Source organism: Arachis hypogaea, chromosome 18, assembly GCF_003086295.3.
Source record: "Arachis hypogaea cultivar Tifrunner chromosome 18, arahy.Tifrunner.gnm2.J5K5, whole genome shotgun sequence".
Lineage (NCBI taxonomy): Eukaryota > Viridiplantae > Streptophyta > Magnoliopsida > Fabales > Fabaceae > Arachis > Arachis hypogaea.
In genome coordinates, this window is record NC_092053.1 from 1,286,277 (window position 1) to 1,343,921 (window position 57,645).

At 31.3% G+C, this 57,645-nt stretch overlaps 5 protein-coding genes, 2 long non-coding RNA genes and 1 other non-coding gene across 8 annotated transcripts; 5 read left to right on the forward strand and 3 right to left on the reverse strand.

Moving 5' to 3' along the window:
• The first annotated feature begins 2,184 nt into the window (after positions 1-2,184).
• Positions 2,185-2,257, forward strand: TRNAR-UCU (transfer RNA arginine (anticodon UCU)). The gene has a single exon. It is a non-coding gene; the product is annotated as a tRNA-Arg (tRNA).
• Positions 2,258-8,816: 6,559 nt separating this feature from the next.
• On the forward strand, positions 8,817-10,004 carry LOC112772888 (tetraketide alpha-pyrone reductase 1-like). Its single transcript, XM_025817900.2, has 3 exons — positions 8,817-9,104; positions 9,230-9,774; positions 9,848-10,004. Exons 1-3 carry the CDS (start codon positions 8,817-8,819, stop codon positions 10,002-10,004), a joined length of 990 nt encoding a protein of 329 aa, XP_025673685.1.
• Positions 10,005-19,623: 9,619 nt separating this feature from the next.
• Positions 19,624-20,527, forward strand: LOC112771545 (uncharacterized). The gene is made up of 2 exons (XR_003187107.3): positions 19,624-19,723; positions 20,154-20,527. It is a non-coding gene; the product is annotated as an uncharacterized lncRNA (long non-coding RNA).
• A 1,576-nt stretch (positions 20,528-22,103) lies between these two features.
• Positions 22,104-24,236, reverse strand: LOC140181633 (uncharacterized). The gene is made up of 2 exons (XR_011876617.1): positions 22,928-24,236; positions 22,104-22,815 (listed from the first exon to the last, which is right to left on the reverse strand). It is a non-coding gene; the product is annotated as an uncharacterized lncRNA (long non-coding RNA).
• Positions 22,410-24,687, forward strand: LOC112771559 (uncharacterized). Its single transcript, XM_025816335.3, has 3 exons — positions 22,410-22,869; positions 22,954-23,369; positions 23,541-24,687. The coding sequence occupies exons 1-3, from the start codon at positions 22,410-22,412 to the stop codon at positions 24,585-24,587; spliced, it is 1,923 nt and encodes a 640-aa protein (XP_025672120.1). The 3' UTR covers positions 24,588-24,687.
• Positions 24,688-26,342: 1,655 nt separating this feature from the next.
• Positions 26,343-28,759, forward strand: LOC140181698 (uncharacterized). Its single transcript, XM_072225989.1, has 2 exons — positions 26,343-27,583; positions 28,387-28,759. Exons 1-2 carry the CDS (start codon positions 26,343-26,345, stop codon positions 28,757-28,759), a joined length of 1,614 nt encoding a protein of 537 aa, XP_072082090.1.
• A 6,390-nt stretch (positions 28,760-35,149) lies between these two features.
• On the reverse strand, positions 35,150-36,086 carry LOC112772566 (early nodulin-like protein 7). Its single transcript, XM_025817534.2, has 2 exons — positions 35,925-36,086; positions 35,150-35,841 (listed from the first exon to the last, which is right to left on the reverse strand). The coding sequence occupies exons 1-2, from the start codon at positions 36,055-36,057 to the stop codon at positions 35,414-35,416; spliced, it is 561 nt and encodes a 186-aa protein (XP_025673319.1). The 5' UTR covers positions 36,058-36,086; the 3' UTR covers positions 35,150-35,413.
• A 9,615-nt stretch (positions 36,087-45,701) lies between these two features.
• On the reverse strand, positions 45,702-47,016 carry LOC112772567 (nuclear pore complex protein NUP35-like). Its single transcript, XM_072225994.1, has 4 exons — positions 46,871-47,016; positions 46,348-46,459; positions 46,108-46,233; positions 45,702-46,023 (listed from the first exon to the last, which is right to left on the reverse strand). The coding sequence occupies exons 1-4, from the start codon at positions 47,014-47,016 to the stop codon at positions 45,928-45,930; spliced, it is 480 nt and encodes a 159-aa protein (XP_072082095.1). The 3' UTR covers positions 45,702-45,927.
• Positions 47,017-57,645: the final 10,629 nt, after the last annotated feature.

Here is a 57,645-nt window from a genome sequence, read left to right on the forward strand (position 1 = left end):
GCATTGTGTGGGTCACTGCACTGCTATATTTTACGTTCTTCCTACCTATTCCTATTAGCCTTTTATATATATATGATGTCATCATCTCATTTTTAATTTGTATATATTAATTCCAAGAAAATGCTAAAAGTTAATACTTTTAATAAAGGGTAATACAATAGACACAATTAGTTAGTATTAACTTAAATATATAAAGTAAATACAAAATTGGATTAATGCATGCATGGAAATAAAATTGTAATGTCAAGTTTTATTTAATAATTCAAACTTCACTACATTTTGATACTTAAGCTATACTATATTATCTGCGTCTTTCTAATGATTCCATTCATCATAATAAACAATTTAATTAGATTTTAGATTATTCCATTATTTATGTGGTATGGTTTCATGCCGGACCACACACTTTCACTCACCACATCATAAAAAACTAAAAAAAAGAAAAGAAAAAAAAAAGAGAAAAAGACGAGACACACGAAATTGGACACTTTTTCTTTTGGGATAGAAAGGGTAAGATTAAGACTATTTTTTTTTTTTGGGGTACAAATTAAGACTATTATTTTAGTTGTGGAAATTTCATGAAGTATATATCTTTGTTTCGAGTAAACTAATTGATGTATGATATCATTTTTTAATAAATTACTCTTAAAGAATGAGTATAGGGAATCAATGGCATAAGTATACAATGTGTATAATTGAGGTTTAGAAAGTATTAAAAATATGACCATTAGTGTTATATTATCCTATCAGATTATACTTTTGGGATGAGTAGTTTCATGATATGATATTAGAGTTCTAGATTCGAAAGGTCAAAAGTTCGATTTTTGGTGAACCCAAAATCTAACGGCTCAATCTTTCCTTGATGCATATACATTTGCATTTTAATTACTTCAACAAGATCGGAAAAAAATAAATCCATTAATTTACATCAATGTAATATGTTGGCTATGTGAATTTTGTACATGTAATAATTAAATGAACACATGGCATTATACATAGGATTCAGCAAATATTAATTGCAAGTTTAGCTTGAAAAGGACAATGGACAAAGGAGGCAGCAGGGGTTGGTGGTTTTGATTGCTTTGTCTTCGTAATCGCAATCTACCATGACATGTGTAACAGTTCTGCAATTTTTATATTATATTATATTCTACTCAATCATTGCCACCAATGACCAATGTCCTCAATTGCTATTAATTAAGTATTTGTAGTTTTGTACTAATGTATATTATTTAATTTGTTTCAATTAGTTATATTATTTGTTTAAATGATGAAATATATATATAGGGTTTAAAAAATACCAAGTTTCCGTAATTTTTTAAATACCATGTTATCACATGAACCCACTCATCCCAAAAGTGTAACATGATAGGACAATGTAACACTAATGGTCATATCTCTAATACTTCTTAAATCTCCATTGTACACATTGTACGCTTAGGCCATTAGCTCCCTATACTTTCTCATAAATATATCGAAAATAAAACTTTATGTCTAATCACTGGGATAGTAGCCTTTATCGGTATGATTCATATACTTTGAACCAATTTTGTTAATGCAGTTGACGATTCCACATTTTTGGCAAAGTACAACTAAATAAATCTGAATTTGGTGGTTAAGATCATTTAGTCACTGCTTAAAGCTAGCTTAGCTGTTTAGCAATATAGAAGCTAAGGACCAGAACCTGCTTCTTGTTCCTTTCTCATTTATTTTTATTTAGCAATTAGCATAATTATTTAAAATTACTTGGATTTTCTTAGCTTCTACCGTTTCATTATTAGATATTGATTAATTATTTGTATTCAACAAAAATGATAATTTTAAAAAGAAATAATATAAAATTATGATGGTTGTTGAATAAAATAGAGTGACATGACATATCTATCACATAATTCAGTCACCAAAAAAAAATCTATCACATAATTAATAGTTAACGATAGTGCTTGAAAGTTCAATTTGATATTCTTAATGAAAAATATTAAAAACTATTAGAATTTATTATTTTGACTAGCAATTAGTTATTAATGTATAAAAATATATTGTTAAATTTTTAAATTAAAAAAATAAGTTGATAATTAAAAATAATGACAAAAAAAATAAATTCTGTTTATTTTTAATATTTTTCATTATTGGTGTTATCTTAACAAACATTATTAAAATTATAATGCTAATAGTTCATCAACAGCGCCCATGGCCTAATGGATAAGGCGCTTGACTTCTAATCAAGCGATTGTGGGTTCGAGTCCCACTGGGCGTGTTCTTTTTTTTTTTTCAAATTTTGTTAATTAATTTATTATTTTATTGCCTCAATTACATACATACTCTAATCTCTCCATCTCAGTTTTTTTTTTTTTGTATATTCGTCCTCAGGTTTCAATCCACTACCGTCATGTTTTAAACAATGTAAAATATATGCTTCTAGATGGACATAAAAATAAGAAAAATGCTACTTGGAGACACTGATTATTTGAGTGAAAATGGGAACATTAACATGTGATTAGATTCTTTTTGGCTTAACTATATGTCTTCATTTTCCTACCACTAGGCATTTATTATTTCACTATGATAAATCCTTGCTTGTTAATTTTTTAATGTTAAAAACTAATAAAAAAAATTAAGAATTTTAACATAAAGCTATTTTTAAAATACATTAAAAATATCAACACATTAAAATGAGCAGTAATGCTAATAATGAGTTTGACAATTGACGCAAGTTTCCGAATAATTAAGTAAAAGCGGTGAGATTTTTTTTATGACTGAAATAAATTAAACAAAGAAAAACAAAACAAATAAAACAAAGAACTGTTTAAATATAGGGACAATTACATTTAAGATTACTCTTAAACTCTTTTCAAGGTGAAAGAAACTCTATATGTGAAAGTTGTAATTTCATCGTCATCTTTGCCATAGTATCTGCCACTGGTTTGCATTTCTCATAATCAAACGAAAGTCAACACGCCAATTCCAATGCATGATATCTCTTATTTTGAGTACTAATGGATCAATAAATCCAAAACCATCTTGAGTAACAAGATTAAATGCTTTCACACAATCCGTCTCACAAATAACATCTCGTTGACCCACATCTCAAACTAAGAGATATCCTCTCCAAATGGCAAACAATTCTCCTTGAAGATTAAAAGCGGTGAGATTTAAATTGAAAGCTATATGGATAAAACATTATCTTCTTGAAAATAAAAGCCGAAAGTAAAATAATGGCCAAGCTAAGCTAAATAACAATATAATATAAATACAATTAAGTTAATTTGGTGGGACAAGATGTATGTGTCCCTTAACGCTTGCTACACTGAAACAAGTGCCAAATATTTTCAACGCAACGTGACTTGCCAACTTGGATTCATGTCCTTCTTCCATGAAAAACGTGAACCAAATTATGGATTTTACTAATCATTATGAATATTTGCATACACTTGTTATATAAGTCATAATTTTGTTACATTGTTTATATATATGACCCGCATCTTTGTTCCTGTTATATTTTGCCTATAGATAATTAACATGCATACACTAAGAAAATTTGAATACGGTTGGCAAAGCTAAGGGAAGTTGGATGCCTCACGAAAACAACAATTTGGGCTAAGATTTGGAGTATAGTAATTAATTAACATGCATACCCTTCTGATTATGATTATATTTTTGCAGTTATATTGGCCGTGTCGAATATGAATGAATTGGAGATAGAAGTCACTTCATTTTCAATTGCATGAAAATTGCATAGTGCTAATAAAGGAAATATTCTACAGGGATTGTGATCTTGAAAGTTATGGTGGTTTTGTCAATGGTGGGTTCTTATAATCATTGTCAAGTCATTGTACTACTACTTTGTTTTGCCTATAATATTTAATTTTTATTGCTCTTTATTCCGTTTTCAAGTTCTCCAAACTCTGTTTTAATAGAAGAACTTAACTAATTAAGTATATGATTGGCGAGTTAATTAATATATGCACACCAAAACAAGGAAAAGTTGAAGGGAGCCACTCAGATAAAGATGCTTAAATTTTTTTTTTTATAAAGATGTTTTTTAATAATTAAAATTTAACATATATAATCGATTAAATCGTGTTATTTTTGTCAAAATTACACTAAACAAATTGATTTGACCGAAAAATGGTGAATCAAATCTTGAACTGGTCTAAATTAATATTATTTTTTTTATAGAAAATTACTACAATATCGTATTATAGAAAATGACTAAAATACTTTTATTATATATATTAATTTTGAGAATCCTAAATTTTAGTCCTTTATTTTTCTATCGTAGGATTAGGATTTAGAATTTTTAAAATTAATATATATATATATATATATATATATATATATATAATAAGAGTATTTTAATTATTCTCTATAATAAAAATATTGTAGTCATTTTTTATTAAAAAAAATATTAATTTAGATCAATTCAAAATTTGATTTATAATTTTTTTAGTTAAATCAATTTGTCTAACCTAATTTTGACAAAAATAACATGATTTAATCGATTATATATGTTAAATTTTAATTACTGAAAAATATTTTTAAAAAATACGTTTTTAGCGTTTTATATGAGTGCCCCAAAATTAAAAGGGAGAAATAATTGAATTAATAGAGTTTGCATGTGAAGAAAAATTTAATACAAGCCTAGTGAACGTATTGTAATAATAAATATTTTGTTGATACTCAGAACATATATATATATATATATATATATACATTATTATATGTCACATATATCAATCATGATCTTGGAAAAGCATTTGCCATATAGCTAGAAAACAAAAATATTTGCATGTGTTTTATTAGAAATTAAAGCCATTAGCTGTGGATGACAACTGTGAATTTTTTTGTAGTTTCAATATCTGCATTCACTTTTTAATGTCAATCAAACAAACACAATGTTTGGAGTGATCTTATACTGATAGGCCATTATTTAAAGAGGCATTGGTGGATTGATTCCCCTTCCATGGTGGGTTCTCCCGTACAACCAATAATTGCAATGTAATCAACATACAATGTTCCAGTTTAGATTTTCTGAAAAAAAAAAAAAAAAAAAGATTGGAGATATAATTTTTTAACATTGCAAAATATAATAGGTGTCTATTTCACATTAACAAAATTAGAAGGTGAATTATTAACTGTTATTAATTTGACGTGTGTCTTAAAGTAAATATTATAATAATATATATTGCAAGAAAAAATTTAAGGAGCCAACCTTAACATAAATACTAAGCAAGTGGTAATTAAGCAAGTTAATTTTTAGAAGAAAACATTTAGGAAGCTAATTATAACTTCAAACTATATTTTTTTTATTTTAAAATTTGAAAAATTAAGATAATAATTTTTTTTATAACAGAATTTTTTTTAATTAGTTGACTTTAATTAACTACACTCCTAATTAGTTTCTTAAGAGAATCGTTTTCAAAGCAGAAGTCTGAAGTGGAAAATTTAGAAATAGAAATTTGGTTTTATTTCTGGCCAATAGAGATATCCGTACTTAGTTGGGTCCTGTCCTCTTGGATTTTACGTACCTATCCTATATACATATAATACCATTTCGTTATGGTCAAGATTAAAGAATCTAGCTATATTTGTTAAAGATTGAGTTTAAAAAATTCGACACGCAAATTAAAAATCAGTTAGTAAATTAATTATTATGTATTTTATATATAAATATATATTTAATTTAATTTATTTTTATATTTTAATATATATTATATTTTATATAAATAATTAATTTAATAGTTAATTTTTAATATATATTTAATGTAATTGATTTAGTTAATATATATCCTTACACATATAAACATTTTTAATTAATAATCTTAATATGCGTTCTTATTTTTCAAATTAAAAGTTTCGGTTTCAGCGTTTTTTCCCCTTCGTTTATGGTCCGAATATGCAATTTCATAATCATAAGTTGTAAAGAGAAATCAAACGGGCTTTTATATTCAGATTTGGGCCATGACCTTCTATTTGTTCCGCTGTCTCTGGGTTTAGTTTGGACTTTGGTGGATTGGTCAAGCAAGTTCATGATGATGTAGTTTCGCTTTCATGTATTTTATATTTTTATATTTTTTGAAATTGAATATGTATAAATAAGAGAAAAGGACAATTTAGTCCCTCACCTTTTAACCCGAAAACATTTTCGTCCCTGAGCATTGAAAAATACATTTAAATCCCTGACGTTCCTTAAAATAAGATCGATCCGTCCCTCCGTCCATGAGCCACCCTCAGAGCGGACGGAAAACGCTGAGTTGGCTTCCCCTATGCTGACCTGACTCATCGGTGTTCCCACGTGACAAATAAGTGGGATGGATGTTTTGAAAACGGGACACATTAGTCCCTCTAACACAAAACGACGTCGTTCTGCTCTGGACACATTAGTCCCTGGACACATTAGCTTCTCTACAGGACCTTCCGCAATGTTGTACTTGGAACACCATTCTTTCACCTTGGTTCTCAACTCCTCCCAAAGAGGCAAGCATCTACCAATCAGTGGTCGCTCAGCTTCAATGTCCTGAATCATTCCTCTTATGACCTTCACAATGGAATAAACGGCTTCTAACTCATTCCAAAAACCCTCGTTGTTAAAATCCTTGATTAAACTAATGAACCCCTGAAGCTGACAAGAAGTATTTACCATCCAATGGTTCTGAGCCTCCAAGTTCCTCAAAGCCTTGGCCTTGAACTTGTCTGCAACAATCCCAACACACCTTTGAACAACACTTCCACTGGCACCAGTCACAGTCTCCCACAGAACCTCCTCAGCATAACTGGAAGACACAACTCCACCAGTGAACAAAGCCTTCTGGAACACACTAGTACCATTGGGAAGATTCACCACAAACTTCACCAAATTCTCACCACCACAACACAAACTATACCAATTCATATTCTTCCAACCATCACTAGCCACCTGAAAGAACATGGCATCCCTTATCTTGGCCTCAGACTCAGCCTTGGCCTCACTGAACTTAGCATCAAGCCTTGGACCTGAGATTTCACGCCTCAAAGTATTTGTTGCAGGCAAACCAACCTGGCTTAGAAAAGCCTGAAACTTTCTGTGCTCAATTGTGGCCAGAGACACAGAACCACAAGTCTCACACAACCAATCAGAGAGCAACTCAAGGGCAGAGTTGACCTGCTCCTTACTCAAAGCAGGACCAGGTGAGGTCTTAAGGCTCTTGAGCTTCTTCACACTGTCCTCAAACATAGGCAAAGCACACAAATCTTCCTTCCCACCAGACAGTACTAAATGCTGCTGCTGCTGATGATGCTGATGCTGATGCTGATTATGATGATGGTGCTGGTTCACAGAGTTACCATGCACCTGAGTGTACCCAATTTTACCACCAAAAGGACCAAACTTTGAAGACTCCACCATTGCCAAGGCATGATTTTGATAAGGAACAGGTGATGCAGGTGAAGCCCTCTTCCTGCTATTGTTGCTATGGTTCGAACCGGTGTTGACCACTGAGATTGGAAGCGGAGAAGGAACCGAACCGGGCCTCAATCCTGTGCTGAAATTGGGAGACAGTACCAAGCACCCTTTCCCTTTATGGCTTTGGTTCGAACTGTGATGAGTGCGTCGAATCGTTTTGTGAGGGCTTTGGCGGCGATGTCATCAGGGGAAGGAAGAGGGTCGGTGGAGTTGGTGGAGTTTGTGGAAGCCATTGTTGGTGTTGGTGTGAAAAGGGTGTCTGAATTTTGTTCCAAAATGGGGTCTTTGAGGTGAAGGGTCAGAACAGGGTGGTTGTTATGGTGATTGGGGGTGGTGGTGAGGGTGGTGGCGTCACCATTGGGGTGTGTGTAACTCCAGGGCAAAGCTGTGTGTAACTCCAATTCCTCAAGCCCCTCCTGTGTTTGAGGGACTAATGTCCCCAGGGCAGAACGACGTCGTTTTGTGTTAGAGGGACTAATGTGTCCCGTTTTCAAAACCTCCATCTCACTTACTTGCCACGTGGGAATGCCGATGAGCCAGGTCAGCATAGGGGGAGCCATCTTAGCGTTTTCCGTCCGCTCTGAGGATGGCTCATGGACGGAGGGACTGATCGGTCTTATTTTAAGAAACGTCAGGGATTTAAATGTATTTTCCAATGTTCAGGGACGAAAATGTCCTCGGGTTAAAAGGTCAGGGACTAAATTGTCCTTTTCTCTATAAATAATAATATAAAAATATTATTTGTACATTAAAATCAGTTACTAAAATTAATTAATATATAATTGGTATATAAATAAATGTATCATTTAATATATTTTTAATATATATTTATATTTTAAAATGTATTATATTCTGATGACTAATTTTAGTAGCTGATTTTAGTATATATTTAACGTGATTGATAATAATAATAATAATAATAATAATAATAATAATAATAATAATAATAATAATAATAATAATCTACGTATCATTTTTTGTTATACAATTACAATATATACTATACGGAAAATGTTTGATAACAAAAAATATCAGCCAAAAACAGCCATAACTTGTCTTATTTAGTATTTATTAATTATTACGACAATTAATTAATGCTAAATAAGGTAAGTTCTGACTGTTTTTTTTGGTCTATTTACTACCATTAGAATTGAATTAGTAGTTGAACGGAATAGGGTTTGAAATTTGTAATTACAAGAAAAAACGTGGTGATGGAGGCTAGCAGCATGGTTAGAGCAAAGGTAGGAAGGTCATGCATTGTTGGTGCAAGGAGTTGATTATAATAAATTGCCAATTAGCTTTATCATTCTATCCTTGTGGAAAGAGTTGCAGTATATATATGCATGTTATAAGAATTAACGAGAGAGATATGAAGATGGAAAAAGAGAAAGAGAGAGTGTGTGTGACTGGAGCTTCCGGCTTTCTAGCTTCTTGGCTTATCAAGCGACTTCTTTTGTGTGGTTATAATGTCACTGGAACTGTGAGAGATTTACGTAAGCACAAGAAATTTGAACACTTATGGAGTCTAGAAGGTGCAAGAGAGAGACTACACCTCGTCCAAGCTGATCTAATGGAAGAAGGAAGCTTCGACAATGCCATCAACGGATGCAAAGGTGTGTTCCACATAGCCTCTCCTGTCCTCAAGCCTTCGTCAAATGCCAAGGTACAAATTTTTTGGTGTCTTTTTCAAAGAGGTGCAACACGAAAACTTCTAAAAAAGTTATCTATTTTAATACTACTCTCGTCCGAACACATTTAAGTTCTGATGAAATCTGGTGCATATAACAGGCGGAGATGTTGGAGCCGGCTCTCCAAGGTACTCTAAACGTGCTGCGTTCGTGTAAGAAGAATCCGGCGCTGCGTCGTGTGGTATTAACTTCGTCTTCTTCAACTCTTAGGGTTCGAGACGATCTTGATCCAAAAGTACCTCTAGACGAGTCTTCATGGAGCTCCTTGGAGCTCTGCGAGAAACTGCAGGCATGGTACGTGATGTCGAAGACAATGGCGGAGAGAGCGGCATGGGAGTATTGCAGAGAGAATGGGATCGATTTAGTGACGATTCTACCCTCGTTCATCGTTGGACCAAGCTTGCCGCCAGATCTGTGTTCTACGGCATCTGATGTGCTAGGGTTGCTCAAAGGTGAAACCGAGAGATTTCAATGGCATGGAAGGATGGGATACGTTCACATCGATGACGTGGCGCTCTGCCATATCCTTGTGTATGAGAATGAAGCCTCCCGTGGCAGATACCTTTGCAGCTCTGTTGTGATGGATAATGATGATTTGGTTGCTTTGCTTTCAGCTCGTTATCCTACTCTCCCTATTCCTAAAAGGTTTAATTTGTTGCTAATTATGTTTAATTTGGGTGTAATGTGAATTATTAAATAGAATTAGTTGGATTTTCAGGTTCGAGAAACTAGATAGACCGCATTACGATCTGAACACATCAAGGCTGAAGAGTCTGGGAGTCAAGTTTAAGTCAATTGAAGAAATGTTTGATGACTGCATTGCATCGTTTGTTCAGCAAGGCCATCTCACACTTCAACCTGCAGCTCCAATTTAATCATCTATACATTGTTATTTCAGAATGATCATTCTTGTAATCTAACACCAAATTATCCATCACTTAATAAAGTTGTCAAGTTCATGGGACTGATTTTCATGGATGGATTATATATATAACATCAATCTTCAGTATATGTAATGGCAAATAACATCTGCCTTTTTTATATGAATTATTTTATTGTTTATAACCACCTTGCCGGCCAAGAAATCAAAGTTGTTACTTGTTAGGTTAGGCCAGTGGATCCAGAAATTTTAGGTTGTGGGGCAAATATATAGCACATAAAAATAACAAAAAAAATCGTATAAACATATTAAAATATATAAAAATAAATAACATGAAAATATTAAATAATTTTTCATTTATTAATTATCAATATTGATATATTAATAACTAATAACGTAGTTATTAATTCAATTTTTTATAAATTAATAATAATAATAATAATAATAATAATAATAATAATAAATTTGAGTAAAGAAATTTAAGGATATAAATTTCAATTAAATAAATTCTTAATTTATAATGCTATAGCTAGTAATGTTTTATTTTTATTAAATTGATTTAATGAATATTTTTTTTTATACTTTTAGATAAAAATTAGAGTTTAATTTTGATGTACTGACAATATAAAATATTTTATATGGTTGTTTAATTACGTATGTTCTTTTAGATGATCATTTACACGATTAATGTAAAAAAAAGTTTTTTTTATGACATGACATTACGTAATTGGATACACGTGTAAATTTATTTTATACTAATAATATATTAAAATTTAATTCTAAAAATTATATATATATAGAAAGAGTTAGCTAACTTGTATCCTAAGAGAACATGTTTAGAGTATAATAATAAAAGTTTTTAATTTTTTAATATAATTAATATATTGAAAATAAAACAAAATCAATATTTTTTTGTCAAACATTTTTTTATGGTATTTTTAAAATTGGCTCTTATGGCAAATGTTAACAAAATTCTTAAAATATTTTAACACAAAATTTAATAGGTAATTTTTTTTATGTGGGGGCAAGTATAATTTTTTAATGGGGGCATATATATATTTAGAGAAAGTATGAGGAGTCAATGAAATATTTGTACAATGTGTATAATGGAGATTTAGAGAGTATTAGAGATATAACTATTAGTGTTATCTTTTTCTATCAGCTGAAAGCTTTTGGTTTATGTTATATATATAATGATAGTTATATAAATTTTAAAATTTAATTTTTATATTAAATTTTAATAATTATAGAGACAGATAGAGACAGGGTGGGTATATAATTATTTAACAAGAATAATAAATACAATTATCTTTGCATGAGTTTCGAATATATTGAAAAATTATTTAGTTAGCAATAATAATACAAAAATTTTTGCATGAGTTTTGAATGTATACCAAAATTATTTTATGTGTTAAAATAAATTTTAGGGATTTGGATCCTCTAAAGTTTGAATTTCACTTTAGAGAGTAAAGTGTGATCTTTTACCATTAATTTTATAGGTGAGACCAATAATAAATATAAAAGAGAAACTATTCAAAGGTAGAAGATCACACTTTACTCTCTAAATAATCCCTCTGCTTGTTTCATCTATTTGGTTTAAAAATGGCACTATTCCTGATGCCCTCCACTTGACCTGAACCGCCTTTTAAAATGTCACTATTTGAATTAAACCGTTACTGTTTAGTGTTTACCTTTTATTGTAACACCATTCTGCCACTCTCTTTTTCTTATTGTGTGGCGGATAGGCGCTGTGCGGGTTGGCAGCGAGGCAGATGTGGTGATTCTCGGTGACTAGAGCTAGAGAAAGAAGAATAAGAATTTGTATAGTTTATTGTGTATGAGAACGAGAAAAGTGAAGTTAGGATTATTTTTAAATTTGATACTGTGAGTCTTTTTAAGTAGTTAATTCCTAAAAATTTTAAAAAGTGATTTAATTAAAAAATAATTAAATAATATTATTAAATTAAAAGATTAAATAAAGACTAAATTTTAAAAGATAACTAGTATTATTAGATAAATTAAAAAGATAAGTAACATTATTAGATAAATTAAAGGAATGCCTGTCTATAACTCGATTCAATGCAAACAAATTGCAAGAACATATAGAAATTCACTTTTAAAATTATCTTATTTTTATCAAAATTTTAAAATTTAATTTAAAAAATAAAACAAAAAATTTAAAATTTAAAATTTAATTTTAAAACATGGTCAACTAAAAATTTCTTTTGACCATATATATAGCATAGTTATTAAAATTGGATTGGACTGGTCAGTTCGATTAAAAAACTGATAAATCGGACCTATTACTGGTTCGGTCTGTAATTACGACCGCTTAAGATAGAGAATCGGATTGAGCCGGTCAAATCCGGAATAAATCGGTATAAACCGATCAAATCTAATGAAATTTAAATTGAATCAAACCGAATCACTTGGTTCAGTTGAAGGCGAGTCTACCACGTTTTAGCGTTCTGCAAGTCCACCATGCTCCTATGCTCCAGTGCTGCCAAGTGTCAAAGGTCGTGATATTTGAAAAATTTTCTAAAAACATCGCATGAAGTTCAACCCCTTACTCAGGAAAACATGGGTGGTAATCTTACCACCAAGCTACTTACCATTATATATACAAATTATAATATATATAACAATATTTGGTTTTACCTTTATTCAATTTATTTTAATTTTAAAGTTATTTATTTTTAAATCAATTATATTTTATTTAACTATAAATTTTATTAAATATATATAAATTAAAAAGATAAACAAACAAATTTTATTAATCACAATTTATTTTTCTTTTTATGATGATATGATATCTATTAATATTATTTTTCTAATAAATACTTGTAGTATATAATAATAGGTAAAAATACACATACAATTGTCTTCATATGAAGTTAATAATTGAAAATTGTTAGATGATATTTAGTCAAACTTGTCAAATCATTTAACAGTTCTTAAATATCAACTTCACATGAAAATAACTCTATGTAAATTTTTACTTATAATAATATAATAACACAATAAATATAAATTAATTAATAAAGTATTAAAATTTAAAAATAATAATTATTTTTATAAAAACAAAATAAAAGTATTTATAATAAAAAAAGTTAAATTTTATATAATTATTTAATTATACTAAATTAACCGATTCGATCCAATCCACTGATTGAACCAATAATCTAATGATTTAATAATCTGATCGGTTTGATCACCGATTCGATTCTAACCACTATAATATATAGAGAGATTGATTGTGCTGTGAGTTAGCTAATTATGATGGCATGGGCTTGGCATCCCCTTGTACACTCCCGTTTGGCATTATTAGCTTGGGGACTTCTTGGTGGCTATAGCTCCACAAGACAACATATGCAGTATCACTACCATCTCCCATTCTATGATTTATTTATATTTTGTAGGTAGTATTTATTTTTGTAGATAAGACACAAAGATATAAACAGTAAATAGTTAAAAAGTGTTTGGATAAAAAAATATAGATATTGAACACAGTATTTTTATAACAGTTTTTTTGTGTGTGTTTATTTTTAAATGAAAAACAATGATAGACATGTAATTTAAAAGGGTAAATACCAATTTTTTTATATTTTTTTTGTTTATAAATATTTTTTATTATTTCACTGTTACTCCTTCTTATTTTTTTTTATTTGAGTTTCTTTTATGCATCATACATATTCTCTTTTCGCTGTCCTTTTAATTTTCTATCTCCCAGTTATTCTTTTTTTTTATTATTTTGACTTGATAATTCCTTTCTTTTTACATTCTCTTTTCTATAGCATGTTGTAAATTTATTCAATAGAAATTTAATTCACTCTTCTATGTTATTTTATTTATTATTAATTTTGTTACTTCAATACCATTTTTACCTTCTTGTTAGTTTATAAATCAATTTTTCTTAAAATTTTATGTACTCGATCTCCCACGTACTCTCATAATTAATATAAATGATTTTTATTATAATCACATAAGAAACTGTAATTAATTAACTATGGTAGCGTTTGTTTTCGGGGCAGGACACGGAGACATGGACAACATTTGTTTAAAAAGTGTTTGGAAGCAGAGACATGGACAGTGGACATATTGTCTCCAAGACAGTTTTTTATACTTTTGTGTCCACTCTTTCACGAAAGACAATGATGGACACGGGATTTGAAAGAGTGGACACAGACAATTTTATAAATTTTGTTTTCCTTTTTTTCCACTATTACCCCTTCTTATTTTTCTTATTGCGTTGTTCAGAGATACTTTTTTTTTTCTTCCTATTCTTTTTTTATCTCTTTCTTTTACAGGTACTCTCTCCTTTCTGTATAATTTTTTATTGGGGGTAGATAATTTTTTTTTTATCGTTTTACTTCAATATCATTTTAACCTTATATTATATTATTTGATTTGTAATAAAAATAATAACAAAAATAATTAATCTTAAAACTTTTGAAAGATAAATATTAGCAAAAGTAAAATTGATCTTTTAAAATGCTAAAAAATAATTTATAAATTGTAATTGATTTTATATAATTTAAAGAAAAATCAGTTTTTTATAAAGAAAAATCAGTTTTTAGATAAAATAAATAGTTTTTTTTTTAAATAAAAATAGATTTTTATATGTAAAAACTAATTGTTTTTTCATGTAAAAATGGATTTTTTTTAAAATTAATTTTTTATTTAAAATTAATTTGGCTTATTAACTTAAACAAAATTTTTTATTAATCAAACTCAAATTTATTTTTTTTGTTAATTTTAACCATATGTATTCCTACATATTAATAATAAATTTTAAAATAAAATAATTATATTTATAAATTTTATTTTAATATAAATACTAATATATTTTTTTATTAAAATTTTTTGCCTCTTCAAATATTTTTTTCAAGTTCCGTCTGTACTCCTACGTACTCTCATTTTTTATTAAATTAATTTGTATTGATGTAGAAAATTTGGAATCACAGGGTTATTTTAGTCATTTCATATAATATTTTAGTCTTGTTCATGTGTATCCAAACATAATACTAGACATTACATTAGTGTCTTGTCCATCGTATCCAAACACAATACACAAAAGATAATTTTTAGTGTCTCCGTTCTATTGTCTCCATTTCAGTGTCATGTTCTGTCCTGTCTCTAAAAACAAACCCAGCCTATGTGATGTTCAGTGATATATCTAGATGCAAATATTTTGTAATTCGGTTTATGATAAGTGTGTTATTAAGTAATCAAACATTCAAACATCTAATTGACTTTTCTATTTTTAAAATACATGAGAATATTATTTATTTCCAACCTACAAAGTTAATTGGCAAACTATCACAACGAAATACAAAATATGGTACCTTTACATATTTTTATATTTGTTCTCCTCAATAACCTAAATGCCAACAAAATAAACATTTTTATCCCTACTAAAGACATAAGTGGTAACAAAATAACATTTTTATCAATGCTAATTGAACTTCACCACTGGTATGGTGATTATCTACAATGTTGTACTAACAACAAAAATTATTTAATTTGAACTAAAAACGAAAAAGTATTTGATAATTAACCTTATATACTTTTTATGTACTCTTATTATAATTAATTACCATCAATGTTAAACTAATAAAAAATAATATAAATAACACTCTTTCTGTCTTTTTTTCTAGTTAAATTTATACTATGAAAATTTTGTTTTTATACAATTCTTTTGATTTAAAATTTTGAGTTTGAAATTATCTTAAAGAAAATATATTTTACTTTGTTAGTAATACTGCAATAAATATTTTCATTAATGTTAGTAAGATTGAAATAATTGTTTTCATTAAAATGATATTTATTTTTTATTTATTATACAATTTTTAGATACAAGAAATTATTTTTATATTATTTAATTTAATTATATTTATATATTAAAAAATATATAATTTTAGTCATTATAATTTTTTAAAAAATTATATTATAATAATATTTTTTAAAATATACACAGAAACAGATACATATATACACATTTAAATATATGAAATAAAAGAATAATTTTTTTAAACATTATAATATCCAAATCATTTGACGTTACATATCAAAGTAGATTCGTTCACATCATATCTTCACAATTTTTCAAGTACTTAATATAACTAACCAAAGTTCTTACAACTAGATATATGCATGCAGATGTATATATATTAAAATGAAAACAATTATTAGTCAATACCCTTCCAAAACAGTATTTTCACAAATACACATTGTTTAAAAGCAATCTAAAGTTGTTCCCCAACAGTGAGAGGTTGATCACTCCCAAATAAATTGAAACCTTGTGAAAATGTAATTAACAAATGAACAAAAAGATTAATTGGTATATATAAGTTAATATACATAGATGTTTTTTTTATTAAGTATTATAATGTTTCTTTTTCATATTAAATGAATATTTTTTTATATATTTTTTAAATTTTTTTATATTGCAAATGTAAATATTTCTATTTCTTTAAGAATTTTATAGTTTTTTTTTTATTTTATAGATATAAAATATAACTGAATATTTCTTGTTTTAAGCATTAAGAGTAGTATTAAATGAATATTTTTTTTTATATTTCTGTAATTGTTCAAGAACAACTCGTGCTCTACCACTCCTTCCTTGAACAATTTCTGAAGCTGAACCAAGTGCAAGGCAGAGACCGATTGGATGTGATGGAATCGCGACGATTCAATAGCTCGTAGATGAATACCCCGAATGACCACCAGTCCACGGCATTGCCGTGTGATCCACCGGCTGTTACCTCCGACGAAACATACTCGTGCGTCCCAACGAAAGAGCATGACCGAGCGGAGACCGGTTCGGCCACGAAGAACCGGTCTGGTTGAACGGTTTGGACTTTACGTTATTGGAACACCCGGTCTGAGATTGCATCTGAGCAGAGAGAAAGATCGAAATCGGAGAGCATGATGTGACCGTCTGATCTGACTAACACCGTTTAATTAATTACCTTGCGGCGAGGGAACTTGTGGCGGAGGGAGTGCAAGTCTCCACCGGAGCAAAACTCCATGACGATACAAAGGATGGTCCAGCATCTTCAGAATCCTTCTCTCCATTTTCGCTCTTTGTGTGAATGATTGTTGGAGGTGGGTAGGTTAATGTGGAAGAGAAGATGAAAGTTTTTATAGACTTTAATTAAGTTTATTTAATTAATTTTAAATTTTTTAAATTTTGAATTTAAAAAATTTAAAAATAATTATTAATAATTATAATTAATTGAGTTGTTCAATTTTTGGTTGGTTAGACACTTGGTTCCTATACTTTTTAAAATATAAAGAGTGAATACCCCATCCGTGAAAAACCTTCTATGCTACCTCTAATGGAGGATTTTGAATTAGCATCTACCCTCCAAACGCTAGTTTTGGTTGATGAAGATACCATTAGCAAATGCTGCCTCTAATAACACACTATTTCTTTGATTGTCTGAAGCTGAGTCATTACAGACTTTTCATGTATGTTCTCTTATTGCTTATCCAGTTCGTCATATATATTTCTCTTCTAAAGAGTGAGACCTCTGTCCCAAGACAATTCAACCTATCTTTAGAAGCATTGTCTGTATCATTCATAAAAGAAAGTCTCTCCATCACTAATTTTTACACTCGCCAGTTAATCTCATCAATAATCTCATCAAGTGCAGTACGTTTAGAAGTTATTTCTATTCAGTTTTGCAGCTGATTTATTAATTAGATGAATAGCTGTAATCTTAGAAGTGTTAGAATAAAAATAATATTAGAAGAGTATTAATAATGTCTATCAACATACAGCTAGTTCTTAGAAAATAATGACATGCAGGTAGTTGCTCAATATTATTATTGTTAGTGCTTTCTGGATCAATTGTAAATAGTTACTGTATTTAATTCCTAGACTTATTCTGATTGTATGAAAGTAATACTAATTTCTAATATTGCACATGCACCCTGCAACTTTCAATAGCTAAACTACTTATATAATTCATACATCAATTACTCACAATATACTCTACAACTATCAACCACTACCTGCAATCAAGTGATCGTGGCCATTTAAGTATTCCAAAGTCGAAATATCCTCCATGCAATGATAATTAAAAAAACATACCACAGGTAAATTATCCAAGGCAATCAAACCCGTCTCTTACCTGCTACAATAGGAAGAGATGTTGTATTTGACTAAATCTGAGAATTGGTCACCACATCCTTTGCATCAAGTAACTAAGATTTTTGCTTCTAATTTAAATACGAAAAAAGCAGAACGTGTTCTACAAGCTTCTCTTGCTTCTAAGAGTGAGAGAGGAGTACGAGCGTATGAAAAGAGAGAGATGGCGGTAGTTGAAAACGACTTTGATGTTGGCTTCCAACGCAGAAGAGAGACAAACCTGGCACAACAGACACGCGACGGGAAGGTAGGACTTGCCGTCCGCGATGATGGCTGCTAGAGAGTGGCGCGAAACGGGAAGAGACGCGTCGGGCTAGACGGAGGTGGAGGCAGTGTCCGTGGGAGGCTGTGGCGACGTCGATATGGCTGTCTGCAACGGTGTGACATGAGGACTAAAAAAGATGACGGTGAATTTTAGACGTATATTGAAGATTACAATGAAATCAGAGATAACCGTAGATGGTAAATGAATTTAAATGCTAATCCTAATTTTTTAAATTTTAAAATTTAAAATTAAACATTTAATGATCTAATTTTTAATTTTTTAATCCTATTATATACATTGTATATTAAAATTATTGTCTTTTAATACTTTTTCTTAAATTATTTAGAGCCGTTTAAAAAGTTTAAAAAGTAACTTTTTGTAACTTATGAAAAATAGTAGTTGTTACGTTGGGTTGGGTAACTGGAGTCTAGTGGGCTGGACTTGTGAGCTTGGTCTAATCGTTCTCCGACTTGCTTAGCGTCAGAGACCCTTCGTCCGACTAGCATGTATAAAGGAATGGGGACCTGCAAAAACATGATGCTTAAGTTAGCAAGAGCCTAAATAGGTTTAGAGAGTATTGGAACTTAGCGATACCTGGGTTGTCAGGGTATTTATAATGGTGAACCAATAACCACCGTTGGAATAGTTCCACTTTTAAAGAGGATAACCGTTTTTTTATCTTAGGGAAGTTGTGATATGGCTCCTCAGAGTGCGTTGAGAAATTTTAGCGGCAGTTACTTGTTATCTGCTAGTTAATCTTCGATCTCGAATTCTTTGGAGAGAGTTTGTGTTGACTCTGACCTCTTTTGTAGAGGTCGGTTATGCGGAGAGGCCAATCCGTGGATTGAGCCTTTTTATTAGAACCTGAGTCTTAGAACCTGAATCTTAATGTTGAGTCAGGGTATGAATAGTAGTATTAATGTCTGGTGCAATTTTTAAAACTAAATTATAGTTTTCTAAAAAATTATTTAAGAGTCTATAAAAAAATTAAAAAAATAACTTCTCTCATAATACTACTATTTTTTATCATATTTATATAAAATAAATATTTTTATAACTAAAAATCTAAATATAAAATAATTTATTTATATTCTATTTTTAATATAATTATTTATTGTTTAAACAATTTTTTTTAAAAAAATTAATTAAGCTATTTATTCAAACTAGGCCTTTAAGGCCCATTTTTATGAGATAGTCGAATCCTAAGCCTTTACACTGGAAATACATACAAAAGGTTGGACAGCTTGGGAGAAGCAGAATCGTCGCGAGGAGTAAGAAGCATCGCCATCTTCAGGTTTTGATTCTTTCCTTCGTTCTTTCTTTTTTTCAGTATTTACATTCAATGCATGTTCTGGTCTTGTCCCTTTTCAAATTTTGGTGTCAAAGAATAAGAAAGAATTGATGAAATTGATGAGATTGGAATAAAATTTGTGAAATTGGTATAAGATTTGTGTAATAATTGATGACTGTTACTGAAATTATCATATCTGTGGTGGATTTGAAGCTGCAGTGGCCATTGAAAAGTTTGAATTCATTGCATATAGGAAAAAGATTTAGTAACTCTGTGAGATAGAAATACAGTAGGATTTAGAGTTGAATTTGTATTATTATTGACTTGAATTTGTGTCACATTTGAGTTGAATTCTGAACTTGTTCGCTGAGAATTTGATTTTTTTTTTCGATTGTTCTGTGTCCTATGTATTGAGAATATTTTTGTATTACAGGGAGAAACGTGCTTTCTGATTTTCTTAGTTCGGTTTTGACGACGATTCTGGTGGGTTTCTTAGTCAGCGCAGCAATGGCTACGCTCCAGTGGAGTTTTCGCAGGCGTTCACAGCTGCCGCGAGCAGTGCCTACACATTCGGTTGAGCAGACAGTGACTACAGCCGCAAGGGACGATGTGCTGCCGCCACCGTCTACATTATCCGGAGACTTGGGCACCACCGCCGCCTGGGATAGCGGAGTTCTTTATGATTTAAATTTGGGACATCTTTGTTTTTATGTTAATCTTTTTCTTTGTTTTTAGAACATTTCATTTTTGGATTTGTTATATATTTCAACAAACAACATTTTTGCGAGTTATATTCTCTATTCTCTATTTGTCAGGTTCTAACTACCATACTATTTATGTGCCGAAAAAGTATAAATAACTACCATCAGTGAAGGAAGACTTGCTATACAAAACTCATTTCTTGTGTTTAGAGCATTGTTACATAATAGTGTTTAAATTATAATTCATGAACTTTTGGAGCTGGTAAGTTCAAAGAATCATGCTATCATGCTGTTGTTAGGTCCCATCAGAAACTACACAACAAAGTGCGAGTAAATTGCACTGGAGATTCCTGGAAACCAATTATTTTTCTAGATTACATATGGTTTAGGTGCTGAGAAGGAAAAGTAGCAAAGGCTAAAATGCTTACAAATAAGGCTGGAAGTGAGTCAAGCTAGCTCATAAGCCGACTCGAGCTCGCTTACGGTTTGGTTTGGTAAAGCTTTTCGAAGAGGTGCTTGTGCTTTTTAAAAGCTCAAGCTCCTCATTTTGTGTTTGGTAAATAAAAAAGATCATGTGCTTGTGCTTGCAGCTTTAAAAAGATCGGGGTACTTTTAAAAGCACTTAAAATAGAGCTTTTTAAAGTTGGCTTATGCTTTTCAAATCTAATATAACCTCATATGTTAACTAATTTTTAAATTTAATGCTTGTATTTATGTCTATTATAGTATTTTTAAATTTTAAAAGCTATTTTACCAAATGCAATTGTTGTTGCTTGTGATTATTAAAAGCAATTTTTAATTTGATTTACCAAACATAAATGTTACAACTTTTAAAAAGCCATCTTTTACAAATTAGCTTTTATAAGCTACTTTTGAAAAGTAAAAGCTTTACCAAACTAAGCCTACAAATAGGGCTGGAAGTGAGTCAAGCTAGCTCATAAGCCGGCTCGAGCTCGACTCATAAATAGCTCGATAAGCTAAACTTGTGAACAGGTAAGCTAAACTTGAGCTTGAAATTGAGCTCATAAATTAAATGAATCGAACTTGAGCTTATATATATATATATATATTAATGATTTTAATTATTTAAACTTTTATATTTATTTTTTATATATAATTTTGATGTAGGACATAAATAAAAAATTTATAATTTATCGATAAATAAACATTATATAAAAATGATCTTTTTAAATATTTTTTAAATATTTTTTAAATAGTTATAATTTATTGATATAAAATTATAGATTATATTCTTATTATTTGAGTCAGCTCGTGAGTTTTCGATGAGTCAGACTTGAGTTTAAAAAATAGGCTCAATTATTAATGAGTTGAGTCGTGAGCCAAGCTCAATTTTTATGAGTCGAACTTGAGCTTGGTCTCAACTCGACTTACTTCTAGTCCTACTTACGAATTACAAATAAAACACAAAATCTTGGTTTAAGTGAATTATATTCCGATCAACTTATATTCGGAGAAATTGGATGACAAATTTTGAAATGTATTATTGTTTGTTCGGCCATTATGCCAAGTCTCAGGTCAACTGCTAAATCATCAAAGCGCCTCTTATAATGATTCCAACAATTATATGCGTATGGATTTAGTTTTTGAGGTTTCAGTTAGGACTAAAGTTCAATATTAACATTGACATGATATGAGAGTTAATAAAATATGCTCAATTTTATAATACACTTGATAAATGAATAGAAAGAATGTGGAGTTTTACTTTCACATTCAAAGTCATACCAAGAAGTTTCTTTTGCTGAATAAATTCAACACTTTGAGAGACAACAACACAAGAATTTTCCTTGAACATGTTTGAGACTTTTAAAAGTCTATAACCAACGTAATCATTTTCTGTACAGTAAGTTTCCAAACATTTTCTGCAACTTCACTTGGTATAACTGATTAACTGCTAAACATTATATAAAGAGGACACAGAACTTTGCTCTATTCACTCTCACTTTCAGGAGTTGCCTTATTTCAAGCCCATGAATATGGATCCAAATCTGTTTGATGCAATTAGAAAAAATGATATAGCAACATTTTCAAGCCTCCTTAAGGAGAATGAAGGAATCCTGAATCAGAAAACAGCTGATTCCTACAGCACTCCATTGCACATTGCTTCCAAGTATGGTTGCACTGAAATGGTGTCTGAGATTATCAGCATGTGTCCTGACATGGTTTGTGTTGAGAATAAGAAACATGAGACTCCGATTCATGAGGCGTGCCGCCAAGAGAATGCTAAGGTCTTAATGTTGCTGCTTGATGCCAATCCTAATGCTGCTTATAAGCTTTATGCTTCTTGCAAAAGTCCTTTGTTTCTAGCATGCAGTCATGGCCATCTTGACATGGTTAACCTCCTCCTGAATCTACCTGAGTTCGCAGAGCGAAGCACTGCAGAATTCGATCAAACTTGTATCCTTATAGCAGCATCAAGAGGACACACAGGTTGGAATCATAGTTTTCTATAGAAATTCTGAATGTTGCTTTATGTTTTACAACTAACCTTTATGGATTGTGTTTGATCTGCAGATATTGTTAGGGAGTTGTTGAATAAGTGGCCTGAGCTTGTTCAAGTGATTGATGAAGATGGGAATTCATCACTGCATCATGCTTGTAATGAAGGATACAGAGAGATTATATGGATCCTACTAAGGCGTGATCCGAATCTGGCTTTACAATACAACAACAATGGCTACACACCATTGCATCTGGCAGTGAAGAATGGGAGAGTCTCTGTCCTTGAAGATTTTGTGTCAACTTGTTCTGCATCATTTCTCTATCTCACCACAGAAGAAGAAACAGTATTTCATATAGCTGTGAGGTACGGGTGCTATCATGCTTTGGAATACTTGGTGAAAGTCTCTAATGGCACAAATCTATTGCACTGTCAAGATAGATATGGCAACAGTGTCTTGCATCTTGCAGTTTCCGGAGGGCGCCACAAGGTGATGGTAAAATTCAATTTGTGATCAAATTTGGAATTCCATTACATCCATTGATATGTGTCAATGATTTGAAAACCTTGTTATTATATGTCATAGCCAATCAAATTTATATTGAATTTGAATGATAAACTATACCTGTGGATTGTGCTTATAGTTTTATGATCAATTTAGATAGCAGATTTCTTGATCAGCAAGACAAAGCTGGACATTAATACTCGGAACAGCGAAGGGTTCACAGCACTTGACATCCTTGAGAAGGCTAAGGACACTGCAGTAAATAGGCAATTGCAAACCATATTTATCAGAGCCGGAGGTAAAAGAAGCCAATCTTCCTCTTGCGCGCTCGAAGGAGACAGAACCAATTTTCTGTCACCTATAGCTTCTAGGCTTTCCCTCTCAAGAAGGTACATTTCTAATGAATTGCAAATGTCACATGAAATTCTATCTATTGAATGCACAAGCCCACCAGAACTTAGCAAAAGCGCAGACTCTAGATCGCCTCAGCAGCCTCAAGTAAGCGAGAGATTTGATATTGCTACCTACAAGCCACAATACTTGTCCCAAAAATGTTCAGGGAAACATAAGCATCAGAGCCAAAAGAAAATGGAAAATCTGAATCAACTTTATTATGCTAAAAGGAGTAAGCACATGGAGATGCACAAAGAGGCAACACTGAATGCAAGAAACACCATCATTTTAGTTGCTGTTTTGATTGCAACTGTGACTTTTGCTGCTGGTATTTCTCCTCCTGGTGGTGTATACCAAGAAGGACCAATGAAGGGGAAGTCAATGGTGAGTAATACAACAGCTTTTAAGGTATTTGCAATAAGCAACGACATAGCACTATTCACTTCTCTATCTATAGTCATTGTTCTTGTTAGTATCATTCCTTTTAAGAGGAAACCACATATGAGACTATTGAGTATAGCTCACAAGGTTATGTGGGTGGCTATTGCATTTATGGCAAGTGGTTATGTTGCAGCAACATGGATGATCTTGCCACATAGTGAAGGGATGCAGTGGCTATCTGTGATGCTGATAGCACTTGGTGGTGGCTCTCTTGGGACAATCTTCATTGGTCTTAGTGTGATGCTGGTTGAACATTGGCTGAGGAAATTCAAGTGGAAAAAGACAAGAAAGGAAGGTGCAAACTCTGATGGAGAAAGTCAAAACTCAGATGTTGAGAGCTCTTATTTACATGGCTATCATTCATATTGATTAACTTAATTTGGTTCATAATGAAAATAATGTGTCCCCATCCCTATAATAGTGGCCAATGTGTATAAATTCCAGAAAGCTACTTGATCTTAATCTATTGTTATATATAGTATATAATATATATAATATATGGTATTACAAAGTTGCTTATTTTGAATTCAAAATTGTTTAAATTAAGATTTGGTTCAAAGCAGAATTGTCCAGCCTCATAAAATTAGGAATAGAATAGCTCTGTTTACCAATTCATAGCTGATATCATATATGACTAAGAAAGTTACATTGCACTCCACGGGAATACTTTGACCCTGTATACACATTGAAGAGATTATGTATGCTTTGTTTACTGATTAGTAATTACATACTCAAATAGAATATTTGGTATTAACTAATATAATTGTTGAGTCTAGTTTTGATTTTGGGTTATGATGACAAACATTGTTTTGGGTGAAAAAGCCCAATATTGTTTAATGTGTGTTTTATTGTGGTAGGCCCATTAACTATCTCACAAGTCAAACAATGCTACTTGTTTCCTTAATGCTCCAAGTAAATGCCCAAGTCCACATTGCCTTAGTCCAAGACCAGCTAGTACTTCAGCAAATGTAAAAGAGTCAAGCTCATTCTCATTGCACCGATCAGCTAAGAATAAAAGGCTATGTGTTGGCAAAAGAAGAAAAGAAAGAAAAGGATATCTGTCAACATCAAGGACAGATGGGGCTCTAGCAAAGCAACAAGACACAAGGACTCTCACCTCTCCAAGGACAAACAGTAAAGCAAATTACAGCAAAGGAAAAGCAAAACACAAACTTGCCAAGCAGCAGAGGTAGTGGATGAAGTTCCTCGTATGGCAGAGATCATGGAGCAGGATGCAAAAGAAGAGCATGCCAAGGAAGAAAGAAACACCAAGGACAGCAGAGGTAGTGGTCGAGCCACTCCAGCAGCTGAGGTGGTGAAGCAAGATGAAGAAAGGACTGCATGCCATCAAGGACAGCTCCAACGAGCAGCTGGCACAAGGAAATGGAAGAGGCAGAAATTCTAAGCAAGCTGAAGATATATAAGAAGACTCATTCCATCATTTCAAGTTAAGAAAGAGAGCACACACCAATTCAGAGCACCTTCTCTAACATAGAGCTGAAATCTCTTTCTTCTACTCAAGCTTAATTCTGATTTATAGTTATGGCTGTCTTGCGTTATTCTTTGTTTTGAAAAAAAGGCAATCATGTGAGGATCAAAAGCCAAGAGAGAAAAGGCAAGAGTGATGCAGAAATAGCCACTGTTTATTTTTTTGATGTAATCTGGGTTTATGAACTAGGATTAGTTCCCCTTGCCAAGTTGGGATAGCACTTGGTGAGAACTGAATCTGTATAGATTCCCCTTCCAAGTTGGGATAGCACTTTGGGGTTGCTAAGCTTTGGTGAAGAAAGCTTAGGGGTAGATACTAGTTGAATTAGGGAGTAATTCAATAGTATTGGTGTATGTAACCTGAGAATTATAGTGAAAATTCCACCATGGTTTGTGGTGGAGACTGGATGTAGGATTCATGGCACTTTCTCCTCTTCTCTGCACTTTTAATTTTCTGCGTATGAGACTATTTCAAATAATCTCCTGCAACTCGAGCAACAGCAAAAACAGAGTTTGAAACTTAAAGTTTTAAGCTAACTTGATTCAACCCCCCCTTCTCAAGTTCAACTAGAACCATCAATTGGTATCCAGAGCAAGGTCTCAAGAAGCAAGCTTCACAGCTTGGAGTAAAGATCCATGGCCAACAACATGAATCCCAACATCGTGGCTTTCACTCTCACTGAAGGGCAGTCCAACAACAGACCTCCCTACTTCAATGGCAGCAACTACTCTTACTGGAAAGAGAGAATGAGAATCTTCGTGCAGTCGATCGACTACAACATCTGGAAGATCATTCTCAATGGTCCAGACGTTCCCACCAAACAGAATGCTGATGGAGAAGTTGTGGCAAAGGAGGACAGCGAATGGACAAATGAAGAAAAGAAGAAGGTTGAACTCAATGCTAAGGCAATCAACCTGATGCACTGTGCAATCAGTTTTGAAGAGTTCAGAAAAGTGTCAAGGTACAAAACGGCTAAAGAAATTTGGGATAAGCTCAGACTCACTCATGAAGGCACCAAGCAAGTGAGGGAAACCAGAATCGACATATTAATGAAGGAGTATGAAATGTTCAGTATGAAGGAAGATGAGAGCATTGATCAAATGTTCGAAAGGTTCTCGATAATCATCAATAATCTGGACGCCATGGGAAGAAGCTACTCTGAAGAAACCTTAGTAAGAAAGATTCTGAGGAGTCTCACTAAGAAATGGGAAGTGAAAAGCACAGCCATCTCTGAAAGGAATGATTTGATCAAAATCACCTATGATGAGCTGAGAGGCAAGCTGCTGGCTTATGAAACCACTCACATGTCTCAAGACAAAGATGACAAAAAGAAAAGTATAGCACTAAAATCAAGAATGACAGCCCAAGGAGAAGAATCTGATGACAGTTTCTCAGATGAAGAAATGGTGCTCTTTGCAAGAAAAATGAGAAGACTACTAAGATACAAAAACAAAGGCAAAGGAAGTTCCTCATCCAAAGATGTCAAGAAAGATCAAGTCAAGTTCACATGCCATCACTACAAGGAGCCTGGTCACTTCAAGTCAGATTGCCCTCAACTTAAGAAAGGCAAAAAACCAAAGAAAGACAAAAAGAAGGTGATGATGGCAACATGGGAGGACTTGGAGAACGACACCAGCTCAGAGAGCTCAGATCAAGAAGCTCAACTATGTCTGATGGCAGATCATAATGATGAAGATGAGGTAGATCTCTCTGACTTATCTATTGATGAACTGCACTACATTATCAAAGACATTTCTGTGAACTCTAAGAAACTCTTGGATAAGTATGCTAAATGTAAGAAAGAAAATGAGGCTTTGAGGACAGAAAATGATCTTCTTTTGAAAAAGGTTAAGGCAAATGAAACTAGCAATGAAAAGTTTTTAAAAGAAGAAAACATTGCCTTGCGAGCTGAATTAGAAAAATACAAGCTCAAGCATGAAGTTACTGCTTCCACTTATTTGATTTATGAAAATAAAAAGCTGAATGAACAAATAAAAAATTTGAATGAAGACTTAGCAAAGTTTGTTCAAGGTTCTCAAAATCTGAACAAACTACTTGCTTGTCAAAGGTTTGGATCTGAAAAATCTGGACTTGGATTCATAGAGGAAAACAAGGCTGTTTTCAAACAAAACTTTAAAAAATCTGAAGCCTCCTCTTCCAAGCTTTTCAAACCAAAAGGATTCAGCAAACCTAAAAAATCAGTAAGCAAGAATCATTGCTACAAGTGCAACAGAAATGGTCATGATCCTCCTCAATGTTTCATCTTTCTTAAGTCTTTTGGTAATGATAGTAAATTATATAAAGTTGTTCATGATTATAATGCTCTTGGGCAACCAAGAAGATTTCACATCAAAGGATCCAAATGGATTTGGATACCTAAGGTTAGTTGAAGAACATGCAGGTTTGCCTTGCATCCAAGAAGAAAATGGACATGTGGTATCTTGATAGTGGATGTTCAAGGCATATGACCGGAAGGGATACTTTCTTCATTAAACTCAACAAGTATAATGGAGGATTTGTCACTTTTGGAGATAATGGTAAAGGTAAAATAATTGCCATTGGTAAGGTTGGCAAAGATTTTTCAACTTGCATTGATAGTGTCTTCTTAGTTGATGGGTTAAAGCATAATCTATTGAGCATAAGTCAATTGTGTAACCTTGGGTATGCTGTAACCTTTAGGAAATCTGATTGTAAAGTCATAAATGAGAAAACAGGGGCTGTTTTGTTTGTTGCCAAAAGAAGTGACAATGTTTATGGTATCACTCTAGATGATCTAAAAGTTCAAAATGTAACTTGCTTCTCTTCAATGGAGTCTGAAAAATGGATGTGGCATAAGAGGTTAGGACATGCTAGCATGTTCCAAATCTCTAAGCTTGTAAAGAGAAGCTTAGTTAGAGGTCTTCCTAATATAAAATTTGACAAAGATATCACCTGTGATGCTTGTCAAATGGGTAAACAAATTAAAACCTCTTTCAAACCCAAGGAAGATGTCTCTACTAAGAAACCATTGGAGTTGTTACATCTTGATCTGTTTGGACCAACTAGGACTTAAAGTCTTGGAGGAAAGAGTTATGGCATGGTAATTGTGGATGACTATACTAGATTTGGCTGGGTGTTCTTTCTTGCTCATAAACATGAGGCTTTTTCAGTTTTTGAGAAATTCAGCAAAAAGGTTCAAAATGAAAAAGGTTTAAAAATTGTTTCAATTAGAAGTGACCATGGTAAAGAATTTGAAAATCAATCTTTTGAATCTTTTTGTGATGAACAAGGCATATCACATAACTTCTCTTGTCCAAGAACTCCTCAACAAAATGGTGTTGTTGAGAGAAGAAATAGAAGTTTACAAGAAATGGCTAGAGCTATGTTATGTGAATATGAAATCCCTAAGTTCTTATGGGTTGAAGCTGTGAACACAGCTTGCTATGTTTTAAATAGAACCATCATTAGGAAGTTTTTGAAGAAAACCCCATATGAACTTTGGAAAGGGCATCCTCCTAATCTTAGTTATTTTCATGTGTTTGGCTGCAAGTGTTTCATTTTGAATATCAAAGAAAATTTAGGAAAATTTGATCCTAAAACACATGAAGGGATTTTTCTTGGTTATTCCACAAATAGTAAGGCCTATAGAGTTTATAACAAAAACTCCAAAACTGTTGAGGAAACCATGCATGTCACATTCTGTGAGACTAACATTGTTCCTAGTGTTTGCATAGATGATAGTCCAGGTTTCGAAGCTGAACTACCCAAGAATGATGAGCCAGTTCATCAAAATTCAAGTTCTCATGAAGCTGCACCTACTAGCAACGAAAATTTCAATTCTGCAGGAGACAATTTAGAATTATCTCCTGTTGCTGCAGAAAATACTGATGCAGAGGCTATTGTTGATCAAGAGGAACCTGAATCCTCAAACCAGTCAAAAAGACCAAGAGAATGGAGGTTTCTGAAAAACTATCCTGAAGAGTTCATAATAGGAAATCCATCCACTGGCAGGACTACCCGTTCATCTTTGAAAAGAGCCGAATCCAACAACATTGCTCTTTTATCAAAGATTGAACCACAAAACATCCAAGAAGCTCTTGCTGATCCTTCATGGGTGCTAGCTATGAAGGAAGAATTGCTGCAATTTGAGAAGAACCAGGTCTGGTCATTAGTGCCTTATCCAAATGGAAAGAAAGTCACTGGCACTAAGTGGATTTTCAGAAACAAACTGGGTGAAGATGGATCCATAGTCCGAAACAAAGCTAGATTGGTCGCTCAAGGATATGATCAAGAGGAAGGGATTGATTTTGATGAATCCTTTGCACCCGTAGCTCGAATGGAAGCCATCAGATTGCTCCTTGCATATGCTGCTCATTGTGGCTTCAAGTTGTTCCAAATGGACGTAAAGTGTGCTTTCCTCAATGGCATAATAGATAGAGAGGTTTATGTGGCTCAACCACCTGGGTTTGAAAACAAAACTTTTCCTAACCATGTTTTCAAACTAGCTAAAGCCTTATATGGTTTAAGACAAGCTCCTAGAGCTTGGTATGAGAGGCTTAGCTCATTTTTATTGAAAAATAACTTTCAAAGAGGAGCCACTGACACCACTTTATTTATTAGAAATTATCATGATCACTTTATTCTTGTGCAAGTTTATGTTGATGATATTATATTTGGTTTGGCTAATGAAGATTTGTGTGCAGATTTTGCTAAGCTTATGACCAATGAATTTGATATGAGCATGATGGGAGAACTCAATTTCTTCCTAGGCTTACAAATCAAGCAAACTGCAGAAGGCATATTCATCCATCAAGAAAAATATGCAAAGGAACTTGTCAAGAAGTTTGGGCTGGACTGTGCTAAGCCTATGGGAACCCCCATGCATCCTAACATCAAGCTTGATAAGGATGAACATGGTAGAGATGTTGATGAGACACGTTACAGAGGGATGATTGGATCCCTAATGTATCTAACCTCCTCAAGGCCTGATATCATCCAAAGTGTTGGAGTCTGCTCAAGGTTTCAATCAAAGCCTAAGGAGTCACATCTCTCTGCTGTCAAGAGGATCATCCGATATGTACTTGGTACCACTAATTATGGGTTATGGTTTCCTAAGACTGATTCTTTTCAATTAGTGGGTTTCTGTGATGCAGATTTTGTTGGGGATAGGACTGATAGAAGAAGCACAAGTGGCATGTGCTGCTTTCTTGGGAAATCTCTCATTGTTTGGTCTAGCAAAAAGCAAGCTACGGTAGCACTTTCTACAGCCGAAGCTGAGTATATTGCAGCCTCCTCTTGTTGTTCTCAATTATTATGGCTGAAAACTCAACTAGCTGACTATAAATTGAATGTCTCAAATATTCCATTATTTTGTGACAACATGAGTGCTATCAATATTTCCAAAAACCCTGTTTTGCACTCTAGAACAAAGCACATTGAAGTTCGTTTTCATTCTATAAGAGAACATGTGCAAAATGGAAATTTAGATATTCAGTTTGTTAATTCTGAGGGTCAGCTAGCTGATATATTCACCAAACCATTGATAGAGGAGAGGTTCTGCAAGTTAAGAACTGAACTGGGCATTCTAACTTCATCTCTGTTTTCTTAATGTTTCTGATAATGAGATCTTTTGTGTTTTGTCTCTTGAATCGCGGTGAGATTTTTTTGGCAGATGATGAGTAACCTTCATTGAGTCACTATGAAGCCTACTGGATTCAGGCCTGAATGATGAACATCTCGTGCTGGAGCAGTCTCGACATATGGGCTTTCTTTACTGAATCCAATTGAGCCCATTTCATAGTTGCTTTTTCATTTTTTTTTGAAATAAGTTTTTGGGCCTCATTTAAAATTTGTTTTCAAATCCAAATTTTATTTTGCTTTTGTTCCCATCTGCAATGTACAACAATTACAGCTGTTACTTCCTATACGTTTTCAAAGTTGGGATTTTTATTTTTTCAAGGTGCAACCTTTACACTTCTCTAAGTTTATAATAACTTCCCACTGCATGCATCCATTCACACCACACTCTCCACTCTCCACTCTTTCATCTTCTCCGAACCAGTGCTTCTATAAATATGGCTCGAAAGAAGAGAGTTGCTCACAGAGGCTCCCACAGTGGCACCCACCGTTCTGATCACACACACTCTTCTCCCTCTCATTCCCCCACTCATTCCTCACCATCTCCACCACCAAACCCTTCTCCTGACATGGCCCGCACGAAGACTACTGCTCGCCGCCCTGGCTTTGCCCCTCGCCCTACACCTCCTCCTCCTCCACCAAACACTTCTCAGCCGAGTTCTTCCAAACCTAGCTCTTCCAGAGGAAAGAGGCCTCTTCACGAAGACGAAGAGACTCGCCCCACTCAGAATCGCCATACTCGCGGTACAGTCATTGGCTTTGACCTCCGTCCTGTTGCTGAACCTAGACTCTCAAATCCTATTGCTTACAAGTCATTTTATGCTGATTTTCCTGATGAGTCCTTTGATCGTCGTCGTTTTCAATCTCTCATGAACTATCTGTTTTTCTGCAAAGATGTTTACAAGCGTAAATTCTGTCCCTCGAAGCTTGTCAATCTTGACAAACTCCGTAAGAAAGGCCTGAACTTTACCCCATTGTTTGCATATCAAGGTTGGACATCCATACTGTCCATCAAAGAGAAAATTTAACCTGATTTGGTAAAACAGTTCTATAGCAACATGTCCTACAAAGAAGGGAGAATCGCCTCTTTTGTTAAAGGCAAAGTGATTATTCTTGACAAATATCACCTAGGCAAAGCCCTAGATTACCAGGATCGAGGCCCTGATGTCTACACCTCTGGTAAGTGGGATGAAACACTCAATGTTTCATACTTTGATGCCCTAAGTACTGTCTGCATCAATATCCTTCTCTTAGAAGGTAACACTCCAACTCATAAGTCTCTTGGTCCAGTCCGTGCCCAGCTGCATAGGATTGTGAACCATGTCATCTTGCCTCAGAGCGGCTCTTTTCAACGCGTCTCATTCTGTGACACACTGGTTTTGTATGCACTGCTTTCAAAAATTCCCATCTCTTTTGCTTACTTACTTGTAAGGCATATGTATGCTTGTGTCAGTACCAAAAATGCGTTACCATATGGCATGCTTCTTACAAAAAATTTTCAATATTACAATGTTGATTTTGGGGCTGAAATTGCCATAGATTGTAACTCATATATTAAAGGGGGTGGTGCAGTAAAGAAAACAGCTCCCAAGCGTCGCCAAACTGATGACAGCACTGATGTTCCCTCTGTTGATGAGGATCCTCTGATTTCCCCTTCCACATCCACTACAATCAAGGTCATGACCCGCATTCTGAAGAATGTGCTTGAAGAATTTATCAATCTGACTGACCTTCTTCTCCATCATGGTGCTGAGCGCAAAAGGAATCAAGTTTTGGAGGAGAATGCTCTTAAGAAGACCAAAGGAAGGATTCGCATTCTGAGAGACTTTGTAGAGGATGTTGAGGTTGGCCTCACCACATCTGACAATGAGGGGGAGGACGATGGAACCTCTGATGAATCCAACTCTGATGCCTAGCTCATTTTATCTCATCTGTGATTATGACTTAGTTTCCTTTTGAACTTGTTAAATATTTTGGATGACTGTAAAGACTTTAACTACTCTGCTACTTAAACTATATGCACCAGCCACTAACAAATTTTGTGCAGGTTGTTTTTTTTCCTTTCCTCCCTTGATGACAAAAGGGGGAGAAAAGAAAAGGAATGTTAGTTTTGGCTTAAGGATTAACAGTAATAGTTAAGAACAATGTTTTGTGGTGCTATGATATATCTTGTGGTGTGCTTGTGTTGTGCTTAGTGTTAATTGCTCTGTGCTTCCATAGTGTTAATTGTTTTGTGCTTCCATTACTGTGATATATTGTTTGGATATATTGGTCTTGGCTGTTTTTAAATTTTGTTCAGGAAAAGATGTAAGCCATGATAAAGGGGGAGCAATGCTAGCATTCAGGGGGAGCAACTCACAATCTGAATGTCATCAAAGGGAAGTGTTCTTAACTCATTTAAATTTTTTAATTTCCCTATTTTATCATGTTTGTCATCAAGGGGGAGATTGTTGAGTCTAGTTTTGATTTTGGGTTATGATGACAAACATTGTTTTGGGTGAAAAAGCCCAATATTGTTTAATGTGTGTTTTATTGTGGTAGGCCCATTAACTATCTCACAAACCAAACAATGCTACTTGTTTCCTTAATGCTCCAAGTAAATGCCCAAGTCTACATTGCCTTAGTCCAAGACCAGCTAGTACTTCAGCAAATGTAAAAGAGCCAAGCTCATTCTCATTGCACCGATCAGCTAAGAATAAAAGGCTATGTGTTGGCAAAAGAAGAAAAGAAAGAAAAGGACATCTGTCAACATCAAGGACAGCTGGGGCTCTAGCAAAGCAACAAGACACAAGGACTCTCACCTCTCCAAGGACAAACAGTAAAGCAAATTACAGCAAAGGAAAAGCAAAACACAAACTTGCCAAGCAGCAGAGGTAGTGGGTGAAGTTCCTCGTATGGCAGAGATCATGGAGCAGGATGCAAAAGAAGAGCATGCCAAGGAAGAAAGAAACACCAAGGACAGCAGAGGTAGTGGTCGAGCCACTCCAGCAGCTGAGGTGGTGAAGCAAGATGAAGAAAGGACTGCATGTCATCAAGGACAGCTCCAACGAGCAGCTGGCACAAGGAAATGGAAGAGGCAGAAATTCTAAGCAAGCTGAAGATATATAAGAAGACTCATTCCATCATTTCAAGTTAAGAAAGAGAGCACACACCAATTCAGAGCACCTTCTCTAACATAGAGCTGAAATCTCTTTCTTCTACTCAAGCTTAATTCTGATTTATAGTTATGGCTGTCTTGCATTATTCTTTGTTTTGAAAAAAAGGCAATCATGTGAGGATCAAAAGCCAAGAGAGAAAAGGCAAGAGTGATGCAGAAATAGCCACTGTTTATTTTTTTGATGTAATCTGGGTTTATGAACTAGGATTAGTTCCCCTTGCCAAGTTGGGATAGCACTTGGTGAGAACTGAATCTGTATAGATTCCCCTTCCAAGTTGGGATAGCACTTTGGGGTTGCTAAGCTTTGGTGAAGAAAGCTTAGGGGTAGATACTAGTTGAATTAGGGAGTAATTCAATAGTATTGGTGTATGTAACCTGAGAATTATAGTGAAAATTCCACCATGGTTTGTGGTGGAGACTGGATGTAGGATTCATGGCACTTTCTCCTCTTCTCTGCACTTTTAATTTTCTGCGTATGAGACTATTTCAAATAATCTCCTGCAACTCGAGCAACAGCAAAAACAGAGTTTGAAACTTAAAGTTTTAAGCTAACTTGATTCAACCCCCTTCTCAAGTTCAACTAGAACCATCAATAATGCATTTGTATATTTGGTCTATGCAGGGTTTAGTTTTACCATTTCTTAGTCTTCAAACTTATTTGCTTAAAACTTTATTTGTTTAAAGTAGAAAGCTGAATGTTCTACTTAAGTAACAATGACTAAGCTAATAAAATAGTTGAGCACAAAAGAGGAAAAAAGAAACTTAAATGAGAGAAACTATAGGCATGATCATAAATAAATAATTAAATACAATACAAATCCATACAATATATCAAAGTCTCTGCTGCAGAAAAAGAATAGGTTAAATGGTAATGCACTAATGCCTAAACAACCAAGGAGTTCCAAAAAAAAAAAAACATAACAAGAGGTACATTCAGAGTGCTAAGAGTAACACAACCAAAAATGTAGCAAAGGGAGCCATAACTGCTGAATTACTAAGCATAATAGAGGTTGAATCTTCTGCTATGCTATCATAAGGAGATGAAGCTACTGGGGAGAAGGCTTCAGGCGAAGGAGACATCGGCGACAGCGAGATACCTTGAGGTGCAAGCAAAGAGGGTGGTGGGGATTCTGGAACTGGAACTGGAACTGGATGATGTTGTGGGGACATAACCTCCACAAGAAGCTTCTGTCCTCTGCTACAATGATGAGCGGTTCCACTGATGAAGTAGAAGGCACCAGGGCTATCAAGATTGAGAATGCTCTTGCCATTGTCAAAGGCTGTGATGGGGTTACTTGCATCGCAGTGAAAATAGTCCCATTCCTCCACACTTAGAACTGAGTCATTCTCGTACTCAAACACTGCAAAAACACAAAGAAAATTAACATTCATAAGTTGCATAAGTCTAAGTGCAAATGCCATAGATATAGATATAGATATATACCGAGAGAATCTCCAACTTGGAACCTGTTTCTTTCAGCCCAATGGGTGTAGAATGAAGTGTCAGTGGGATCAGGAACACGCCAACCAAAGTGATCACCAACTTTGAACTCCCTCGAAGCTGTGGTACACAGCATGATGAAAAGAATCACACATTTAAATAGATGTGACATGCTTTATTAAGAATGGATGTTGAAGAAGCAAAAAGTGGTGATAAACCAATGCAAAGTGCAGGGTCTGTATATATAAGCACAAGAACATGATAGTGATTAGAGTGTGTTTAGGTAGTTATACATAGTGGGTAGTTATTAAAGTTGAGACTAACGTGCGGCCATTATTGGTGGGTATGACTTAATTCGGTCAAAGAATGGTCAACAATCAAGGCCACATCTTTAGTGGTTTTGGAATATGGCCGCTGCTATAGCTAATGTGACCATGCATGCAAGTTGCCACGTACTCTTTTATATTTATGAGAACTAGAAGTGGCCCGTGGGAAATGGATCCTCTCAATTTCTTTTAACAATTGAAGGAATAAAGTATGATTTCTCACCATTAATTGTTATAAGTGGAATCACAAGAAAATATGAGAGAAAGTGTATTGAAAGGTTATAGATCATACTTTACTCTTTTAATTTTTTTCAACAATTGAGATGATCCATTCTCGTAACCCGAACATATGCGCGGTGAGATTATAAATATTTTAATTTTATTCTTTAATAGTTTGTCAACTAAGAAGAGAAGTTTACGTTGATCACTATGTTTAAGGCTGGAAAAAATATGGGGATTCTCTTGTCACTCCAATCTAGTGTCTCTAGTGAAATCCAATAAATTAACCTTATGATGCTTTATTTTAAAACCAAAAAAAATATTAATAACCGAAGCAATGCAAAAACAATGGAGAACTACTCCTATTATAGAGGCAGCAGTGTCAAGCTTAAGTGTATCCAAGTGCCTGAGGGAATAATGGAAAATAAAACTTTTGGTATACAAAGTTCCAGGGTTAACATACACTTTAATTTGAGCATCAAGAAGTAAAGCTAAGGGGATGATTTGGTTTGGTGTTTTTATTTTTATTTTCGATGAAAACAAAAATATATAAAAATATGATTCATTAAATATTTTAAAAATATTTTTAACAAAAATAATTTTAAAAAGGCAAAAACAAAGTTAGGGGTTAATTGGTCTGCGAAAATATTTTTTGTTTTTGTTTTCTGTTTTTATTTTTAGAAAATAATTTTTATTTTCAATTTTTCACGTTTTAAAAAATGCGATTGGTTTGTAAAAAGAAGATATATTTTTGAATATCGAAAATAATAAAAATATGTTTGATTGGTTTATTTTCAAAATGTATTTCTAATATTTTAAAATCACAAAATTTATTTTTATTAAATGTATGATTTTAGTTATTTAATTTTTTTTATTAAATTAACAATTAATTGTTATACGGTATCAATATGAAACTAAAACTAGAGCAATGCTTTTCATTTAAAAATGGATGCAACATCTATAATGGGTTTTTGAAAGCCATATCCTGTTGACAGAAGTGATAAGTATCCATGCAAAATAAGCGCATAAAATTTTAACCAAAATAGAAAAAAACAGCTCCAAAGATTACCTAAGCACGCTTTCCATATTCTGTTGACAAAAGTATTCTACTCAAAAGGATCACAGAAATAAATCAAATAATGAAACAAGCTCACATGCAACATACTCATCGCTGGTTTGGTTTTAACTGGATCACTATATTTGGGCCCATTCATGATGGATTTCGTGATCGTAGACCTTATTTTAATTTTTCATCTCTGAACCGAAAAAAAAAACAATATATTGTACTTACAGTTTTATTTTATTTTAATAATATTGATCACTCATTAATACCAAAAAAAAAAAAAAATATTGATCACTCATTCAAATAATTTCAGGATAATGAAATCCTTTTTATCAAACGCATATATACATACCAGCAGCAAAGGAAAGGAAAAACATTTATAATTTTAAATAGATTATTTAGTATGTACCGAAATGAAAAAAAAATTATAAATATTTGTGTTTATATAACTAGTGAAATAATAAGTACTTAGTTGAATCAAATGATTTCAATGATACAGTAGTATACGATTAGATGTATGTGTAAAAATAATTTTGTTTCATAACAACACTGAATAACATGACAAAAAAGGTGCATGTAGTTTAGCATGCACAAAATAACTAATAAATTAAAAGACGGTAAATAAGGGTGGCTTATCGAAACTTCAGAGCAAACATTTTGGGACAAAAAATTTAACATAAAAATTACGTAATAAAATTTATATTAAAATAAAATTTATAAATATAATTATTTTTTAAATTAGTTACTAATAAAATAATAAATAATTTTAGATATAAAAAATATAAAATAATTTATAATAGTACTTTTCAAATTTTGAGCGACTTAAAATTTTTAATAATTATTCAGAAGTAAATTTTTTAATAATTTTTTTAATATAAATAATTAAACTATCCATGAAAAAAATATTCTCCATCTTATTTCTTAATCTTATTTTCAATATTTTTATTGCTGAAAATGAGCGCTATGTAGTAGCTATAAAAACTGAAAAAGTTAATATCAGAAGAATTAATCTATCAATCCGGTGATACACTTTTTTCTTTTTGCTAAATATCTACACAATTCATGAATAGTTGACAAATTATTCATTTTTGAATGCTGACGAGTATCAAGAATAAAATATTGAAGGTGAAAAGGCAAATTAATCTTCTCTTGTTCTAAAGTCTTCAGGATAGTAACTGTCAACAAAAGTAAAAATTTTAGCAATGTCAACATTTTTGTAAGCATCTTGAGACATGAGAGTAAAACTCAAACTTAGTAGATCCATTCCTTGATCATTAAATCTGCTATTCAACTCTTGTAATTGCTTATCAATTGTGACTAAAAATATCTCTACTCTAAAATAATGCTCAACTGTAATATGATCTTTTTGGTGACGCGAGCATTCTTGTCTTGCTATATAAGAAGCAGTTAAATTAGGAATTAGAATATCATGTTGCTTACAAAATAATTTCACATTTTTTAGTGATTCCTCCCATCTGTCATCTCTCATGTTTTAGATAAGTGTTTTTGTAGAATGAAATAGTTGCACAATACTATGTCTTGAGACTGTTTTTGTAAAGTTTGACAAAGAACATCAGTTATTTCCATAATATCTTTCACCAAATGCAAGATCAATACAAACTCAAATGAAGTCAGGGTATTGTAAGCACTATCTGTATCATCACACAAAGAATAAGTTGATCCATCAATAATAATCTTTTGTAAAATATTCAACGTTGCACCATACATATTTATCAAACTGCAAACAGAAGAGAAATGAGAACTTTATCGAATATCACCTGCTCGTTTCAAAGTACCAATTTGATTTGTTCCTTTACCAGTTTCAAGTTCATCAATCTCTAATAAATGAGCAATTTCATATGTCTTGACAGCATGTAACTCATCATGTTACTTACTAGAAGAACAAATAATGTTGACAATGAAAGTCAATTTTAAAAAAAATTGATACACAAAAATAACTTCACTAGATGCAGCAACTAATGCAAGTTGTAATCGATGAGCAAAATAGTGGATATAGTAAACATAAGGGCTTGTAAACCATTTCATTCCCCTCTCATGTTGCTGGCACCATCATATTCTTGACCACGAATATTAGAGATATCAAGACCATGTCGAAAAAGAATGTCACACAATTTTTGTTTCAGAGTTAATGATAGAGTATCTTTAACATGCACAAGATCAAGAAAACGCTCTTGAATAAAATAATGTAGATCAACAAATCCTAAAACAAGTACTATTTGTTCTCTTTTAGATTCATCACGAGTTTCATCTACTATAATACAAAATTTAGAATCTCCAATTTCCTCACAAAGATACTTTCTCACCTTGTTTGAGAGACTATACAAGATTTCTTTTTGAATTTGATGTAAAGTATATTTAGCATTAGATAGAGCATTTTCTAACACAATTTTTACAATTTCATCATTGTAAAAAGCTATAAGTTTTATCATTTCAAAAAATTACCTTGATTTTTTTATTCCAGAGTCTCATCATGACCTCTGAAAGCACAAGCTTGAAATGTAAGCTAACGAGTTGCATCAATAGAAGATTTTAGACGCAATCGATTCTTTTGAATTTCTTTAGAAGTATGATCCTCAATTACATTTTAGATGTGACTTGCCTGATTCAGTAAGTCTAGACATGCTCCAACTGCATTATTGTGTGGTGAGCAAGAATCTCCAATATATTTAAGAAAAGTACAATTCATTCCATCATTAACCTTTTGTCAAATTCTAAACCCTTAACTAATAAAAACATCTGAATTATTATGTCCACTGAGTTTTTTGCTAACCAAATAACAAAATAAACAATATGCTGCATCTTCAGAAGATGAATACTCTAACCATGAAGGGAAAAATACCAAACTAAGCATAATAAAATTGTCTTGAATGCTTCGTACCAGATAAAGGATAATTGTCAAGATACTTCTGATATAGACCCCTTTTAAGATAAGCTAGTCTAACCTCATCTCTTTGGTTTGAATGATATTGCCAAATTTAAAGCCGTTTTCCAAGGTTTCGTTCCAAAGAATTAAGATCAAACTCATCAGATACAACTCTTTGAACCTTTGAAAGTTGCATCTCACTTCTTCATGATTTAGAAGTAGAAAAATTATCTATAGGTGTTAATATTGTGGAAGTTAGATTTTCTCCTTATTGAACATTAGCCTTCCTCTTAAAAATGCATAAATTCTTTTATTTTTTTATCATTATGATTGTACAAAAATTTGAATATATATCTTGTAAAATATGTAAAAAAAAAATAGAAAGATAAATATTAAAATTTAGAATAATTATTGGGATTTTTTATTTATATAAATTAAATAATTATATTATTTACTGATTTTCATTATTTCCAGTGTTTTTATCGAAATCCTTTTTTAAGCATATTTTGTTTACAGTGTAAACGAATGTATTTTACACGTATTTCGTTTACAGTGTAAACGAAATACAATGAGTGTAAACGAAATACGAGTACTTGTAATTATAAAAAATTTAATTTTTATAGGTATAAAAATATAATTTTTAAAATGATAAAACCGTATTAAAATATAATTTTGACCGATTTAAAAGATAAAATTCGATATATGTTTTTTAATTTGAATCTTATCTATCTTTTAAAATTTAAACTAATAACTTGTTATTCTAAACGTTTCAATTAACATGGGAGATAGACGGTTTTAATGAGCGGTTTTGACTCAAATGACATCATTTAAAATTGCCCATTCAAACACGTAATTTAAATCTGTCCATTTAAATCGTAGCGATTAAATAATAATTTAAAATGGCGATCACATTATATTCTAAAAACTATCTCATTTAAATTAGTACTCAAAAAAATAAAAATTTAAAAAATTTAAAAATTTTGATAAGCAAAATTTAAACGATATATAATTTAAATTTAAAAATTTTAATATAATTTGAAGGATATAATTTGAACATTTTAAATAATAGAGTATATGAAAAATCTTATAAAATTTTTATATTAAAATAGCAGGTTTAAATTACGTGACTTCAATTAAAACCGCTCATTAATTGAAATTTGAAACGTTTTCATTTATAGAATAACAACGTGAGAAAATTATTAGTTTAAATTTTTAAATATAAATGAGATATAAATTAATTAAGGTAGAATTATAAGTTATATTTTTATATAAACTATTTTTATTTTTTAAATCGGTCAGAATTATATTTTTAATACTATTTTATTATTTTAAAAATTATACTTTTATAACTATAAAAATAATTTTTTTTATAATTACAAGTACTTGGATTTCGTTTACACTGTAAACGAAATATACACGTTTCATGATATTTACTATATTTCGTTTACACTGTAAACGAAATACACTATACTTTGTCTACAATGTAAACGAAATGCACTATATTTCGTTTATACTGTAAACGAAATATGCTTAAAAATGGATTTCGGTAAAAATACTGGAAATAATAGAAATCGGTAAATAATATAATTATTTAATTTATATAAATAAAAAACCTTACTTATTGAATGTCTTTTATTAATTTATAAAAATACAATAATACTAATATTTATTAAATATTCTATTTTTTTTTTTTAGCAAAAATAGGAGACTCGAACCTGTAACCTCTTAGACTATGTCATTTGAGGTATAACTCATTGGCAAATATTCTATTTTTTTGCATAATATAAAAAATTCAACTAAATAAATCGTGGAATATAGAATAATATTAAATTAAATAAATAAATAAAAATACCTTATTCAACAAAAATGCAAGTGATCCGCTGCTTGTCGCGAGGAACTCCCGATTGTGGAAGGAGAAGAGGAGGTTGGGAAGGTTTAAATTAGTCAGTTACAAACTTGTATATATTTAAAGGTTTCATAGTTCCTTCATTATTCTCTCTCTCACGTTCACATCTTCTCCTTTTCTTTGAAACACAGGCAATTTTCAAAATGACATGGTTTGGGTTAGTGTTCTTCTTTCTTTCTATTTAATCATCCAATCATTGTTTTTTTATGTAAATTTTTTTTTGCAGCAAAATTATAGTACTCTACAAGATTATGGCAGCAATTGTTACTCTATGTTACAGACCTTCTCAAATGCTGATTAATTACTATTTGTTTGCCCAAGAATCTTCTATTTGGGAGATAGTATTCTTATTTTTTCTGTACGAATGGCTTGTTGCGCTTTTAGTTCTTCATATCATATACAGGGGAGAAGCACATTATGGACCCTACTACTGGATTGCAAATCTGGGTCTGCATTCATCTTTTGTAGGAATGCTATATAAACCATTTCAGATTGTTCTTGTTTCTGCAATTAATGCCACCCCTCCCACTCTTTGGGAGCGGTTGTTTGTATTTGCCGTTTTTCCTGCAATCATTTGTTGGATGTGGACTGCATGCGAACCCAATCGGCTACCAGAGTGGCAGGACGTGCTTGATATCTTCAATTTCTTCAACAAGAATAGGATAATAGCTGCTTTAGTTTTTTGGCCAGTGCAAAAAGCTGTGGTGAACTATTTCGTGAAGATGTTAGCTATTCCACATAACAAGGTCATTCTCCTGCATATCTTTCTACTGGTTCTTGCAGCCAATTTCAGCTATTGGTACCGCCAATCACCTCCCTTTTCTCGTGTTCTTGTTTTTATTATTGTGTCGATTGTAGTGTTGGTGCAAGGTGCAGTGTATGCATCAGGGGGCTGAATTTCTTTTTGTTCAAATGTTATTAGAACTAGAAGTGGTCCCAGAATGAGATTATAAATATCAAAATTAATTAGCACCTATTGATATTAATAGTTGTTATTTTTACTTTAAAAAATTGTTTGTACATAAAAATCTATTGTATGGGATAAAATACTGTGCCGTCCTCTACTATCAATAGTCCAGATAATTGTTTTTAAAATCCATAGATTCTACTTATATGAAAAAAAGCTATTATGTATGTGTATTTAAATAAAATCTGTAATAATATGTAACTGTTATGCATAAAAAAATATTAAATAATTAATACAAATGATTTTTATTATAATCACATAAGAAACTGTAATTAATTAACTATGTGATGTTCAGTTATATATCTAGATGCAAATTATTTTGTAATTCGGTTTATGATAAGTGTGCTATTAAGTAATCAAACATCTAATTGACTTTTCTTTAAAAATTCAATTTGCATTATTCAAATTTAAGATTGGCTAACAAATGAATGATTCTATTTTTAAAATACATGAGAATATTATTTATTTCCAACGTCCAAAGTTTCACAAGGAAATACAAAATATGGTACCTTTACATATTTTTATATTTGTTCTCCTCAATAACATAATTGCTAACAAAATAAACATTTTTATCCCTGCTAAAGACATAAGTGGCAACAAAATAACATTTTTATCACTGCTAATTGAACTTCACCACTAGTATGGTGATTATCTTCAATGTTGTCCCCATACATAGTTTCATTACCATTGATGTTGAGATAGTTTTCTTCATCCACTCTCTGCTCTCATTTTAAGGTGCCAATGAGTCCCAGTGTTGTGGGCATCCTGACCCTAGCTTCCTTCCTCTAAGCCAAAATATTCTATAAACTAAAATATAAGTCCAATCATTTAACTACCAACCAATCATAGTAAATTTTAGAGATATTAGTAACTTAATTAGAGATAGATGTGAGTAATTTCTATTGTTAGTTACCACAATGTGTTAGTTTCTTGATAGATATTATCCTATATAGTGTGTAGCTCTAATGTAAATCTAAATCTCACCATTAATAAAATTCAATTCTAGCTTTCTGTCAAATTTTCCTTCGTTTATCCATAGATCATAACAGTAAATGAATATCATAATACTTTTGAAGTTGAAAATCAAAATCAGCTTATGAACTAATTCTTAAATTCATGAGGGAAAAACTCTTTGAAGGGAGCATGCAATAGAAACATAAAGTTTATCTGATAGAAAATTTTTTAAGACAACACATTATGTGAGAAGGAAAAAAAAATAATAGAATAAAAAAATTCACCATTAACTCCATGGAATTTTTGGCACGTTAATAAAGCATTGATGATGTAAACCATGATTTGGTGTCTTTCATGAGAATAAAGATGAGTTTATTGATGCCATGGAGTTGTAGAGAGTTCTATGCATTTTGTTACTAAAAGAAGTAAGAGTTTGATATTAAACATTAAGTGATTTGTAAAAATTAAAAGGATTTTTTATATCCCTGCTAACAGCATAATTTTAGAAAACAGATCCTGTAATTAAACATGTCCAAATATCAATTATTAAATGTAGAATGGCGAGTGATTTCGGAAGGATATATTGATTTTGTTGAATTTTTTTTAATATCTTATTCACCAAGACTTTTGTGAAAATCTCAATTATATCTGTTCCAAGCAAACATAGTTAACAACAAAATTAACACATGGACCACGCTCAATCTCCAATATAATTATGTAGATTTAACTATATAGATTCATTGATGATATAATAAATTATGAGCTAAATCATGATTCACACAATACAAACATGAACCAATTAAAAAATTTCATTATCTAATCCCGCCTTGTGCATGCAGCAACTCATTGGCCAACGGCAAACCCTTAAATAGAGCTCAATATCATTACGAATTAGTCCTTGGCCTGTCGGGTTGGGGGATATCGTGGGGAACAAAAAAAAAAATTTCATTATCTACTTACCTCACTAATAAAGAAGAGTGTTAAGAGCAACATAAGAGATACTATTTCAGTGGTTTATGCATTGTTAAGCAAAAAAGCAATACTATTAAAATGTGTGTCATCTATATTTTGTTGGGGTTTAGAATTTGCTGTACTATAAAAAAAAAAAAATAGTAAGCTATACGAAAACAAAATTATATGTAAAAAAAAAAAATTAATTAAAATTGAGATTTTATACCACACCCAATGTTAAATACAAATTTAATAATAAAAATAGAATTGTAAAATATATAAAAAAAATTATTACAAATAATTTTATTTTGACATAAATTTTTATTTTGATAAAAAAATATATAAATTTTTTAAATAATTTTATTTTGATATAGCAATCAAATTAATATTTTTATTTTTTATTTTTTATATTAAAATGTAAGAAAATGTAAACAAAATCAAACATATTAAATTTTTAATTTAGAGCTTATTGAGGATTAAGTTAAATATATAAAAATATATAACTATATATGATGTTCCAAAAACATAGCTACAAAGACTCTGGCCTATAGTTATCCAATAAGAATGAAACATTATGAAGAAATAAAATCCAACCACTAGCATCCAAAGAATAAACATTCCAACTCAAATCCAGAAGGCATGCCAAACTTTTTAACAGCATTTGAATAGCTGAAACAGCCACTCGTCATTTAAAACAAAACAGAATGATATAATCTGATCCACCATTATAGCTCATCTAGACTCCAAATATCCAATCCATCATCCTGTGCACCCTTAATTTTGTTGGAGAAACAATGGCTCCTCCAGTTTGATGAGAAGTTGAGTTGTCATTCTGCAAATGGTAGGGTCGAGAGGGAGATTTCAGCATACTTGATTCTGAATTTCTAGCAGAGGATAGAGGAAAGGGCATAAATACCTGATGGTTAAGACGTTCATCCAATGCTTGACGTTGCATGGGATCCAAGGGTTTCACACCAACTATTAGGACTCCATTGAGCTGCATTCCATTCTTGTTAAGGGCTTTCTGTGCATCAGAACGATTCTGCATATGCATTTGATAATATCATCAAAACAGTATGTATGCATAGTTTTGATTGATTGATGCACAACTATTTCTATTTAATCAATATGTTCAAGCAAGGGAAAGATTGCAAACCTGATATAAAATATGCATCCAATTAGCATCTCTAGGACCAGGAACATGTTTCAAAATTTCACCACATTTTTCAAACTCCCTTAAAACCAAATTAGTATCACCTGGAGAAAATCTGCGGGAGGAACTTGTTAAAAGGACATTTGAAACATAGTTGCAAATTTGACAGGCCTTGTTGAAAGGTGCAAGAGCATATTGGTTTTTTACACTGAAAACATGGTCATTTGTGTGGAAGGTATATTTCTTGCACAGAAATAGCTGCACATCCACTCAGTGTAAGCTTTTTGTGTGCCATAGGAAGCATGATTGCTCTCAAGTGGTTGAACTTTGAAGCAATTTCTTTTGATAATTATAAAGTAAAATTTATGTTATTTTATTCACGCTTTCTTTATATACATGGCAATAGCTTAAGGTGCATAATTACAATCAAAATTATATATAGTGGAACAGGATTAAGGTTAATAACTCAATGCAGTACTACAATCAATAGTCAAGACTTAAATGCTGAAGTAGGTTAGGACATTACCCATAAACAGTTACCCACTCTTCCTCATTGAGATTCTCAGCTGGCAGCGAATTCCTTTGAACCTCTGGCCTTGCTACTTCCAGCTGCAGAGGGAGAATTATTATAAGAGCACCAGGCTGAACTACACCCTCAACTGTGGTGCTCATGTTATATTCTTAATCTAACAGAATCAAATTACTAGCTGCAAAAGCAAACAAAGAAAACGGCTGCATTAAAACGAAATTCGCTGAGAAATGCATGATAAGGATATGGATTCTCATAATTCAATATAACTAGATTTACCATGCAGATAAGGTAGCTAAAATCATAATTTATAAAGGTACATGCAAGGGCTTAGTATTTGAAAACCCTATTATTAAAGTACGTATCAAAATTTGGTTCATTTTTGTCAGAGCTAGAATTCTTGAAAAATCCGAATGCAAATGACACAATAAAAGTGACATGTAAAGTGTAAGAAATCAGAGAATAATGAGGAAAGAATTGCGTTGAAATTAAAATTTTTCAACTAAGAACCAGAGACAAACACTTAGACATGAATGAGCGATCTGGAATCTACAATTAGGCAAATAAAAGGATCGAACCGCGATAATAAAGAGATGGAGATGAATTCGGAACAAATAAAAACTAGTTGCAATGAAAAAGGATCTACGAGGAAACGAACAATAATCCAAGAAGTATAAGCAAGTAACGTCCATAATCTTGCTCCATGACCGGTCTGTATTTCAATGGATATAATCAAGTAAGAATGGATATTGAAGAAGCAAAAAGTGGTGGTAATTGGTAAAGCAATGCAAAGTGCAGGATCTGTATATATAAGCACAAGAACATGATAGTGATTAGAGCGAGTGTATTTAGTTAGTTACGCATAGTGGGTAGTTATTAAGCGGTTTTGGAATATGCCCGCTGCTATAGCTAACGTGACCATGCATGCATCCTTAGTATTTGCCACATGCTCTTTTATTTATTCATTTTGAGTGAATATCAGCAACTTTAATTTCTTTTATTTAGGTTTTGGAAAATACTACTTGTACAACAAAATTCAACTTTTGGTCAGCCTTTAATATTATTTAATTATTTTTTAATTAAAACATATTTCTATTTTTTAGGATACACATTTATAATTAAGAATTTAAAATTTAAATCTTATAATTTCTCTAACTTCCTACTCACTTCATAATTAGTTATTATTTTTTTCTTTTACGTTCCTTCTCTCTGTAACACAGTTTTCTTCTTTCTTCTGCAGAAACAAAAAAAGAATTCAAAATTAATCCCTTATTTATTGTACCTTGGATAAAATGCAGGATCTATTTTACGACTTTCAGTAATGAATGATCAAATATAATTATATACACAAACTAAAATATTTTTAATTGAAGTTTCTTTTTCAATTGTAACACATCTAAAATTATTAAGATATACAAAAAATATTTTTGAAACATATCTAAAATCATAAATCTAAAATTTAAATTTAAACATTAAAAACAATTGTAACACGTCTAAAGTTATGAAGTTATACAGAAAATATTTTTGAAACACATCCAAAATCATAAATCTAAAATTTAAATTTAAACATTAAAAAACAATTGTAACACATCTAAAATTATGAAATTATACAGAAAATATTTTTAAAACACTTTCAAAATACAGAAATTGCACATGCAAAAATAATTTAACATTGCAATATATATGAAAATCTCTTTAGGCCATTTTATTCGATTTTTTATTTCAAAAAAAAAAAAAAATTTATACAGAATAATAAAAAAAGTAATGGTGTCAGATATCCATCCAAACCTTAGGTAAATTTTTGGCATGGACGAATGGCGACGTTAATGCGGACGAATGGTGACGAGGAGGAGGAAGGCGGCGACGAACATGAGTGTTGACGACAGAAAATGCGGCGTTGTGAATGAGCGTCGAGAAGGAGGAAGGCAGCGTCGAGAATGAGCGCGGAAGAGGAAGGTGGCGCGGATGAACGACGGCGGAGGATAACTGATGTGCGCCCTCTGAGTTTTCGATGTGCGCCTCTGGATTTTCGATTTTCGATGTGGGGGCAAACGTGACTTCTCTCTTTGAGTGTTTTGTACGGATTTACTTAATAATTAGATGGTTTAAGGTTTATTTTAGAATTTTAAAATTAAAATTTTGAATTTTGAATAATTTAATTTTTAAATATATATTTAAATTATAATATATTAATAATTAAATAGAAACATAAATTTAAAATTTAAATTTTAAATTTCAGTTTTATTTAGTTTGTATTTTGAATATGTATTTAATTTTAAAAGGATATTAAATTTATTCATATTTTTAGATGTGTTTGTTTTAATTTTTTTTAAATTATTGTAATAAAAGACGAAATAGTATACCATTTTTAAAATATAATTAGTTGAATTGTTATGTCATTTGTGGTGGTTAAATAATCCTTGTACTCTGCTCGACGGTTTCAAATTTAATTAGATAATAAAAATAAATTAAAAAAAATCATAAACATAAATTATAAAAGAATCTTCTTCTGCTGCTTCTTTCATTGGAATTCGCCATTACATATCTCCGTGATATCTCCCTATTAGATAATATTTCTAAAGACATTCATAACCGTTAGAGAGTATAACAATTTACGTAATAATGGAGACTTATAAAATTTTTGGAAGAGAGTCGCATATTATACATAGCTAAACTCCCTATATATAGTAACGGAGGATAAATGTAAAATAGATGGGTGCCATTCTTATTCTTTACAATGGAAGGTGAGAGAAATTTTTTATGTTTACGTTACATATTTAACTTAAAAAGAGTGCTAAGAGGTCAACGGAATTTATGATGTGTAGCCATCAATTAATTATCATCAATATTTTTAATTATGTCAGATGACATCTAATGCTATAAGATTATTCATTTTTTTTATGGTTAAGTGCTCGCCAAATTTTAATAAAAATACTAATTTAATTCTAAATAAGTTCCAAATTAAATAATTAACATATTTTATTTTATCAAGTGTTACATTTTCTTTTATCTTAATATAAAAAAATAAAGAAACATTAATTTGATTGTTATATCAAAATAAAACCATTTATAATAGAAATTTTTTTTTATTTTACCATTCTATTTTTATTATTAAATTTGTATTTAACATTGTGTGTGGTATGAAATCTCAATTTTAATTCTATTTTTTTCACATATAATTTTGTTTTTATATAGTTTGCTATTTCTTTTTATAGTATAAGTTCTAGACCCTAACAAAACATATATAACACATTTTATATTTTCACCTACTATATCATATACAATAAAACACAACACTAACTATACAATAATTTTTTTACCTACTATGTTATACACAACAAAATATTTTTATTTTATATTAATTTTTTTACACTACCAATCTATGTGAAACGAATCCTTAATCTTTATTTAAATAAGATAGCTAAGTTTAAAATGCAATTTCATTGTTCTCTCCTACAATAATTACACTTCAAATATAAATTAATTGTATTTTATTATATCTAAGAAAAAATAGTTTGCTATAATAAAATATAAATTAATTTGATTATATCTTAAATATAATAAAATATAATTAATTTATATTTAAAGTATAATTATTGTACTGTATCAAACATTGAGAACAATAAAATTACATTTTAAACTTAATTATCTTATTTAAATGATGATTAAGGATTCGTTTCACATAGATTTTGGTAGTACAAAATGATTAATATAAAATAAAAATATTTTGTTGAATAGAATGTGGTAGGTGAAAAAATTATTGTATAATTAGTGTTTAGTGTTTTATTGTGCATGGTAGGTAAAAAAATAGAAAATAAATATGAAATATGTGTCAGGTATATTTTGTTATAGTCTAAGATTTGCTGTATTATAGAAAATAGCAAATTATATAAAAATAAGATCATATGTGAAAAAAAAATAAAATTAAAACTGTGATTTTATACCACACATAATGTTAAAGACAAATTTAATAACAAAAATAGATTGGTAAAATATAAAAAAAAATTCCTATTATAAATGATTGAGTAAAGTATGTTTTTATCCCCAATGTTTGGGATAAGTTCCAAAGTTGTCCCTAACATTTCAATCGTCCTATTTAAGTCTTTAACGTTTCAAAACTGACTCAATGTTGTCTTACCGTTAGGGATCCGTTAACAGAATTGACGGCGGGACAAAATTGAGACGATTTTGAAACGTTAGGGACTTAAATAAGACGAAAACGTTGGGGACAAAAATGATACATAGAAATAAATTTTAATTTTATCTTTCAATAATATCAATTTTTTACTATACATAGTATTCAGTTATTTTTTAATCACATCTAAGTAAATTACACTTAATCATATTACTTTCATTTTAAATAAATTAATTTTTTTCATAATTTTACTCTTAAAGATTTTTAGTTATCATGAAATGTTTATAGAATGACTAGTATATAAACTTGCAGAAAGAAATAATATATATACAATAAAATATAAATTATATCTTTTGTCTCTAATGTATCAAAATTCTTTAAAATTATAAAAAAATAAATTTATTTAAAATAAAAGTAATGTGATTAAATGTAATTTATTTAGATGTAATTAAAAACTAATTGAATACTATGTAAAGTAAAAAAAAATTAATATTATTGAAAGATAAAATTAAATTAAAATTTATTTTTATGTATCGTTTTTGTCCCTAACGTTTTCGTCCTATTTAAGTCCCTAATGTTTCAAAATCGTCTCAATTTTGTCCCGCCGTCAATTCTGTTAACGGATCCTTAACGGCAGGACAACATTGAGTCAATTTTGAAACGTTAGGGACTTAAATAGGATGATTGAAACGTTAGAGATAACTTTAGGACTTACCCCAAACGTTGGGGACAAATACGATACTTTACTCTAAATGATTTTATTTTGATAAAAAAATTGTATAAACTTTTTAAATAGTTCTATTTTGATATAGTAATCAAATTAATTTTTTTTATTTGTTTATCTTAAGAGATAAGAAAATGTAATACTTAATAAAATAAAATATATTAATTCTTTGATTTAGAACTTATTCAATATTAAGTTAAATATCTCTCTCTCTCTCTCTGAGATTCTATAAATCCTCCAGCGCTTTATCCTTCCCAATAGATTCTATAAACCTCTATTTTCGCATAAACTGTTATACCCTCCAGCGATTTATGTATGTTTATTTTCCGTTATAAACAGATATAAACTAGGTAATCAATTTCTCTTTTTAATTCGTGTTATAAATTGCTATACTCTATAGCGATTTACATATAATTGTAAAAAAAATTATTTAGGTAACTTGCTCCTATTATTATAATCATGAGTTGATTTTGTATGTATTATTAGTGATAGGCGAATTGATGAATGTCTTAAAATTCTTAATATCAAGTAATTAACGGAGCATGCATGAATGGTAAATCCAGGCCTGAAACTGTGTTTTTTTTTTTTTTTTTACTAAAGATAGGAGACTCGAACCCGCAATTTCTTAATTGAGTATGGAGAGACTATGCCATTTGAGTTATAACTTATTGGCAGACCTAAAACTGTTAATGGTAAAACTAATAGTAATAGTATTTAGTTAGTTAATTAGTTGGAAATTAACTTGTATATAATTATGTATGTAGTCATCAAACATATATACTATTTAATTCTATTATTGAACTTATGTCTAATTGTATTTTTTTTACTTAAAATAAAAAATATTTTAGTGAGTCAAGGTAATAAAATTAAATTTTATTAGTTAATTTATTTATGAAAAATCTTAATATACTAACAGATTTTATGATTTGTATCTATGTATTTTTTACATGGTTGTTAATCAAGTAATTTTCTCCACACGCGCGTCCTCCACCCCTCACTCGTTTATTATTGGGGTTTTAATTTTTCTTAGACTAGTTGTTCATTATTATTATTATTATTATTATTATTATTATTATTATTATTATTATTATTGGGTGTCTTTTACAAATATAGTTTAATATTGAAAACACTGACATACACTTCTAATTAATTTTTAAGATAAATAAAACAAATTTTTTTCTGTAATATCCAATTCATCTGAGGTTATATTCAGTTATTTTTCAATATATTTGGACACTCAACTATTTTTTTATTTTATATTTGTGGTCTACCCAGACTTTTTGGTCAGAAAAATTCTCAAATATTCTTCTATTAATTTATTTCTCAATTACGGTACTTAACTATGTGATTTGATGTTGATTTACTCAAAGAAGGGATTTTTTTTACTACGTGTAATTACAAAATTAGTCTGCCAAATTTTTGTTATTCTTAACGATTAAAATCCTTACCACCAAAGAAGTCACCTTATAATAATGAATGATATTCACATCTCTAGTAGTTTGATAGTGTGTGATGATTGCGACCCAACCTAACTAGCTTAATTGTAGTAATGATTTGTATGTGTTAATTAGTAAGAATAATGATGATAGGAGAATTGATGTTTTAAAATCTTTCAACTATATAATGGAGCATGCATTAGTCACAAATGAATGTTGTCATGAAAATATGTATATAGAAACTAACATTATTTTGTAAGATCTTTTAGTTTGGATTAAGTCGAATAGGGAGAATGATATATAGGTTCTCGTGAAAATTATAAATACGCTATGATTTAGAATATAATTATATTAAAAAGTTCAGGGAAGCATAAACATGAGAGCCAAAAGAAAATGGAAAATCTGAATCAACTTTATTATGCTAAAAGGAGTAATCACATGGAGATGCACAAAGAGGCAGTACTTAAATGAGAGAAACTTAAAGGCATGATCATAAATAAATAATTAAATACAATACAAATCCATACAATATATCAAAGTCTCTGCTGCAGAAAAAGAATAGGTTAAATGGTAATGCACTAATGCCTAAACAACCAAGGAGTTCCAAAAAAAAAAAAACATAACAAGAGGTACATTCAGAGTGCTAAGAGTAACACAACCAAAAATGTAGCAAAGGGAGCCATAACTGCTGAATTACTAAGCATAATAGAGGTTGAATCTTCTGCTATGCTATCATAAGGAGATGAAGCTACTGGGGAGAAGGCTTCAGGCGAAGGAGACATCGGCGACAGCGAGATACCTTGAGGTGCAAGCAAAGAGGGTGGTGGGGATTCTGGAACTGGAACTGGAACTGGATGATGTTGTGGGGACATAACCTCCACAAGAAGCTTCTGTCCTCTGCTACAATGATGAGCGGTTCCACTGATGAAGTAGAAGGCACCAGGGCTATCAAGATTGAGAATGCTCTTGCCATTGTCAAAGGCTGTGATGGGGTTACTTGCATCGCAGTGAAAGTAGTCCCATTCCTCCACACTTAGAACCGAGTCATTCTCGTACTCAAACACTACAAAAAAAAAACAAAGAAAATTAACATTCATAAGTTGCATAAGTCTAAGTGCAAATGCCATAGATATATAGATATAGATATATACCGAGAGAATCTCCAACTTGGAACCTGTTTCTTTCAGCCCAACGGGTGTAGAATGAAGTGTCAGTGGGATCAGGAACACGCCAACCAAAGTGATCACCAACTTTGAACTCCCTCGCAGCTGTGGTACACAGCATGATGAAAAGAATCACACATTTAAATAGATGTGACATGCTTTATTAAGAATGGATGTTGAAGAAGCAAAAAGTAGTGATAAACCAATGCAAAGTGCAGGGTCTGTATATATAAGCACGAGAACATGATAGTGATGAGAGTGTGTTTAGGTAGTTATGCATAGTGGGTAGTTATTAAAGTTGGGACTAGGGGTACGTGCGGCCATTATTGGTGGGTATGACTTAATTTGGTCAAAGAATGGTCAACAATCAAGGTCACATCTTTGGCGGTTTTGGAATAGCTAACTTGACCATAAGACATTATTAGTAAAGATATTTATTTTAAATTTTTTAGAGTATTAAGTTAGTAGGTCTTGAAAATTTTGATTTAGGACTAATTAGTGGGGACATATATGTATCACCACTAAATTTCACATAATAAATTAATGGAGGGACATAATGTGTTCATCGTTTACAATTTTGGAAGACTAAATTAGTACTTTATTTTTTTCAATGGCTAATTAATATGAAATCGAAAATTTTAAAGATCTAATTGTCACTTTACTCAATTTTTTACTATTTTATATTTTCTTATTTACATATGACCGATTCAATCGGTTCGACCAATAATTTATTAGTTAAATTAATAAACTAATAAACCAATAATTTAACCGGTTCGATTCTCACAACTATCCTTTTATTGCAATTCTTCACTATGATTGAAATAGCAGATATGATTTATCATAGTTGATTAAAAAGTTGTTATTATTATTAGTTCTTTTAATCTATAAAACTCTGAAACAAGATTTTGCTCAAGTGAAAAATTAAACACATTGTATCGTCATTGGAACATATTAAGCTTTGATAGTGATATATTTGTGAATTTTTGTATTCCAGCGACTTGAATGATGATCTCTTACACTTAATTTTTCTTTTTTGTTATATATTAACTTACCGACATATATCTTACATTTTGATAATAAAGAAAATCGACAATGATAACAAAATCATAAATTTTACCATTAACGATTAACAAAGCTCAACACAAGAGGACCAAATCCATTAACTGTGTCCCAAAAAAAACCTCATTCACAGAAAGTCAGACACGATTTATAGACATATATATGCATTAGCACTTAGAGTATGACCAGCTTCACAGAATCATTATTGATGAACCTGTAGTTAATATATATGATGTTCCAAAAACATAGCTACATAGTTATCCAATAAGAATGGAACATTATGAAGAAATAAAATCCAACCACTAGCATCTAAAGAGTAAGCATTCCAACTCAAATCCAGAAGGCATGCCATACTTTTTAACAGCATTTGAATAGCTGAAACAGTCACTCATCACTTAAAATTGAAAGGACATTTTGAAACATAGTTGCAAATTTGACAGGCCTTATTGAAAGGTGCAAGAGCATATTTGCTTTTTACACTGAAAACATGGTCATTTGTGTGGAATCTTACTTCTTACATTGTTCAGAACTCTTTTCCACTCAGTAACCTTTGTGTGTGCCATAGGAAGCGTGATTGCTCTCAAGTGGTTCAACTTTGAAGCAATTTCTTTTGGTAATTATTAAGTAGAATTTATGTTATTTTATTCACGATTTTTTTGCATACATGGCAACAGCATAAGGTGCATAATCACAGTGAAAATTTATATATATAGTGGAATAGGATTAAGGTTAATAACACAGTGCATTACTATAATCAATAGTGAAGACTTATGAAATTAGATCAAAGTTTATTGATGTGATATATTAAATGACATTATAACATACATCTAATAGTCTTAATTGGCAGTTAACATAATAAATTTATGAAATTAGATCAAATAAATTTTAAATTGAAGAATTTTAATGTCTTAATTTTTTTTATTAAATTTTGATTTGATCTAATTTTATAAATTTATCATATTAATAGTCAATTAAAATTTTTGATTTGATCTAATTTTATAAATTTATCATATTAATAGTCAATTAAAATTTTTATATGTATGTTGTAATAACACTTAACATATCATATTAATAAATTTTGACACCGTCAATAAAAAAAATAACATAAGATTTAATGTGATTAATTCAAAATTTTTGAAAAATAAATTTAATTAAAAAATTTTTTGAAAGCAAATTTAAAAAACGAATAATGTTTTAGTAACGAATTTGACCGATTATTTACTATGCATCGAAATGGAAAAAATTATAAATATTTGTATTTAATTTATGTAACTAGTGAAATAATAAGTACTTAGTTAAACCAAATGTTTCCAATAATACAGTAATATAAGATTAGATGTATCATGTACGTGTAAAAATGATGGTGTTTCATAATATATAACACTCAATAACATAACATAAAAGGTGCATATATATGGTTTAGCATGCCCCTTTTATGTAAATTAAAAGAGTAAATAAAGGTGGCTTATCTACCGTACCAATTATTATATGGATAGATAGATTCAAACCCAAAGGATATATAGGAGAGAGGTAAGTGCCGACAAGACCAGCATTATTATTATTATTATTATTATTATTATTATTATTATTATTATTCAGCATCTGCCTCTTTACACATATAACATGGGAAGATCCCTTCACATAGGAACATGCAGCACCAATACCATACTTATATTTTTTTTATATGTATTAATATCAGCAAATGCAGCCAGTCATGCACGTCACGTACCGCATGTGCTTGCCTTTCATTGTTCACATGCAATTAATTGCAAATAACACCCACCTACACACACACATATATATATCCTTTTACTTTACTATATTACCATTATTCAATAATTTATTAATGATAATAAGCCTTACATTTAATTTCATCTCATCATCATATCAATTAACAGTGGGCTTTGCCGACACTAGTAACCATATACACACACCAATAGTGTACATTGACTGTTGTACTTGCCATGTGTACTTTTATAGACTTTAATTTCTTTTCTTCCAAAGTATGTATTTGTTGATTCTATAATAATTCTACGTTAGGCAGATACCGAACCACACACATGCAAATTGCAATGATACATTGTAAAAGCTTCGTATGTAAATCATTCATGTATAGTCCTTTGAATAATATGTCACATGGTCATTCAACAAAGTACTGAACAACTCGTCAAAGAGCATTTTCTACAATGTAATTAGCCTTCCCAACTTAACCCCCACTTTTTGGTCTTATTGTATAATGGCTTGGCTTCACATAC

Bases quoted from the DNA above. Each gene is read 5' to 3' on its own strand.
- LOC112772888 (XM_025817900.2), top strand. From the start codon at position 8,817: ATGGAAAAAGAGAAAGAGAGAGTGTGTGTGACTGGAGCTTCCGGCTTT. The intron at 9,105-9,229 runs GTACAAATTTTT...TGCATATAACAG, and splicing joins AGCCTTCGTCAAATGCCAAG to GCGGAGATGTTGGAGCCGGC. The intron at 9,775-9,847 runs GTTTAATTTGTT...TTGGATTTTCAG, and splicing joins ACTCTCCCTATTCCTAAAAG to GTTCGAGAAACTAGATAGAC.
- LOC112772567 (XM_072225994.1), bottom strand. From the start codon at position 47,016: ATGAGCACCACAGTTGAGGGTGTAGTTCAGCCTGGTGCTCTTATAATA. The intron at 46,460-46,870 runs GTAATGTCCTAA...TTCCTCCCGCAG, and splicing joins GAGTGGGTAACTGTTTATGG to ATTTTCTCCAGGTGATACTA. The intron at 46,234-46,347 runs GTTTGCAATCTT...ATGCATATGCAG, and splicing joins GGATGCATATTTTATATCAG to AATCGTTCTGATGCACAGAA.
- LOC112772566 (XM_025817534.2), bottom strand. From the start codon at position 36,057: ATGCTGTGTACCACAGCTTCGAGGGAGTTCAAAGTTGGTGATCACTTT. The intron at 35,842-35,924 runs GTATATATCTAT...GTGTTTTTGCAG, and splicing joins CCAAGTTGGAGATTCTCTCG to TGTTTGAGTACGAGAATGAC.
- LOC112771559 (XM_025816335.3), top strand. From the start codon at position 22,410: ATGAATATGGATCCAAATCTGTTTGATGCAATTAGAAAAAATGATATA. The intron at 22,870-22,953 runs GTTGGAATCATA...TTTGATCTGCAG, and splicing joins AGCATCAAGAGGACACACAG to ATATTGTTAGGGAGTTGTTG. The intron at 23,370-23,540 runs GTGATGGTAAAA...TGATCAATTTAG, and splicing joins TTTCCGGAGGGCGCCACAAG to ATAGCAGATTTCTTGATCAG.
- LOC140181698 (XM_072225989.1), top strand. From the start codon at position 26,343: ATGGCCAACAACATGAATCCCAACATCGTGGCTTTCACTCTCACTGAA. The intron at 27,584-28,386 runs GTTTTTAAAAGA...TGTAACCTTTAG, and splicing joins AATGAAACTAGCAATGAAAA to GAAATCTGATTGTAAAGTCA.